Raw genomic sequence first — 72,089 nt, forward strand, 5'->3', positions numbered from 1 at the left:
GGGGTCAGGAATCTCGGAGGCCACGCCATCTAAACCACTATAAATCACATACCTCACACCACAATATATAAATACTCACACTTTACGACCCCACACTTATCACATACACACACACACACACACTTACAGGTTATTATCTTGGAAAAGAAACATTCATTACTAGAGTAGATCAAACCACAAAGTGATAATTATTACAACCCAATAGTAATTAAGTCATACTGGGGAATAACCTTTAAGTAAGGCTAGTCCGTCGGCCAAATATACGTTTCTTATTTATTACCTTACATAAGTCGTACTTATAAATAAGTCGAACTAAAAATAACTGAAAACCAATCCAACTTATTCGGACTACCTGCGGTACAGCACCAAACAATCTACGGAATAGCTGGACATTTCCTACCCGTTTCCTGGCTGTGGTTCTCATGGTAGGCATCTTGATTCACTGTTGTGTTGTGTCATTTAAAAGAAAGCAAGAGTGAGCTATAATGCCCAGCATAATAATGTACAGTATGAAAATGACTGTATGATAAACTTACGTAAAACATCATATATGATAATTACAATTTATTCGAAAATAGTTTCCCTCGGTGATACACACCTTTTAAACAATCCTTTGGTGGATTTTATTAACCTGCGAATACCTTAATAGTAAACCCAACACCTAGGCTTGTGTTACGGTATTGCATCACAATTCCAATTGGAAGAATAGGACATTCGTTGGAGCCACCGCATACGATGATCAGTCGTACTACGATAAAAGTAACCTTTTATACTAGTAGAAGGACGACACCTTCGTATCCCGGTTATCACCCTTTCCGCATACGGGCTATGTGTCCTCATTTCGGGTATACACACATTTCGCAGGTCCTTAGGTAAATATTGTATCGTCTCCTACGGTACCAGTAGTCTATCTAATATACGAAGTACTTGGATCCTACCCCTCCCTTGTCCTTTAGAAATCCTATCATATCTCGAGAACTCGAACCACATCGAAGTTCCCCCAAGCGTTTTGCTTGTTGATAGGCATAACCTTACTTCATATATATATATGTACTTTCGAAAGTTTTCGGAGGAAGTACTAAGGATGTGAATTGACCGTTGTCAACAGATAATTAAATAAGGGGGGGGGAGTTTCTCTTTGAAACTATATTCAAAATATAAAAAAATAAGTCGAGATAATATTCTCCGACGATCTGTAATTATTCGAATGATATTCCGAAAATTAGAATGTATTTTAAATCAAGTTCTACGATTTTTAAATCATAAATAAACCCTTTAATAAATAATAATTTATTAAATGATAATCAATGAATAATTAAACCTCGAATGAGTTTACTTTTAAAAGAATATTTAAATAACATTCCTCAACTAATTTATGTATACACAATTTAATAATCTTTAATGTTTAATCGGGTTTGAAATAAATAATCGTTGGAGTATACTTCTCCCATAATAAATAAATAGGTATATAATATTTATTATTCGAACAATAAAATATAGTTGAGGGAATATGATCTTGAGAAATTATTTTAATAAAAGTTAGAGGTATTTTAATGTTTCATAAGTTGACGTCGAGTCCCTTTAAAACGTATTACTATGGACTTGTAATCGTCCTATAATATTACCGAAATGATTCCCGGGTTTTCATCTTAAAATCCCGACCGACTCTCGGTCTTAAAATTATACGTCACGCTTAAAGCGAAATTAAATATTTGACGATATAGACTTATCGTACAACATCGCTACATTATGCGAAAAATTTAATTATTGCGTATCATGGCAAGCATGGTATTTATACAATGATAATAAAACAATCCTTTCACAACACAACAGTAAATGGAGTTGGGTTCGTAAACTTGCCTGGGTATCTCGAGGTGGAGGATGCTCTAGGTTCCGCTCGGAAATCTATAATCATGAACACAATTCATTTCGTTAGGTCCCGTTCTAATCTACGGCTACCCGCACTCATGCGCTAATTATTATGCACCCTCTCAACTTATTTTATCCTTATTATTCCTTTAAGTCCTTATTCACATTATGGTCGCTTCCTTTTTCAAAGTATTTTAAGTTCATTTTCATTTTCGCCGTCGGCTCCGCTTATGGATTCTACGGTTTCTAATCGCGCGGTCTCGGCTCCAATATTTTTATAAAATTGAAAAATCATTATTCTCACTTGAAATTTTTATGGCAGTTAGGAAACTAAATATCTACTGTCTGTAAAAATTTCATGATTTATGAACCTTCTTAAGTCGATCCTTTATATTTTCAAAGTTCGTAATTCGTAGCAGTTTTTGTCGCGTAAATCACTTTTAGTAAAACGACCATAACTTTTGATCCGTAAATCGGAATTAAGCGATTCAAGCGCCTAAACGATCCTTACAAAATTTTCTATCATAATCAAGGGTTATTTTTCAAGAAACTACAGTTTACATCTTCAGGACTTTCTGCAGAAACTTAAAGTTACGTTTTGTTCGTTTTAGTGAGATTACATTTACGATTGGAGTTTCGTTTACGCCTTAGATCTTTATACTACCACCAACAATCAACATATCATCATCAACACAATAAATCTTCTCAAGAACATCATGTTTTTGAGGCAACAACAATCAACCTTAAATCTACTTAACTAAACATCAAGATTTCAATAATACCACTACCAAAACTAGGTTTACAACTACATACTAAAAGGATCTTGAACTTAAATCTTAAATAAGTTTGGGTCAAAGATTTTTACCTTTCTTGAGGACTTGAGATGTGTTCTTGATGATGGTTAAGTCTCGGGAGTGCTTAGTATGGTTTTTGGAACCTAAAACAACCATTGAAATCAAGAAACCAAAGAAGAGTTACTATTCATACTATTCATTCTCAACTTTCTTGATTTTATTTAACCCATCAAACCTTGATAAAAAGAGATCAAAGATTTATCTTACCTTAGTTTGGTTGTTAGAAAGCTTGAGAATTAATGGGAGGATTTATCCATGGCTAGAACTTGAATATTTGATTTTGATTTCTTGGCTTTGAAGAAGAAAGCCGAATGGGGCTTCTTTGGGAGAGAGAGTGAGAGTTTTTATGCTTGCTCCTTGGTTGCTTCTAGGAAATGATGTTGTGATATCTTATATTTATTGATATTCTCTAGTTTAGAATCCTAGGTTTTATTCTTGTTGCCAAATCCATGGACAAATCTAACTAGCTTGTGGTAGATTACAAGCTAAGCCACTTGTTTAGCTTCCCTAGCTTACTATTCTATTAGCCTTGGTTGATCATCCTATCTCTAACTCACTATTTGATAAATTAACCATGGTTACTTTCTTACGTTTATTTAATCATTTACGCGTTCGCTCGGTCGCTTAAACGTTTTCGTAATACTTCCTCGTAAATGGTTCGCGATGTAATTCCTATCGTATTTATTTCTTATGTTTTGAATTATCATACTTGGATATAAATCCGTAGGGTTTTAAATTCATAATTATATTATGATTCCCGTAATCCTCGATGATTCGTAAATATGGCCGTTTTTCAAAGTTCGTTTTCTTCGAAAAGTAATAGCGTTTACATACACTCATTTGGTACGTATAATCATAATATCAACTCTGAAACTCATTTTCTCATGCACTACATAGTGTGGGCTCAAAAGTTTTTCCCCGTCCGTCAGGGTTACTATTCGTTAAACGTTTTACAAGGTCTCAAAAATTCGAGTTATTACAGTGAGTCTGGTATTTTGCAGATCAAGGCTAGCAGGCATCGTAGGCAAGTAGGTCTCAGTTCAATTGGCAGTCTTAAGAGGAAATTGTGTCCTACATGTAATCTGTTCATCACCTCTAGTGATGACACCTTTTGTTTTTCCTGGATTGAGAAACAAGGTACAAAGGATTCAAAAATTGGAAAGGTATGAATTCCATTATCAATCCTAGAAACTCATCGAATATACAAACACTCATACCCTTGAAAATTTGTAGACATTAGGGCTTTATGGGTACAATTTTAAACTTTAAGGTCCAAAAGGTACATTTCAAAATTGTCTGAATATCGGCTGAATAATTACTGAAATATCCCCACCGTTACATACCATTTTCTGACTCGTCTCAGCCCAAGGGTAAAAAAGCACAGTTTGGATACCCGAGGGCTGAAAAGGTACGCTTTTAAACTTCAGGGTTCTATGGGTACACTGGTGCAAACATTGAAGCTGAAAAGGTCATTAAGCCTATTATTTATTTCTCAAGTTCGAATCATGTTAACAACAAACATATATATTATTTATAAAGATATATAAGTCTTCAAATTCGAATCTCACTCACCAAGAACAAACATTTACATTATTATTTATGAATAACATCGCGTCAATCATATAATATATACATTATTTAAACCTAACTTGAAATTATAATTATATAATAATTATTTAGTATTTAATTATTTATATAGAATTTTAATAAAATTATACAAAATAGAGTTTAAAATATATAAATATTGTCAAGACCCGTGCATCGCACGAGCCGTTAGTAGAGCCGGCCGAACGAACGGGCCGAGCGTGTGGGGCCGAATTTTTGACGGGCCGGTTTGATTATTACTGAACTCGTGAATGGCCTGTAAAAATTAATGGTCCGTGTCAAGCTGTGCCAGCCGTGCTGATCAGAGAAAACATTAACTCGTAAACGGCCCACAGTTCAGGCGAGTTAAACGGTTAGGCGAATTAAATGGTTCAGGAGGCGAATTAGGCGGTTTAGTTTTGCAAGTAAAGCAAGCAGGTGACCATTTGTTGTTGGATTTGAAGTAGGTGAGAGGACATGATGAGGTTGTTGGCGCGTGAGAGCAACTCGCGGGCCGAATTATTCGTCCGTGCCGAGCGGTTCACGAATTGGCGGGCTGTTAGAATTTACTGTTTATTACTCCCTCCGTCCCACCCATTTGTTATCAAATGGGTTGGGCACGGAGACCAATAAACCTATTAAACAATGGATATAAATGGATGAAGTCAGCTGATTAATTAAAAAGGTGAGTACAGACATTAGCAAATGGGGGGGGGAAGTTAATATAATACCCCGCCTAAGTTATCCCGCCTTAATACAAGTTCACAAATTACATATTGGCTCCATTATACACCAGTTAACATTCACTTTATACAAAAGTAGACTAGTCACTATGCACACTTTAAAATCACAGTAAAGCTCCAGCACCCACCCCATTAAATCTCCAGAACATCACTGATTTTGTCATCTTTAGGTTAGTAGGAAAATGGCATATTGTACACAATCGGGGACCACATTTACTCCTGCCTCCCATGTCTTAGAACTGCAGTTTTTTGGGTTTTAAAGCTCTCTTCTTATGTTTCACATATTGCTCAATAATCTTTAAGGGCGTATCCTCAACGATTTCGTTCAGAAATTGCTCTGTAAGATCATCTGGTTTCTCTTCACTGATTTGAAACAGCTCGACATCATCCTCACAATTTAATTTTGTGAGATTTTTTGGAAGAAGCGGCGAAGGAAAGGATGGGGGAATTTCGGAATCAGCATACGTATTTGGGGCTGAATCATTAAAAATTTGGGACTCCATTTTAAGAAGAAGAACACGATTTACGGTGGTTTAATGGTGGTTTAATTGATGTCGAGGAGTGAATACAGGGGATGAAAATGGGTTTTAGGGCTACAGCCTACAGGACATTAAGACAGAGAGAGAAATGACAAGTGGGTGGGTGTGGTTCTGTTAATATGATTAAAAATGGTGTTAAGCATTTGATTACTTTTACTAACACACTGACACTCACGATCCACTTGTAATATAATAACATTATTTTCTTTTTTAGTATTATAAATGTTTCTATTTTAGGAAGTGTAAAGAATTGGTGGGACGGACCAAAAAGGAAAGTGTAAAGAAATAGACGGGATAAAGGGAGTATTTTTTTGTTACAAATGTTTTTTTTAAAACACCAGTGCCTCTTTTTTTTGGTAAATAATTCAGGTGTTTTTTCATATTTTAGTTGTTCACTTTTTAAAACCAACAAATGTATATATATATATGAATGATTATTAATTAATAAAATTTATAACATTTTATATATATCTAATTTTTTTTCAAATTAGAAAATTGAAATAACATATTCAAAAAAAATGCAAGACATACGAATTATGCGGGCCTATTCAAGTTGTGCGTGCCGGTTGAACACCGCGTGCCGGTTCTGGGCCGATTCCGGTTGAACACAATCCAGTTCGTGCTCGGATCAGTTTAATATACGGTTCGTGCCGAATTATGAACTGGCACGTCACGAACCGAGTTATACGAGTTTTTGGCAAGCCGATTCACGAGCGTGCCGACTCAAACCGCCCGTTTGGCCGACTCTAGCCGTAAGCTAGTCAGTTTAAATCGGATACCCGACTTTTCCCTTTCATTTAGTTCGTAGTTGTACACTCTCTGATTGCATCTCCAGGCAACTGTGTGAAATGAAGTGTAATGTGAAGCGCATAAAATTACTCCCTCTGTTTTCTTTTATATGTCGTTTGATTTTTTGCACACAATTCTAAGTACTTTGACCACATAGATAAATTAATATTTTTTAAAATTTTCTTTTTCTAAATTAAAATTTTAGTAATATATTTTTATGAAAAAAGGCCTCAAATGTCACTTTTTTGATTCAAATGTCACTCAATGTCACTTTCTAAATAATTGGTCCTAAATGTTACTCCAAAATGGAGTTTCGGTTGAAGTTTTTGTTATTAATAAAAACGCGATTTCGTGTTTCGTTACGCAACTTCAATTCATGTTTATGGAGGCAAAACGCAATTTCAGGATAAATTTTTCATATTAACTCAAACAGGGTAATTAACTGCAAGACTGCAAAGGAGATATGGGATGCCTTGGAGACAAGATGCCAGGGAACTGATTCGATTAAGAAGAACAGGAAGACAATACTCACTCAAGAGTATGAACACTTTGACTCAAAGCCTAATGAGTCATTGACTGATCTATATGATAGATTTGTCAAACTCTTGAATAATTTGTCATTAGTTGATAAGGAGTATGATCTTGAAGATTCAAACCTTAAATTCCTGTTAGCTCTTCCTGAAAGTTGGGATTTGAAGGCCACAATTATAAGAGACAACTATAATCTTGAAGAAACAACTCTTGATGAAATTTATGGGATGATCAAGACTCATGAACTTGAGATGGAACAAAGAAAAAAAGTTGGACAGACACTTCAGATTCTGAAAGTGAGGTGAACTATGCCTTGATAGCAAATGCTGATAGCAGTTCTGAAGCTGCTGAGTTAAAGGTACCTCAAACTACTTATGCCTTTCATACTGATGATATTAATGAGTTGAGAAGATATTTTAAAACCATGTTCATTAGTTATAGAGATCAAACTTTAACATGTGAAAGATTAACTTCTGAAAATCTTGCTTGTAAAAAGAGGAATGATTATTTAGAAAAAGAGTTAGTCATGTTCCATCAAACTCAGAAAGATAGAGATGATGCTTTCTATGTTAGGGATGAAGTACTTAAAATGAATGAATATCTAAAAACTGAGTTAGAAAAGGAAAGAGAGATTATCAGGACTTGGACTAACTCTGGTAGAACAACTCAGAATATGTTAAGTAGTGGAAACTGGAAAGAGGGCTTAGATTATGGAGATGATAAGAATGATAAAAGAACTGTAGAAATTAAGCCTATAGTTGTCAAACAAAAGCCAAAGATAAAACCTGTTAAGTTTGTAGCTGTAAAGTCTGATACTGAGAAATCAGAAGTTAAAGAGGAATTAACTCCTGACAAACTAAAACAGGAAAAGACAACTGAAGTTAACGTAGGCTTAATGACAAAGAAGCAACTTAAGCATAAGCTGAAAGATGTTAAGAATGTCACCTAGGAAAAATAGGAATGAAAATGAAGGTGTGAATAAAAGCAATGATTATAAGCCTGTTCCTAATACTCCTAGAAAAACATGTCATAACTGTGGAAGTTCTAACCATCTGGCTTCTTTTTGCAGGAAGAATAAGAACATAAATTCCTTACCTTCAAAGTCAGGAGTTAAGAGTCAGTCTGTTTGATATAGGCCACAAAATCCTTGTTTTCATTGTGGTAGTTTATGTCATTCCATTTATGCTTTCCATTTATGCTTGTAAGGAATATCATAGTTTGTACTATGCTTATTATCAAATAAAACCTTCTTTAAAGAAAGTTAGCATTGTTCCTTCTAGTATAAGTTCTGATACAAAGTTTGATAATGTAAATGCTGATAAGAAAAATGTTAACATAAACTCTGATGCAAAATCCGCTGTAAATATTAACAAACTTAATAAGGTCAAAGGATCCAAGCAAGTCTGGGTCCTTAAAACTAATCATTAATGGTCTTTGTGATTGCATGGCAACAGGAAAAACATCCTAGTTCTGGACAGTGGATGTTCAGGACATATGACTGGAAATAAAGCCCTGCTATCAGACTTTGTGGAGAAAGCTGGCCCAAGTGTTTCTTATGGAGATGGTAACATTGGAAAAATACTGGGATATGGCAATATCAATCTTGGGAATGTCATCATTAAAGAAGTAGCTCTGGTCTCAGGACTTAAACACAATCTGCTAAGTGTTAGTCAAATATGTGACAGAGGTTATCATGTGGATTTCTTTGAAGAACACTGTAAAGTTGTAAGCAAATCTACATGCAAAGTTGTTCTGCAAGGATACAGGCATGGTAACATTTATGAAGCCAAGATTTCAACAAGTACTGATGGTTCTGCAATCTGTCTGTTGAGTAGAGCATCAATTGAAGAAAGCTGGAATTGGCACAAGAAACTCTCTCATTTAAATTTCAACAATATAAATGAATTAGTCAAGAAAGATCTTGTGAGAGGACTGCCAAAATCAGTATTTGTTCCTGATGGCCTTTGCGATTCTTGTCAAAAGGCAAAACAAATAAAATCTTCATTCAAGAGCAAGACTGAATCATCAATTCTTGAGCCTTATCACCTACTACATGTAGATCTATTTGGTCCAGTGAATGTCATGTCTATTGCAAAGAAGAAATATGCTATGGTCATAGTGGATGAGTTCACCAGATACACATGGGTGTATTTCTTGCACACAAAAAGTGAAACTGCATCTATCTTGATTGATCATGTCAAGCAGTTGGATAAATTGGTCAAAGATTCTGTGAAGATCATAAGAAGTGATAATGGCACTGAGTTCAAGAATTTGATCATGGAAGAGTTCTGCAAAGACCATGGAATAAAGCAGGAATTTTCTGCTCCTGGAACTCCATAGAAAAATGGAGTTGTTGAAAGAAAGAATAGAACTCTTATTGAAGCTGCACGAACAATGCTTGATGAAGCAAGCTACCAACCTATTTTTGGGCTGAAGCTGTGCAGACTCCTTGTTTTACTCAGAATGCAACACTCATTAACAAGCATGGAAAGACACCATATGAGATGGTGAAGAAAAAGAAGCCAAATCTGAAGTATTTTCATGTATTTGGATGCAAGTGTTTTGTTCTTAAGACCCATCCTGAACAGCTATCCAAATTTGATTTAAAAGCTGATGAAGGAATTTTTGTTGGATATACAGTTTCCACAAAAGCCTTCAGAGTCTACATGTAACACCCCCAGATCCGGGGTTAGGGATCCTGGTCGTCACGGTCTTTCTTTCCACAATATCACTTCACTTAATTAATAATAAATAACCCTATGCTGGGACCCCACAATAAACACACACACCACAAGTTATAGTCTCAGAGATGAATATCCAAAAATAATCACAAGTCGTTTTATTCCATAATTATATGCCAATACACCTTACACAGGTTTCTGGATAAATTTAAATTTCTTTGCCGTTATTACAATTCATAATATACATAAGTCTGGTACATCATTAGCTGAAAACTTAGCCTATTGGTAATTTCTACCTCAGCTACAGCGGCCTCAACGCTTCCAGAAAGCTGCGGAACGTTTCCTATCTGCTTGCGAATTGGGAGCTTGGTCCTGTTCATCTTATCTATCTGATGTTGTGTGATGAAAGAAGAAAGCAAGGGTGAGCAGCAAGCCCACCAAAATAATATGTATAATGATTAACAATATATGAGCCTTCTCATAGTACTCATGAAAGTCTTGGTCAAAAGAAATGAACCAAGTTGATATCTTAATGCGATGAAGTCGCAAAATATTCAGTATATATATATACATACATACTTTTCAAAATATTGGAAGTCCTCTTCCATGCATAATACACACAGAGTTCCAGTGTATAACTGTATAAAAAAATATCGTTGCAAGGTGATCTCATATATCTAACCTTGTCTCAATATTTTTCTGAAAATCTTTGTCATGCATAAGATAATCATTTACTAGATATAAGTTTAAAAGATGAAGTTACAAGATACTCCAATATACTTATATCTTTTCCAAATACTACTTGAACTACCACCGTTCAAGTTATAATTAGTTTCAAAAGTTCATCACATAGATGAGACTACAAGACAATACTTGAATGGATTCAACCTTTAAAATATCATCAAAATAAAATGAAGTTATGAGATACTTCATTTGATGCAAACATCATTTTGAAAACTTGACCCTGCCAACACTCAACAATCGCCCAACCGTAGCCTTTCTATCGAAGTGCTCTGGGTAGTGTTATAGAAATATCCAATTGGATGATGAACTCATTACGGGAGTTTGCCGCGCCAGGAAGACCACTTACGATGATCAGTCGTAGTAGTACAACCCCACCATTTTCTACATGTAGAGGAGAACCTGTCGGATTTACTTGTCAACCGAACACTGAACTCCTAAGGAATGGACCGCCTTAGCGGAACTTCCAGGCCATTTGGGCCAATATAATAAGGCTGGGCCGGCGCCACTCGACCACTTACGCCACTCCTAGTTCAGATGAAATCCATGACTCTGAAACGTAAAGCTCGTTCCCACTTTCCCCAAGTAGAAACTTGTTGATACGGCTCCACCAAGAAGTCGTATCTAGTTGGAAAGGAAAACTCACCGATATTTCCCAGGCGATGCCTGTTAATGGATTAATTTGTTCCAAGAATTTTACTTCCCGAGTGTTGGGTAAGTAATCAAAAACTCTTTTATCAAGACAACAACCTTGTTGCAAATATAAAATACACCACAGAGCCGGATCCCTCCGGTTTTGAGCGAGTATTTAAATCCCCTTTTTAAAAGGAAGATCTTAAATATAAAAATGAGTTTTGGGATCCGCTCTAACTTTTGAAAATCATTTTAAAGATTAAAAAACACTTTAAAGAGTGTTTGGAATAATGCTGATTTAATAAAGTAAATCAGTCTCAATATAAAGAAATATTTGAATATTATTATTTAAATAATATTTCCATAAAGAATAATCTTTATAAAAATAATTGAAGTAGAAGTTTTAAAACTCTTACTTGAATGAAAATTAAATAATCAAGGATATACTTATACAAAAATACTATCTTTATTTGAATAATCGAAAATAAGTTTGATTATCGAAACATTATTCTTTAATAAATTAAAGAATATTATTAAATAATAAGCGGAGTCATAATACCTCGAATGAATATTATAATTAATATTCATTAAATAAAATAACGGAGTCATACATCCTCAAATGAATATTCAAGTAATATTCAATAAATAATAAAAAGGAGTCATAAGTCCTCGAATGAATATTCAAGATAATATTCATTAATAAAATAAAGATATCGAATAAACCTTATTCAATTAATAGTTTGGAAAACTATAACCATATATATATATATATATATATATATATATATATATATATATAATCTACTCGGGATCCTCGACTCCCGGTTTTAGAAAATATTTTCACCTTTGGGTCCCTATACTAAGGGTATATGCAAATTACCGTTATTCTCTAGCATAGGTATTATCAACTGAACCAACAGATATATATGGCAAGAATACGAAACAGACATGCATATATACCATATCACATGCTCCAATATATTGCAAGAATTTGCTAATTAACCAACATGCATTTATCACAAGACGATGCATATACATATATACATCACAACAACAGTATAGCGGGAAGAAAACTTGCCTGAACGACTGGGGATTACAATGGCTCGGGACGAGTCTGGTAACCTATAAACAACAAGTAAGTTGGAATTAAACCAAAGTCACTTGTAAATCTATACTTTAACCAACTTAGACTCTAACGCTCATTTTGCGCTTACTGATTCTCTTAAGTCACTCGAGTACCCTTGGCTCCACCATTTTTAATAAATTAACTATTACGAGTTTTAAGGCGATTCTTTCGCAAGTGTCTTACCAACTGCCTATTACACCTTACATAAATGTTTCATACTTCAATTGGTCCTTTAAGGTCTTTATCCTATGTTTCAAAGTAAGGCGAGGGGTAAGGGTTCGTTCGCGAAACGTCGTTACTTAAAACGGCCGTTTCTCCTAAACCGTTCATCGGAATCAAACGAACCACATATCAAAACGAAGCTCGTAACATGAACTATCTAAAAATGGCAATGGTCAAAACCTAGCAGTGAGTTCAAGGGTTCTGATGTTAAGAACAAAAACAGTCTACGGTAAATCGAGCATTACGACGGCTATGTTTACGCGATTTCCCAAATTTAAACCATTCCAAAACAACCCATAATCAAGCCACAATCACATCCCAATCCAAACTCCATCCATACCACATCATAACAGCCCCAATCAATTCAATATTAACATTTATACTTATGCTTAAGCTTGAATTTAACTATACCTAAGTTCTTTTAACCAAAATAACAAGATTCACCATCCATTTCACTACCACTCCAACCCAAATTCTAAACCAACAAGCATTAAGATACTATATCACCATAACAACTAAAATCATCCTATTTAAAAAAGTAAAGCTAGGGTTTGGAGATGATATACCTTCCTTGAAGTGGTGTGAGTAGCTAGGAAGCCTTAAGAAGCCTTGAGATGACTTAGGGATGCTTGGATCTTAAAGGAAAAACAAGAAAATCAAGTTAAAATTCTTGAAGTCACTATTCATTGTCTTCTTCATTGATTTCTTGAAGAAGATTATGAATGATTTGGAGGCTTAAACTCATAGAATAGCCATAACTATGCATAAGGAATACTAGGGAATTATCTTACCAATTTAGGAAGCCTTGAACTTGGATTTTGAAAATTCTTTTCTTTGAAATAGTAAAAAGCCGAGAGTAAAGCTTGGAGAAGATGAAATGTTTTGTGTTTTTGTTTTGATTTATTTTGGTTGGTTGCTTATTTGATTTGTTTTATGTTAATTACCAAATTAACCTTGGTTTTGTGTGGTTAATATTCCACCATATTTCCTTCCTTCTTATGTCATGCTTGCATCACTTTGTGATGTCATCATCCCTCCTTTGTCCTCTTTCTATTGGTTGGATAACATCATCCCCACTAATCTCTTTGATTAGCTTCTAATTGTTTGCCTAATGACCGCTGATCTGTTATACGGTTCGCTTAACTTTCGTTTTCGTTTATCGTTTGAGGGATCATACCCGGGATCTTATTACTTAGGTTCCCTTAACCTTTCTCAATATATTATATTCCTTTTATGACCCTCTTTTATAATCCTTTAATTTAAATCCTTTTTATCCTGTTACCTTATACTCAATTCTTTCAGTATCTAGTGGATTTCCGGGAAAAATCAAAGTGTTCGGAATTGGATTCTGACGATCTTTACATGCACTTATATACCACATAGAGTACTAATAATATCCCAGAAGATCAATAACAGAACCCCTACATAGTGTGGCATGAAAAGTTTTCTCATTCAGCAAAAACACTATTCATAAGGGTTTCAAAATTTTTCCAAAAATTGGGGTTATTACAGTCTCCCCTCCTTAAAAGGATTCCGTCCCGGAATCAGATGGAAAATGAATAGGGATACTCTCTTAGCATTGCACTTTCTAACTCTCGAGTAAATTTTCCCACATTGTGGTTCTACCATCAAACTCTGACTAGTTTGATAACCCTTTTCCTAAGCAATTGTTCCTTTTTCAATCTATAACCCTTCCTGGTTGCTCCATATAGGTTACGTCGGGTTGCATGTCTATGCGCTCATATGCCCTTATTTATCGGCATCCGAATTACACTTTCTTAACATTGATACGTGGAACACGTTATGAACTTGCTACATGTTCGGGGGTAGGGCTAGCACATATGCTAACTTCCCAAAACGTCTTAATATATCCAAGGGTCCAACAAATTATAGAATTAGCTTTCCTTTCTTTCCGAACCTCATCAATCCTTTCCAAGGGATACCTATAACATTACTAGGTCCCCTATTTCATACTCTTTGTCCTTTTGAGTCAAATCAGCATACCTCTTATGTCCATCTTGGGTAACTACCAGCCGTCCTCTGATTAGATCTATTATATCCCTGGTCCTTTGGACTACTGCAGGTCCGAGCATCTTGCGCTCTACAACTTCATCCTAACATAAGGGAGATCGACATTGTCTTCCCTCAAGGATCTCATAAGGCGATATCTCAATACTGATATATGATCTATTGTCGTAAGAAAATTCGATCCGTGTTAAGTGATCATTCCAATTTCTTTCAAGTCTATGGCACAGACTCTCATTATAGCTTTTAGCATTAAAGCTTTTGCTTCTTAATACCCATTCTTTTCCAGTTCATAATCGCTACTACCTTCCGTTCCTACTATTATACTGGTTATACTTTTGCTCGTTAGCGTTCTATAACCTTTTAATAACCACGTCAACCTTAGTATCACGAACGCGTTAGAATCGGAATACCACCGTACTGATACTACTTCCTTTAGCTGCTTCCATCTTCGAAAGCTTGGTCCTTCATATAGAAGTAAAAGAATTTATTGAGAGATCACTATGATCATGAACACTTGTTATATCACATAGTTAGTACAGAAGGTGGCCAGCCTTTAGTACTTGACAAGCAATTAAACAATAGCTGGTATCCTACTCGGCTTCTATCACACAAATAGATAGTCATTCGGCAATACCTCCCCTTCTGGAAGGGTTGTTCTTCTCAGCTTATATGAAATGAAAAGAAGAGAAAAGAACGAATTGAAGAGAATTGTATATATGAAAAAAAATATACTGCCACAAAATATCTGGCTTGGAACCTACCTCTGAATTATAGAGGTTTGTCATAGGAGAACAAAACATATGTGTATATATATCAACATCAAGCATTATAGCATCGTATTTCACATGCCTAAATATTTGCTATTCCGTCCATCCTTCTATGGACCCATGCTCTTCCTCGAGCTTATACACAATCACCTTTGAAACTCCCTCGATATCGAAAATCGAACCCGGGATCTCATTCTAGACATCATCATTTCTAGAATTCTATGCTTGCACCGCAACCTTCCTCGTATAATAATACGACTCTCTATTGATAAGAAAGAATAAATATTCAATAGGTAGATACTCTACTTAATTAGTCTATCAATGATAACTTATACACTACCACGACCCGATTAGTGGTACTCAATCTCAACACCCATTCCAATACAACTCTCACAGTTGTAATCAGCTCATTACTCGCAGAATCATTGCTACCTTACTATGGTCCACCACTGACCTACTGTAGTCATTCATTTTCCATGAAGTCTTAATAGCTAACCATACGGAGTCCATACATCTCGTATCTAATTCTTCTAAGGAGGTAACATGATCACCGTTCATGATTCATGAAGAACACTCCTGAACTTGATGTACTTTCATGACATGAAGTAGATAAAATTGCAGAAGAGTTTCAGTCAAAGCAACGATAGCAGGTTAATACCATTCTTAATCGTATGCCTTCAATTGAAGACTTAACTCAAAGGTTCGTTTAGTCCTTCTTTTTTTTTTAAAATATGGTCCTGGATTACTCTCAAGATAGGACCTTCTAAGATAGATAGCCCGCTCATGGCGATTATACGAATTAAACCTTTACCAACTACTATTACAGTTGGGTATTGCACAGTCATCAGAAGGAATGCCAATCTTTCAAATCATAATACAATCTTCACGGCTTTAACCATTATCATTGTATTCTCCTGGCACGAGCGCCGATAATTATCTTTTTACCTTTAAAGTGTCGGCCACCTCTTTGGTCTTTCCTGATAGTAAAATTTCCTTACAGTCAATGTCATTTTAACCACCTCCAAATAATTTTCTATCTCATTTCAATCACAGCTTATGTGAAGATGTTTTCTTTAAAGTCTGATGAGTAAAAATAAAAAAATTATCACCATTTTTCCATAAGTTATTTCCTCCGTCTTTAGAGGTTAATCACTGTCACGACTGACTTTTAATCATACTTAGAACATCTTTTATCTTAAGTCCTAATTGCCCTGAACAATTTCGACCATTACTGGTTCGATCCATACCTTCTCGTGGTTTAACACGTGCCTCACTTGGCATCATTATAATTACGTCATATATCCTTTATCAACATTTCTATTCTTGAGAATTTTGAATATTACCTTTCTCCTTGTAAAACCTCTAAGGTTATCCTTGAATAGTTCCTCCTGTATTCCCTAGATACAGGGCATATCAAGATACCATTTATTAATACCAGAATCATTGTCTATATACTTCTGAAAAAATTTCTCCATTGATTCTTAAAGGTTGTTATTACCTTAATCCTTTCCAATTCATACTGTCAAAACTCATACTATCCCTATTAAGGGTGAAATGCCAACCTTTAGGCATTCCCCTAGGATTCATTTTAAGTTACCGATGTTCTATCCTTAATTCCACCTTTAAAAAGGTACATGCATCCTTCCATGGATAAATCAAGTCATATATCCCTGATAAGGGTGTCTTATTCAATCATTCCCACCTCGATAGTATATGCCTAGTTTCATAATAACATATGTATTCAAAATGAGGTCAATCAATATGGCCTCCAAAAGATAACAACGGTTATCCGCTTTTCTTACCTAATTTGGTAACGATAACAAGGATGTTCTGGAAGATATTGGTCGTGTTCAACGTGAACCTCTTCTTAATAATTCCTTATTTACTTTTGTTGTTTATCTCAACAGTCACCTCAATGTTGGGATATCTTTCATATCTGGCGTCTCCCTTTCTGGGTATCGAGCCACCGATCTTACACTTCACATTCTTGAAGGTCACTTCCTTCATCCAATTTTCCTAATTTCTTACTTCTTTATCTCTTCAGTCTATCCGCGTCTCATTATTTATCCTTCGAACTATCTCAAGGTTTCCTCGAATCCTCCCAACTTACAGGGGATAAAATATATGTATCTCTTATACCTTCAACCATCAATTTAACTCATGGTGAATCACCCTCATCCTGACGATTACATACTTTTCTATTTCTATTACTACGAGTCTTTAGGGTTTCCTCATACCCAACTCCCTTATCATTCCTCAAACTCTATTGCCTTTATATCCATTTCCACTTCAGTTTCTTTTTATTTTCCTTTCTCTTATCATTATTTCATGAACCAACACAACATAAGCATTGATTTCAAACATCCCGTCATTCTGGATTCGTGTCCTTAGAACGAATCTTGACAACTTTTACAACTTAGATTCACAATTCATCATACTCGTCTACCTTTGTTCTGGGTCTAAAGCTTTTACACTATCTCCATAACCTTGGGAACTACTTTCCCGAAAACAATTGACTGAACTTTAATCAGTTTATTCTAACCTCTGGCTCCGTGCCTTTCTTGGTCTTTCACCAGTGGTGGCCCTTCTCTTAGGAGGGTAAGTGACAAAAATAGTCTTTTGTGATTCGTCAATCATTTAGAATCTCAAATGATCCCTCTATTTCCTTTAGCTAGGCTCTTGCCTCGACTGGGTCAACTTGTTCCTTGGAACTCTGAGAGCTTAGCGACTTAAAGGTCCTGAAAGAATTTCTCACCGCATTGTTTCCTCAGGGTGGTGGTCAGGGATAATAGTCTAAGTTCTCTTGAGACAGGTCCATGAATTACCGTATAGGAGTACCGTCTCGGTTCTCCTTTCCTTACTCGACTTCTGTTTCCTTAGTCTGAACGTTTCCTCCTCCTCCCCGTACTTGGGGTTATCTTATACGTTAAAATCCTCATTTTCCACTTCATTATGTTATGGGTTCCTTCTATCTTGATGGCGTCCTCCCTGACTATCACATTAAAGGTTTGCCCTAAATCTTATTCCTTGAACTAGCTTTCATCTAAGATTTCATCTTTAGGCTCTTGAACATTTGGAACCCAAATTCTATAGGAATACCTCATTATTCCCTTATCATCTCTCTCGGTATTAATCTCATATCTATTTGTTGGCTCTCTGCCTTCATTCATCACTTTTACTGGCACAATATGTTCTTTTCCAATAATTCGGGCTGTATTGCAATCTCAAACAGCTTTTCGGTACCGGCTCCGGTTACCTTCACTTCTATTTCCATTTTCTCAAAATCTCTTATAAACTCTCCAAAAGACATTATCATCTTGAGTCTCTCCTTTTTACTAAGGGCATCAGCCACCATATTGGCTTTCCCCGAATGATACAGAATCTCCGAATCATAATTCTTGATTAGCTCTAACCGCCTCCTCTGGCGTATATTGAGCTCTTTCTACGTAAAAATGTACTAGAGCTCCTATGGTTTGTGAATCTCGCACTTCTCTCCATACAAGTAGTGCCTCCAATATTTAGGGCAAAACTATTGCCACGAGCCCAAGCTCATGGGTGGGGATATCGAATTTTATATTCCCTTAATTGTCTTGACACGTACGCGATTACCTTGTTGTGCTGTATAAGAAGCACCCTAATTCCTTATGCGAAGCGTCACTACACTTCACAAAATCTCATTTTCCATCCGGCAACGCCAACATAGGGAACGTCACCAACCTTTGCTTCAGTTCTTAAAAGCTGTTCTCGTATTTCTCTGTCCATTCAAACTTCTCAGTCTTACGAGTAAGCCGCGTAAAAAGGGCTACTATCTTTACAAACTTGAACGAACCTCCGGTAGTGACCGACCAATCCTACCTCTGGTAGTCGACCTAACCATGGTCATCAATTCATCCGTGGTCCTTTATTCATTCTTGTCAGGATCTTCCATGGGATCCTCCTCAGCAACAATCCCTTCTAGGACAACATCCTCAACCGCTACATCCTCAATATGAACATCATCCGGTCCTGCGTTAGGACGCTCTATCGGATCCACAATCTGATCTCCAATAAGTAATAAAACATCATCGCGTTATTGCTCCTCAACCTCAGGGTGCGGTGTCCCGCTACCATATACGATAACGAACTACGCTTCTATCGCTACATTTATAAGGGTTCCCATAAGGGTTTTAACTGTCAGTACTACGTTAGGTAGCCCGACTATGAACTTGGTAAGAGTTCTTATTATCTTAGTGAACTTATTATCTTAACGTCACATCATCTCTGAGGTTTATAACGCTTGGCTCTGATACCACTTCTGTAACACCCCCAGATCCGGGGTCAGGGATCCGGGTCGTCACGGTCTTTCTTTCCACAATATCACTTCACTTAATTAATAATAAATAACCCTATGCTGGGACCCCACAATAAACACACACACCACAAGTTATAGTCTTAGAGATGAATATCCAAAAATAATCACAAGTCGTTTTATTCCACAATTATATGCCAATACACCTTAAACAGGTTTCTGAATAAATTTACATTTCTTTGCCGTTATTACAATTCATAATATACATAAGTCTGGTACATCATTAGCTGAAAACTTAGCCTATTGGTAATTTCTACCTCAGCTACAGCGGCCTCAACACTTCCAGAAAGCTGCGGAACGTTTCCTATCCGCTTGCGAATTGGGAGCTTGGTCCTGTTCATCTTATCTATCTGATGTTGTGTGATGAAAGAAGAAAGCAATGGTGAGCAGCAAGCCCACCAAAATAATATGTATAATGATTAACAATATATGAGCCTTCTCATAGTACTCATGAAAGTCTTGGTCAAAAGAAATGAACCAAGTTGATATCTTAATGCGATGAAGTCGCAAAATATTCAGTATATATATATACATATATACTTTTCAAAATATTGGAAGTCCTCTTCCATGCATAATACACACAGAGTTCCAGTGTATAACTGTATAAAAAAATATCGTTGCAAGGTGATCTCATATATCTAACCTTGTCTCAACGTTTTTCTGAAAATCTTTGTCATGCATAAGATAATCATTTACTAGATATAAGTTTAAAAGATGAAGTTACAAGATACTCCAATATACTTATATCTTTTCCAAATACTACTTGAACTACCACCGTTCAAGTTATAATTAGTTTCAAAAGTTCATCACATAGATGAGACTACAAGACAATACTTGAATAGATTCAACCTTTAAAATATCATCAAAATAAAATGAAGTTATGAGATACTTCATTTGATGCAAACATCATTTTGAAAACTTGACCCTGCCAACACTCAACAATCGCCTAACCGTAGCCTTTCTATCGAAGTGCTCTGGGTAGTGTTGCAGAAATATCCAATTGGATGATGAAATCATTACGGGAGTTTGCCACGCCAGGAAGACCACTTACGATGATCAGTCGTAGTAGTACAACCCCACCATTTTCTACATGTAGAGGAGAACCTGTCGGATTTACTTGTCAACCGAACACTGAACTCCTGAGGAATGGACCGCCTTAGCGGAACTTCCAGGCCATTTGGGCCAATATAATAAGGCTGGGCCGGCGCCACTCGACCACTTACGCCACTCCTAGTTCAGATGAAATCCATGACTCTGAAACGTAAAGCTCGTTCCCACTTTCCCCAAGTAGAAACTTGTTGATACGGCTCCACCAAGAAGTCGTATCTAGTTGGAAAGAAAAACTCACCGATATTTCCCAGGTGATGCCTGTTAATGGATTAACTTGTTCCAAGAATTTTACTTCCCGAGTGTTGGGTAAGTAATCAAAAACTCCTTTATCAAGACAACAACCTTGTTGCAAATATAAAATACACCACAGAGCCGGATCCCTCCGGTTTTGAGCGAGTATTTAAATCCCCTTTTTAAACGGAAGATCTTAAATATAAAAATGAGTTTTGGGATCCGCTCTAACTTTTGAAAATCATTTTAAAGACTTGAAAACACTTTAAAGAGTGTTTGGAATAATGTTGATTTAATAAAGTAAATCAGTCTCAATATAAAGAAATATTTGAATATTATTATTTAAATAATATTTCCATAAAGAATAATCTTTATAAAAATAATTGAAGTAGAAGTTTTAAAACTCTTACTTGAATGAAAATTAAATAATCAAGGATATACTTATACAAAAATACTATCTTTATTTGAATAATCGAAAATAAGTTTGATTATCGAAACATTATTCTTTAATAAATTAAAGAATATTATTAAATAATAAGCGGAGTCATAATACCTCGAATGAATATTATAATTAATATTCATTAAATAAAATAACGGAGTCATACATCCTCAAATGAATATTCAAGTAATATTCAATAAATAATATAAAGGAGTCATAAGTCCTCGAATGAATATTCAAGATAATATTCATTAATAAAATAAAGATATCGAATAAACCTTATTCAATTAATAGTTTGGAAAACTATAACCATATATATATATATATATATATATATATATATATATATAAAATCTACTCGGGATCCTCGACTCCCGGTTTTAGAAAATGTTTTCACCTTTGGGTCCCTATACTAAGGGTATATGCAAATTACCGCTATTCTCTAGCATAGGTATTATCAACTGAACCAACAGATATATATGGCAAGAATACGAAACAGGCATGCATATATACCATATCACATGCTCCAATATATTGCAAGAATTTGCTAATTAACCAACATGCATTTATCACAAGACGATGCATATACATATATACATCACAACAACAGTATAGCGGGTAGAAAACTTTCCTGAGCGACTGGGGATTACAATGGCTCGGGACGAGTCTGGTAACCTATAAACAACAAGTAAGTTGGAATTAAACCAAAGTCACTTGTAAATCTATACTTTAACCAACTTAGACTCTAACGCTCGTTTTGCGCTTACTGATTCTCTTAAGTCACTCAAGTACCCTCGGCTCCACCATTTTTAATAAATTAACTATTACGAGTTTTAAGGCAATTCTTTCTCAAGTGTCTTACCAACTGCCTATTACACCTTACATAAATGTTTCATACTTCAATTAGTCCTTTAAGGTCTTTAACCTATGTTTCAAAGTAAGGCGAGGGGTAAGGGTTCGTTCGCGAAACGTCGTTACTTAAAACGGCCGTTTCTCCTAAACCGTTCATCGGAATCAAACGAACCACATATCAAAACGAAGCTCGTAACATGAACTATCTAAAAATGGAAATGGTAAAAACCTAGCAGTGAGTTCAAGGGTTCTGATGTTAAGAACAAAAACAGTCTACGGTAAATCGAGCATTACGACGGCTATGTTTACGTGATTTCCCAAATTTAAACCATTCCAAAACAACCCATAATCAAGCCACAATCACATCCCAATCCAAACTCCATCCATACCACATCATAACAGCCCCAATAAATTCAATATTAACATTTATACTTATGCTTAAGCTTGAATTTAACTATACCTAAGGTCTTTTAACCAAAACAACAAGATTCACCATCCATTTCACTACCACTCCAACCCAAATTCTAAACCAACAAGCATTAAGCTACTATATCACCATAACAACTAAAATCATCCTATTTAACAAAGTAAAGCTAGGGTTTGGAGATGATATACCTTCCTTGAAGTGGTGTGAGTAGCTAGGAAGCCTTAAGAAGCCTTGAGATGACTTAGGGATGCTTGGATCTTAAAGGAAAAACAAGAAAATCAAGTTAAAATTCTTGAAGTCACTATTCATTGTCTTCTTCATTGATTTCTTGAAGAAGATTGTGAATGATTTGGAGGCTTAAACTCATAGAATAGCCATAACTATGCATAAGGAATACTAGGGAATTATCTTACCAATTTAGGAAGCCTTGAACTTGGATTTTGAAAATTCTTTTCTTTGAAATAGTAAAAAGTCGAGAGTAAAGCTTGGAGAAGATGAAATGTTTTTTGTTTTTGTTTTGATTTGTTTTGGTTGGTTGCTTATTTGATTTGTTTTAGGTTAATTACCAAATTAACCTTGGTTTTGTGTGGTTAATATTCCACCACATTTCCTTCCTTCTTATGTCATGCTTGCATCACTTTGTGATGTCATCATCCCTCCTTTGTCCTCTTTCTATTGGTTGGATAACATCATCCCCACTAATCTCTTTGATTAGCTTCTAATTGTTTGCCTAATGACCGTTGATCTGTTATACGGTTCGCTTAACTTTCGTTTTCGTTTATCGTTTGAGGGATCATACCCGGGATCTTATTACTTAGGTTCCCTTAACCTTTCTCAATATATTATATTCCTTTTATGACCCTCTCTTATAATCCTTTAATTTAAATCCTTTTTATCCTGTTACCTTATACTCAATTCTTTCCGTATCTAGTGGATTTCCGGGAAAAATCAAAGTGTTCGGAATTGGATTCTGACGATCTTTACATACACTTATATACCACATAGAGTACTAATAATATCCCAGAAGATCAATAACAGAACCCCTACATAGTGTGGCATGAAAAGTTTTCTCATTCAGCAAAAACACTATTCATAAGGGTTTCAAAAATTTTCCAAAAATTGGGGTTATTACACTACAATTTAAGAACAAGGGTTGTCATGGAATCTATCAATGTCTCCTTTGATGATAAGAAGATTATTGGACTTGAAGATTTCAATGATCATGATCAGCTGAGATTTGAAAATGAAGACTTAAATTCTGATACTGAAAATCCTAACAGTCTAAATCCTGATACTGCAAACTCTGATGTATTAAACTCTGATGTTATTGAAACTGTGGTGACTATGCCAAAGGAAGATGCACCTGTGCAGGGGGAGCATACTGAAGATACAACCACATCTCAAGAAGCATCAGAACATACAACTGGCTCTTCAAGTTTTGATTCATCAAGTTCTGATAAGCTAAGTTCTGATAATTCTGAAAACTTAAATTCTGAAGGATCCAACTCAGAGAGCATAGTTTCAGGGGGAGCATCAGAAAATGTTGATGAAGATAGCATGGATCATGGGGGAGCATCCAGTTCTAGAGAAAACCTTCCATCTGCAAGAAAGTGGACTAAATCACATACACCTGACTTAATAATTGGAAATCCTGATGCAGGTGTCAGAACTAGAACAGCTACCTCAAGTGAATGTCTCTATAATTTTTTTCTTTCTCAGACTGAACCAAAGAAAGTGGAAGAAGCTCTTCAAGATGCTGATTGGGTGCAAGCAATACAGGAAGAGTTAAATGAATTTGAAAGAAATAAAGTCTGGACCCTAGTGCCAAGACCAAAGAACAGGTCTGTTGTTGGTACAAAGTGGGTGTTCAGAAACAAAACTGATAGTGATGGCATAATTACAAGGAATAAAGCAAGGCTGGTTGCAAAAGGATATTCTCAACAGGAGGGAATTGATTATGATGAAACATTTGCACCAGTTGCTAGATTGGAAGCCATAAGGATATTTTTGGCTTATGCTGCTCACAAAAAGTTTACTGTCTTTCAAATGGATGTGAAAAGTGCTTTTCTCAATGGAGAATTGGAAGAGGAAGTATATGTTGAACAACCTCCAGGCTTTGTAGATTCCAAATTTCCAAATCATGTCTACAGGCTTGATAAAGCACTTTATGGCCTTAAGCAAGCTCCAAGAGCATGGTATAAGACTTTAGCTCAGTGTCTTCTGGAAAGTGGATTTAACAGAGGAACTATTGATAAAACACTATTCTACCTCAACCATGGAAATGACTTACTTTTGGTGCAGATATATGTTGATGATATCATTTTTGGTTCTACAAATGACAGACTTTGGAAGAAGTTTGCCAAACTGATACAGTCAAGATATCAAATGATTATGATGCGGGAACTTAGCTATTTTCTGGGCCTTCAAGTCAAGCAGAATGAAGAAGGCACTTTTATTTGTCAATCCAAGTACACCAGAAATTTGCTGAAGAAATTTGGAATGCAAGATTGTTCAAGTGCATCCACTCCCATGGCCACTGCAATAAAATTGGATAAGGATACTGGTAAATCAGTAGATATTACTGATTATAAAGGTATGATTAGCTCTCTACTCTATCTAACTGCTAGTAGACCTGATATCATGTATGCTACCTGTCTTTGTGCAAGATTTCAAGCAGATCCAAGAGAACCTCACTTAACAGTTGTGAAAAGAATTTTCAAGTATCTTAAGGGAACAACTGATCTGGGATTGTGGTATCCCAGAGAATTAGATTTTAAACTAATAGGTTACTCGGATGCAGATTTTGCAGAATGCAAAATTGACAGGAAAAGCACAAGTGGAAGCTGCCAATTTCTTGGAGGCAGATTGGTTTCTTGGTTTAGCAAGAAACAAAAGTAAATTTCCACAACAACTGCAGAAGCAGAGTATATTGCTGCAGGAAGCTGTTGTGCACAGATTCTTTGGATGAAGAATCAGTTACTGGATTATGGGTTAACATACTTTAAAATCCCTATTTACTGTGATAATCAAAGTGCTATTGCTATGATAGGTAATCCAGTTCAACACTCAATGACAAAGCACATCAGCATTAGGTACCACTTCATAAGGGAACATGTGGATGAAGGTACAGTGGAATTGCACTTTGTTCCAACAGATCAACAACTCGCAGATATCTTCACAAAACCACTGTGTGATGCTACTTTTACAAGATTGGTAAATGAACTTGGAATGGTTTCAGGTTCTTTCTCTAAGTCTGCTTAGTTTATGATTCTGTTTCATCAGACTTTATGATCAGTATTTACAGATATTACTATCTTTATGTATTCTGTGCTTAATTGAAAATTGCTTAAGTACTGATTGTTATCTGATGTGAATTTCTACACTCTGATAGTGATGTGAATGTTTCTGTGACTATTCAATCCAATAAGGATAATTGTGCTAGATGCTGACCTAGTAGTCTTTAATATACTAACAAGTCCTATGTTTAAAGTAATTGTTTATGTGGAAATCTGTTAACACAAGCAAATTCCGATATTGAGCTTAGTTCGGTTTACTTTGTCTATCTTATTACTAAGTCAAAAACTAGAATAATGCTTCTTATCTGTTAAGTTCTGATGTTAGTAAATCTGGTGAATGTACTAAGTGCTGATAAGCCTCACTTATCAAAAGAAAAAGAAATAAAAATCAGGTACTCCTTTGAGATCTAGAGTATAAATGTGGAAGGGAAGACCCAAGTGCATTGCTGGTATTAAGTAATATGCATCAGAAAAGCAAAATAAATATTTTCTTGGTGACTTTTCACACTCTATGATTACTGGAGAAATACTCTGATAATAGCATAAATTCTGATAAGCAGTCGTGACTCACTTACACTGAGAAGCCACTGTAAAATGGAATTTCAAAAGATGCATAAAATGAGCACAAAACAGTTGAGGTGGATTCATGCATGAACTCATTCTAAAGTAGACTTCAGAATCATGACAGATTTTGAGTAAAGTTCTTAGTTATGCCTTATTTCTAAGATATACTGAAGTGAATCAGACTTTAATCTTTATCTGATATTTAGCTTACTGCACACACATACACTCCATATGAATGATGAAAATTACTGTGGTGATAAATGTTGTTTTAGATGAACGATTAAGTGTCAGTTGCATAAATTCTGAGGACAAGTAATGATGGAAGTTCTGATGATTAAGTTCTGAAGAAACGAAATCAGAATTTGTATGAAGAATTACAGAAATGGGCATTCACTTTTCGAATTAAGAAATCATGTTCTGATGACTGTTAAGTTCTGATATAAGTCTAAGTTATGATATTAAACTTTGATTCTTTACTTGACTTATTTGTGGTTAAAATCTGAAACAGTCTTATTTAAAATCAGAATATGTTTGGGTGAGATATTAACAGTCAACATAATTTGGGTTAGTGGTACTCGTCTATGCACAATAATTTTTTACTTGTTTAGTGTGCGCATTAGATCATGTTTTAAACTTCCAATGGCTGTTATTATTCTCATCAGTCTAGGGAGACGAGGTAGAATTATTTCTACCTATAACCATTCAATTTTCCTTGCGTCTCTTGGTATTCTATTGGCTATATAAACCAACACCTCATTCTAGCCAACACATCTCTCATTTTCTCTCAAACTCATTTTTTTCTCATCACAAACATGGTTCATTTCAACTTAGTTCTGAACTATGACACTTTCACTATCAATTTGAGGTATACTGAATGGCAGCAGGAATGGCATGTCACTGCCATTCCTGATGAAATCTAGGACTCAGTTCCCCAAGAGGTCCTCACAGACCTCTTGTTCTTCTACATGGACTATCATCGCCATCTTGAGCGTCTGGAAGAGGAACGGAGAGAAGCTCTTCGACAGCAGGAGCGGATTATTCGTCTTGCTGTTCTTTTTGTTGAGAGTAGGAAGAAGAAATAATTGCAGCTATTTGTTTCTCTTCATCGTCAGCTTTGTCTGGCTTCTTAGCTTAGGACTAAAGCTGTTGATGTTAGGATTTGTAGCTTAGAACAATCTTGTACTTTTAAGCATGTAATTTAAATTTCATGAATTGTATTTGCTCAATATATTAATGAAATTTTATCTTTATGCAAGATTTTGTCACTAAGTCGTTTGATATTCTGATAATATTATAAATCCTGATATTAACCATATTCTGATGACTTTTTTAGCTCTGATTAAAATCAAGTTCTGATTCTGACGTGGCAGTATTTGTTTACTTGGTTTATTAATGGTCATTCTCTCATTGGTCATAATTTTACAGACTATTGGTAAGGCAGTAATAATAAAAAATTATTAAGCGGGAACAGTTTTAAAATTTAAAATAAAACTGAACGACCTTGATTAATGGGATTACTTGGCAAGTAGAACGGTTTTTCCTTGAAAAACTGCATGTGATAAGTAATGATTACTGAATACCCGTGCCCATTAATTATCTTTTGCTGTTGCATGTCTGACAGGTGTCTCAACGGTTACTTTTTCTACCGTGTATAAGTAAAAGAGAGAAAAGATTGTAAAATCTTTTATTTACTTTCATATTTTATCTCTCTCTTTTTACTTTTATTCTCTCTCATCTACTGACGATTTTTCATACAGACATTTTCTCAAACACCTTACAGGCAATTTTCTTTCTCACGAATTCTCATGGTACCCAAGGACATAATTTTCGATGGAGCTACGTTTGTTCCTAATAACTTCTCTGATATTCTTAGCAAGTCAGAAGCACCCTCTGAACTTCACTTCATTCAGGACTTTCTTGCTAGTTCTGATATTGGGTATGCTCTAACTAAACCTGAAGCAGTCTCTAGTACTCAAGTACTGGAGTTCTGGAGAAACGGTGTATATGATGATGGTGGTGCTCAAGGGTCCCCAAGTATTATTTTTTCTTCAGGGGAGGATGAGTATGTTGTGACATTGTCTACGGTTCGATAAGCACTGCAGCTACCTGAGAACTGTGTCTATTCTACTGTTGAAGATCCAGTTCTTCAAAACACGATGGCCAGTCTGGGATATGAGAGGACATTGGCAAAGCTGGGCCAGTTGAAGAGATCTTTCATAAGGAGGGAATGGAGTTTCTTCTTTGATTGCATAACCAAGGCTTTTGCAAACAAATGTTCCAATTTTGATGCAATTCCCATATTCAGCCAACAAATCGGGTATTCTCTCATAAATTGAACTGATTTTGACTATGCTAGTGTTGTCTTAGGTTTTATTGGGGACATAATGAATTAAGATAGATATCTGTTTATTTTCCTAGATTCTGTCAGCTTATCTATAGTTTCTGTTGTGATAATAAGCCCCAAAATGCTGGTGAATTAATTTCATCATTCAGAATAGCTAAAAGAGCTTTTACTGACTTATTATCTACTGATAATAAGAAGGCTGTGTTAAGACCCCTCTTAATTCCTTTATCTGTCAAACAAGCCTTAATAACCTATGATCATGTTAAATACGTTGCACTATATCCTGATGTCCAACCGTTTGCACCTCATCCATCAGCACCTACCACTTCTACTCAACCACCTCAAACTTCTCCACCTCAAACTTCAGAACCTACAGCGCGGCCTTCATCTTCCAAACCTAAGAGGACTAAGAAAGTACCTCAGACACAACATAAGAGAAGGAGATTCATTCTGCGAGATGAATCAGATGCTGAGGAACAGGTTCCTGTCTCAGAACCTGTTGTTCTAGAAGCTGAGAAGGTCTCTTCTCAGGAGGATGTTGATATTGGGAGTTCTAAGCCCCTAAAAAGGCTTAGAAAGCGTAATTCTGATGATACAGCTCCTAAAGTCTCCTTAAAAGCTAAAAGATTCAAAACATTGGCAAAAAGGCCTGAAAATTCTGGTAAAGGAATGGAAGCAGCAGCTAAGGAAAGGGATCAGGAATCTTTGATCTCACAAGACCCTGTTGAAGCTCACACTTCTCCTAGTGCTGATCCAGACCTTCATACAACTCATCACTATCCACTACATGAGCCAGAAACTACTCAAATTCCCACACCTCCAGTATCTCCAGTAAATGTTGATACCCAGGGGCCAAGTGATGAAATTGACATTCATAACTTGGACGAGCCTCAGGTTTGGTATCCAGAAGCTCAACCAACTCAAGTCACTCCACCAACAACACCAATTCCTGATGCTGATTTTAATCCAGAATTGCCTACAACACCTTCTCTGCATCTAGATAGATGCTGAAGATCAGATTTTAGGTGAACATCTATATATGGTTGTTGATCAGAACTTAGTTGGAGATCAGCACTTAGAGGATGATGTTGAAGCCTCCGTAGCTTCTCATACTGTTCTTTTATCAGAGGATGCTGAAGATGTTGACTCTGTAAGTACTGATGCTGTAAATGTTGATGCTACTGGTAATGTTGCTACAAATTTAGATGCTGATGCAGCTGGTCCTTCTGGACATGCACCTCTACAAGCTCCTTCAAAAGCTGAGATAGTCAAAAAGTTTGTTACAGGGGAAGCACCAGTACCTTGGATTGAAACTCCTAGAGGACAGGAGTGGACTAAGGAGTGGAACACAGTTACCTTTGTTCCTTCTGAAAAGATTCTTGCTGATCACTTGGCAAAACTGATGAGATGCTAGTGAATGATGATTTCAAAACTCAGCTAAGAGTTACTGCACTTAGTACAAGGCACCTTCAAGGTCAACACTCTGTAACTCAGGCCAAGGTGGACAAGATTCAAGAAACCTTAAATCAGCAAGATACAGTTGTCAAGTTGGACAAGAAACGGTTTTTCAAACCTTCCTTTGACCAAATTACCAACATTGAGAAAACCCAAGAGAAGTAACAGTCTCAGATTGATGAAATTTTGAAAAATCAAGCTTCTCAGCAATCTCAACTCAATGAGATCCAATCCTCAGTGGAATTGTTTCTCTCTCTTCTTTTACATGCTGATGCCAAAAAGGGGGAGAAAGTAATTAAGTCCAAATGCAAACCTGATAGGACACTGAAGGGAAAGGATGGTAATGACCCAGGAAACTCTGGAATGGGTGGAGGTCATGGTCAAGGTGGAGGTCTCTCATCAAGTAGAACTGGAACTACAAGACATAGAACACGTTCTGATACTGGGAGAAGAATAACTTCTGATACTGGTAAAAGGATAAGTTCTGATGATCTTTTGGAACTTGATGAAGAAATTTCAAGACAGTTATTTCTGAAAGAAAATCCAGGAATGGACTTTGAGAGTCTAATGGAAGAAGAAGCTAGACTTAAGTTAGAAAAAGTCAACTCCAAATCTGAAGCTTTTGTTGCTAAAAAGAAACTTCCTACGGCTAAAGGCATTGTGATAAAAGAAAGGACAAATCCTATGGCAACCAAGGCCAAATCACAGTTGCAGATAGATCCAAGGTCCAAGGGTAAAGAAAAAGTTGGTGAACCTGTAAAGGTTTATGTGCCTCCTATGGATGAAGAAATTTCTGATGAAGATGATCATCTTACTCTGACTTCAAGGAAGATTTCTAAGACAACCTCTGACATGGCTCAAGTTGTTCAGAGTCAAGATATAGTTAGTTCTAATATAACAATGAAGCAATAAACCTCTGACATAGCTCAAGTTGGCTTGATATCAGAAGATAAGTCAAAGGAAACCTCTGACATTGCTCATGTTAAATCCTCAAAGTTACTCCTACCAGGATTCACTAAAGCCAAACAGACTCAACCTTTGAAGACTGCAGCAAGTGGTTTTGAAGCAAGAGTGGTTACTGGAAAGGAAGCAAGAGATAAATCTGGATTGGGTTGTGCTGATGAAAGAAGAGTGCAGAACACCACCAATGATCCAACTTCCTTAAGTGAACCAGGTGTTGGAGCAACTCCTGAAAGATTGAATCAACTTGAATCTGTACAGATGGTCTACCATTCCTTCTTAAAAGAACACATCTTGTTATATTTCATGACAGATGGAAGGGTTTACCATATAAGGGAAAATGCTATACCACTGAAGTATTTTGAGGAACTAGAACATGTTTTATTCTTACTTCAAGTGAAGGACACATTAACAGAAAGTGCTGCAAATTATTTGAAGACTCAAATTCAGAGACAGAAGAAGCTTTATTCTGTAAAGTCTAACAGCACATACTGTCCCAAGTACAGAGATCACAAGGGTGATATTGTTGAGATGAAGCCTAATACTGCAAAGATCAGAACATATCTTGGTATTAAGGGACTTGAATTCAATCTAGAGTCTGACAAAGCCTATGTCATAAGACTAGATCAGGAGTTGAGAAAAGCAAAAATTAATGATCTCAGATATGCTATCTTTCAAACTGGTGAAGATACTGCAGAGCTTAAAGATGCTAAAAGGAGGATGATTGATGAACTCAGATATGCTGAGAGATGTCTGTTGAAGAACTATCTCAGAACAACTCCTAATATCGAAGAGATCAGAAAGTGAAGCCAAGTCAAGATCTACAACTGCTCAAATTCTGATGTGTATATAGACTGAGGTTGTTATCAGAAGTTAAAGTTGGTAAAGCTTTAAGGACTATAAGTTGTAGTTATCTAGTTAAATTCTCATGCATTTGTACTTAATGTTTTTGACATCATCAAATATCTATTAAACTTGTATATTATGCTAATTTACAAGTTGGGGGAGATTGTTAGATATATTTGATAATGTCATGTCTAATATGATTTATGTTTAGTTTTCAGATCTTACTTAAACAGGACAAATCAGTACTTAACTGGATATCAGCACTTATACTGAAGTCAGAACTTAAGTTATCAGTACTTAAGGTTCAGGAGATATTTATCAAGAGATAATATCAGGACTTAAAGGAAACTTTCAGATAAGGAAGGCGGCTGATTAAAAGGAAAGAAGATCAAGACAAACGCAAGAAGAGATATGCATGAAGAAGTAATTCTGTGAAGAATGGAATACTTGGAAGAAAAGATAACTGATTGATATATTTTAGGAAGCATAATTATATTCCATATCAGTTAGCGATTATCTTGTAGTTGTGTAGTATATAAACATGGACATAGGGTTTACACTAAAAGTATTAACATTATCGACAATAATATTCATTGTAACCCTAGCAGCTCTCGTGATATTTGTTCATCATTGAGAGAGGACAGTTCTACATTGTAACAGAGTTTAATAAAGTTTGTTTTCTGTTACTTGTGTTCTTTGAATTCAATTTGATTGTGCTATACACTATATTCAACCCCCCTTCTACAGTGTGTGTGACCTAACATGCACCAATTGATTAATGCTCTGTAGTTTCTCCCGATTAATCTTGGATTCAAAACCAGATTCCAGGGTGCTAGATATGTTACTATCAACTGGATGCCGCTGCTCTTCTGTTGCAATGTCATTAGATTTCCATATAGAGTTATCTGTAGGTGTAAAATATGACAAGTAAAATTACACGTTGTATGAAGAGAATAACAGACCAATAGATCCCAAACCAATCATTCTCAACATCTCATCCCGTCAAATGACCTCCTGATTTAGACAAACCAAACATAATTAAATTCAAGCTAAATCATGAACATACTTGTAAGAGTACTCCAATATCCCTGAAGCAGAAAGTGCAATACAAACACATAAGAGTTTAAGAGGCTAAACTCATACAATACAAACACGATCAATTTAAAATCAAAAATAGAGTTTAAGAGTCATGCGAGGAGATTGTTCGTTTGAATGACCATGATTTCAAATCACTACGCACTTGTTCAAGCCCAAGAGTTTGATCAGGATGAAAGAGGGGATGAGAGGAGACGAAACATGGGTTACAGAGTTCGTATATATGTTTGTATAAAACATTGTATGTATCGGGCTGTCAAAAGACTTGAATAACCCCCTCCGACCTGGGCCTTTTGTTACCCAACTCGGCCCAAGGTTAAAAAGACATATTTTGGATACCAGAGGGGCGAAAAAGTACGGTTTCAAATTTCAGGGTTTAATGGGTACACTGGTACAAACATGAAAGCTGAAAAGGTCATTAAGCCTAAATAATAATATAAATGTTTGTTGTTGACGGGATTCGAACCTGAGAACTTATATGTATCTTTATAAATAATGATATAAATGTTTGTTGTTGACGGGATTCGAACTTGAGAACTTGTGGAGTGTATTTTTTTTAGTATTTGGATCTAATGGCTGTGATTATTTGATAAGAAGATCCGACGATCGTGATGGAAAGGGATAACCAAAATAAAGGGTTAACCAAACTACAAATTATTATAGTATAGTATAGATGAGACTGCAATTTTTTCAATATAGTTGAAGAGAATTTTCTGAAGAGATAATGCCGTAACTCGGTTAGAAAAGTTTGCAGGCACCATTTCCTAGAATAGGAATAAAGTAAGAAAATAATAGGGGAGCCCCAATAAAAATCCCGAAGCCTTGAAAAAGGCAAAGATTGTTGTAAATGTGTAGGTCGCTCCACACTTTACGTTAAAAACGATACCCTGTAAGGGATTAAGTGAGCTTAACTTCAGTGAAATCTAAAAATGATTTCCCAGAAGTTGGGGGGGGCAAATGATAGAGATATAATTAACCTTGATTATGCCATAAATGTTGCGTTTATTACATTTGATTTGGATTACGAATAAAGGGTCATTAAAGAAGGCCATATGTATGACATTCAAACCAAGAAGGTTAACACATTGATCAGGCCTGATGGAACAAAGAAAGCCCAATAACCCTGAATATTAATTAATTTTGTAATTAATTAATAAGGGATAAATCAGCTGATCAGTAAAATCCACATAAGGACGCAAATCCTTGGAGATTGGGCCCCCAAAAAATCTCATAGGATAAGGAATCAGTTTCCTACTTCCTAGGACTCCAAAGTCCATTCTAATTTTGAGACTTGTCCACCAAGTCTCCTAACTCTAGTCCAATTCAAGGACTCCCAACATCTATATAAGGGGCCTTATCCCATAATCGGAAATATGTTTTTTGACTTGATCCTTGGCACACAGCAAGGTACGTAGGCATCTTGTTAAGGCAGATCGAGTCACGAGACACAAGAGCAGTCAAATCGAGCCTCGATGCTCACGAACCCTAGTAGTAAATACAACAATTAATACACCCTAATTTTCTATCCATAACACTTCATGATAATTATATAAGTAAACATATATGTTCATAACTTTTTAGAACATTTAAACTTATTTAAAGTGATAACATTGGTAAGGGGAAAATATTATTATAATGAAATTATTATTTTACTGAGGCTAAAAATATAATGTCTCCATTATGTTGGTACCTTAAAAAACTATTATTTTAGCATGGTGATTACTTAATCGATTAACTATAATTCTATAAAAGATATTTGAAAAAGACAATATTATTGATTGAACGATATATTTTTATTGAGAATTCTAATTGTATTTAAAAAAAATTATGTTTTAAATCAAATTTGATTTTTTATTTCACATGAATAGGATACGAATTATACTTGGTCTAATATTAATTTGATTTATCTCGGATCAATAATTTACATTATTTTATTTTAGCCCGATGCCCAAGACCAAATTAAACTAATTATTTTTAGTTTAATTTTATTTTTTTTAATTCCGGATCAATAAGATAATTTTGTTTTAGACTGAATAATTAGTGTATATGTGTTTTTTGTTGGTCGAATTGTATTTTTATTTTAGTTTTGTGTTAGTCTGAATCAATTGTATAATATATTTTTTATCATGGATAAATAAAATATATTATTTTGTTTATCCAAATTCATTAGTATAAATTTTTAGAAGGATTGATAGTATTATTATTTTATCTTAGCCCAAATCACATTATATATCAACCAAAACTTAAGAAATATATTTAGTTTGTTTAAATTTAATTAGCCCGAAATAACAAATTAGAATGATATAGAACTCGATATGAATTAAAATTTAAGTAGGTAGAAGAAGTTGAATTTAATATAAATTATAGTGATATAGAGTTCGATATAAAATAGAATTGAGTATTTTTAAAAAAATGATATTTATGTTTTAATTAAAATTTTATAAAGATAGAGTTTGTTTACTTCTTTTTACTGGATTAGGAGAAAATAGTATCATAATAAATTAAGAGGAAGCACTTATATACCATGAACAAGGGCAGTAAGGTGCAACCAATCTTCATTAGGGTGATCTTTCCGAATAGCTTCAGTTGTCTGCAATAAATGTTCAATTTGAGGTTCTTCAGTGTTATATCAATACTGCACAGGAATTTTTTCTTTGACTACAAAAATTTACAAAAGCAAACCCTATACTATTTGTAAATAACATTATTTATTTCAAGAAAGAAGAAGTGCTTGACTCAAACTAGTACATGGTCTACTTGTAAATTATGTGCTACATATATCAAAGAATAGCAGCAAGTTTAATCCTAAAATTTTGAACCTGATTCCCTGCTTCTATGCTATGTACTGAAGACCCACATAACCACCCCTTATATGCCCACTTAAGCATAATGCTGCATCTGACCAGGTCTTCGCTAGAACAGTGGTCAGTCAAAACTTGGATGTGGCAACAAATATAGCAAGAGCTGGCGGCCTGGACTGCTGTTACAGATACTAGTGCTAGCGAGATTGCTGAAGAGTGTACAGCTGATATGGCAACAGAAGCCAGCTAATACAGGCTGTCAAGTTGCTGGTATTTCTGTTATAACAGAATAGAATTAGTTAGTATATATGTGAGGTTGTCCAGTGAGTTAAGTCAAGTTTGTGGTGAATACTCTTATATTCAGATCATCATATAAACAAAACAAAATAACATTCATTCTCTCAAAATCATATACTGTATAATCATTGTCATCTTCTACATTTCCTGTATTCTTCATTCTTGATACTTGTATGTCAATTGTATCTGTAAAACTGTCATGGTATCAGAGCAAGGTTTGATGAAATTACAGATCAATTGAAGCTACAGATCAATTTAGAGATATAAAGATCATACATCAAAACGATGTATTCTTATGTTGTTGCTGTCAACAACTCCACTACTAATGCTTCCGCATCTACATCTACAATGGCATCATCTTCGTCTACAACAATCGACATCAATCATCCGTACTATCTCTCCTCATCTGATCATCCAGGTTTGGCTTTAGTTACTGAAGCACTTACTGAACAGAACTATCATCACTGGAGTAGATCTGTTAGAATTGCCTTATCTTCTAAATTGAAACTAGGTTTTATCGATGGTACTCAATTGAAACCAGCTTCTACTTCCAATCAGTATGGTTTGTGGATGAGAAGTAATGATCTAGTGATTTCTGAAAGAAATATGTCCTAAGTCCAATCATGTATTAGGATTTAGGAATAACTTTTATGTAATCTGTTTTGATTTCATTGATATTAATAAAAGACTTGTTTTGTTTTTATTATAGGCTCTATCTATTTAAGTGTTTAAATAAGATATACCATAGTTTAGAGTAAAGCTTTTTATGGATTATGATGAGATCATAATAGTGAGACCTAAAAAGATGATAACTCTAAACTTAAATAGTTCCTGGTCATAGGATTACTAACTGGTAATTAATAATCCGCAAAGATCGGTACATACTATGCTTGCTTCATTATGAAGGATGTCTGTTCTCATAGACATTTGTGTGGTGACACTATAGCTAGTATGTAGGTGCTTATTATAGAATAAGTTCACTAAACATGACTCGCCCAGCTGAACAACTGATGGAGTTCACTCACGTGTCAGCAGTTGTTCGCTTAGTGATAGTTGTACAAGTATCCTTAGACTTGAGGTCATCATAGTCATCTTGTGTACACTGAACTATGCTTTGGTTTAGTTCTTAGTCTCCAGGGACAATTATTAGGGCTCTTCTGGGTATAGGAATTTATACACGAAGATAGTGTATGATCAATAAAGGATCTACCCCTTCCAGTGAAGGAAGCGAATGTTCAAGGCTGATCCACTTATGCTAGTTCAGGAATCTCTGGCCAGAGTGAATGAAATTAGAAAGGAGTTTCTAATTTGCATAAAACTACGCATAGTAAATGGTAAGCAAGTGATTGAATTAGATAGGCTTGACACGAGATCCATGCCTTGTATTTAATCGGGACATTGTAGGGTAGAAGGAGTTTATTGTACGGTAACTATTCACTGAATAGGTTCTTGGTATTCTAAGCAGTGAATTCATATTATCCGGATAGTCGCGATATGCTGAGAAGTATCCCTCACGATGTAGAATAAATGTGATTAATTAATTAATCATATTTAATAAATTAGAGAATTTATATAAATAATGATAAAATAGTTTTATTATTATTTATTTCTACTACCGGCTTAATATTGAACCTACAGGGTCATACCATAAAAAGAGAATGATTTAATGGTGGAGGAATTAATTAATAATGGCTAATAATTATTTATTTGTGAAATAAATAATTAATTGGCAAATTTAATAATTGATTAAATGAGATTTAATTGATTATAAATTAATTAAGAAAAGTTCTTAATATTATTAATTAAGAATTTAATTTTTGGAAATTAAATCAAGAGAGAGAATTATTTCTAAAGTGTTTATAAAAAGGATTAGTAATTAAAAGGTGTTTTAATTATTAATGAGAATAATAAATAGGATAATAATAATAATAATAATATTTATGGGAAAATTTCAGCTGAAAATTTTGCCTATAAATACACTATTATAGACCCTAATTTTATTCGAACCCCATCGAACCCGAAAAACCCAAAAAGTTTGGAAAACCCAATTCTCTCCACCTCCTTCCTCCTCCTTAACATCGTTTTCTTGGTGGATACCGGTGGAGTGCTTCACACTTGAGGAGCAACTGCTAAGGATCTCTGATCGTTGTCTCCGAATTATTTTAAAAGGTTAGATTCGATCCCTCGAATTTTTATTCATGATCTGTATGCTTTTATTTGGATTTTGTATGTGTAAAAGTGTTTTTCCATGCCCCCGCTGCGTTAAAAATCCAACATTTATATCAGAGCATAGGTTGTATGCATATAGATCTGTCCTAAAAATTTCAGAATTTTATGTGCTTGTATGAATTAATTATGATTTTTACAAGTTATATTATGGATTAATTTTGTCTGATGAGAAATCGTTTCTCATAATAATTTTGAATGTTGATATGGGTTCTACAAGTGTTGTAGATCGTCTGGGTATTTTTTTCATAATTTTATGATGTATAGATTTTTTATTATGAATTTTTGAAGTTCTTACAATTAAATTCGTAATTTAATAAGTATAAATATATGTATATATAGTATATATATATATATATATATATATTATATATATATGTTTGTATTATGCATATGCATCTGCTGTACAATTTGCTGCTGTACGGAGAAGAACAGACAGAACATGTGAGAATGTCAGGCACGCTGATCGAGAAAGAAAAAGACGGCGGCGGCTGAAAAAAAAATAGGGGTGTAACGCATTCCGGGAATGCGTTACACACCTGTGGCGCATTCACGGAATGCGTTACACCATTTAATGGCTGAAAAAGGGTGTAACGCATCACCAGAATGCGTTACAGGTACTGTAACGCGTTCCTGTAATGCGTTACAGCCCTTCTGTTGATTTTAAAATTGATTTTCTGAGAGTTTCGTAACTCCGTTTTAGGCGTGCAATATACCGTTGGATTCGTTTTTCCGAGACGGATCTAATGGAGTGATCAATTTTAGTTTATATAAAAGTTTTGAACTGTTTATATTCCATGAAGTGTTTTAAAGCTGTTTTTGATCGTTTGAATTGATTTTAAATGCTTCATGTGATACATAGAGATGTATAATGCTTAGTTCTATGTGCTAGATAATGTAACATGCCTACCTTGATGTTTATTCATGTTTATATATGTGATATATGCTTAGTTTATCATGCGATGATAGATTTAGGTGAACTTAAATAAACATAAGGCGTTTGTTAGACAACCTAGTATAGTGAAATTGTTTCATAACCTTAAGAATAATATTATGAATACAATCATGAAATTCTTGTGTTTATGAAACACGTAATTGAATATGAATTTTCGATATGAGAGAAAGGATGATTCTCTCAACAACAGATTTCTATCTGTAAGAAAGGGTTATTAAGTGACGCCTCTTGACAATGCTCCACCCGATCTGGCAATCATCTGATTATTGATTATTGATTTGGAATATTTAATTTAAAAGGAAGAATCTCTTTATAATATGATTATGATTGTAACGTAATATAATCCCTCTAAAATTAAATAATATCAAGTAGTAATTAGCCAATGATACAACGGGCTTGTGTCGGTCATAGCCTTCCAACATGATAGAAAAGTAGTTCTTATTTTTGAATCATTGTCGGTTCGTGCTACAGCCGAGGGCTTTGATTTCGAAATAAGAAATACTTGTCTGTTACATAAAGATGTGTACATTGAATAAGAATCTAAAGGTCGGTACGTGCTACAGCCGTGGGCCTTTGGGGACTGATTCAACTGTATGGAATGTTGGGTTAGACTTGACTTAGAATATTGAGTTTATCGTGCTACAGTCGAGACTCAATTATTCAAGAGGCTAAAGTTTGATTAGGGAATAACATGAGATGTAATTGACAAGAGTTGTCTGCCTATTGAACATTGCATGGTGGTTCGTGCTACAGCCGGGGTTGTGTAATGGAATGTAGGATCCCTATTCCCACTAGCATTATGAATGCTTAATTTTTCACGTAGAGGGTTGAATAAATTATATAAACTAGTGGGAGCCACTTATGAATAAAGACCCGATTCATGTAGTATTTTAAAATGAAATCGAATATTTGCTAAGTGTTGTTATGTGTTTATCATTTACAGATTTACAATATATATTATGTCTTCTGCACTATCACTCAGGAGCATACTAGATGCTCATAAATTGACTGGTCCTAATTATGCTGACTGGCTTCGAAACTTGAGAATTGTTCTCAGGATTGAGAAGCTGGAATACGTGATTGACTCACTTAAGCCTACTGAACCTGCTAGTGATGCACATAATGATGAACATGTTGTGTATCGTAAGTGGATAGATGATGCAAATGTTGCTCAATACATCGTGCTAGCTTCCATGAACATTGAGCTACAGAAGCAACATGAGCATATGGATGCTCACACTATCCTAATGCATCTACAAGAGTTGTATGATGTGGCGGGGAGGACAGCTCGATATGAGATATCGAAGGAGCTGTTCGGTTGTAGGATATCTGAGGGATCATCTGTGAATGACCATGTACTTAAGATGATCAATTTGATTGAACGTCTTGGACAACTTGGTTTTGCCATGGATGGGGAGCTGAGCCAAGACTTGGTCTTGCAATCGCTTCCGAGTTCGTTCTCGCAGTTTGTTGTGAACTTTCACATGAATAAGTTGGATGTCAGCCTGCCTGAACTCCACAACATGTTGAAGACTGCGGAATCGAATTTTCCCCTAAGAAGAGTTCTGTTCTTCTAATTGGTGAAGGTTCCAATCCTAAGAAAAGGAAGAGGAACTCTTCCAAGAAGAAGAAAGTAGGTGAGAAAACGCCGGTTCCACCAAAAGCTGAAGACCCCAAGAGCAAAGTTGTTTGCTTTCACTGTAACAAGGTGGGGCACTGGAAGAGGAACTGCAAGGTTTACCTTGCAGAATTGAAGAAGAAGGGTAGTGAGACTACCGCTTCTGATTGAGGTATGTTCATGATAGAAGTGAATATGTCATTTCTACTTGGGTATTCGATACCGCCTGTGGTTCTCATATCTGCAATTTGTTGCAAGAACCAAGGAGAAGTAGGACTCTTGAGGAAGAGGAGGTGATTCTACTGATGGGAAATGGAGCAAGAGTTGCTACTGAAGATGTAGAATCATTTCATTTACATAGGCCTACGGGCAAGACTATTGTTTGAAATAATTGTTATTTTGTTCCCTCGATTGTGAGGAATATTATTCCCATGTTAGACTTGGCTGGATTTTCATTTATTATTGAGAATAATGAATGTTCTATTCTTAGAGATAATATTCTTTATGGACGTGGTGCTTTAAATAATGGTCTGTATAAATGTGACATAATTTACTTCAGATTGAACAAACTAATAAAAGAAAAGGGATGATGAAAATCTCACTTTATAGTGGCACTGCAGTCTCCATTTAGTAGACATGGAGAGAGGGCTGCAAATTTGCTAGGAAGGGTACACATAGATGTATGTGGACCAATGTCTATGCAAGCCATGGGTGGATTTTCATACTTCATTACTTTCATAGATGATAGATCTGGATTCGGATATGTGTTTGATGAAACACAAATCTGAGGCCTTTGAAAAGTTCAAAGAATATAAGTATGAAGTGGAGAAACAAACCAAACATAGTATTATAATTCTTCGATTAGATCGAGGTGGTGAATACTTTAATGGAGTGTTTCTAGATTATCTCAAAGTAAATGGTATAGTCTCCCAATGGACTCCTCCAGATTGGTATCTGAAAGGAGAAATCGAACTTTGTTAGACATAGTTCGGTCCATGATGAGCTATGCAAATCTTCCAGTATTCCTATGGGGTTATGCATTGGAAACCTCAGCATATTTACTGAATATGGTGCCTTCCAAAATCTGTTCCTCAAACTTCGTATGAGATATGGAAAGAAAGGAAACCGAGTCTTAAACACGTTAAGATTTGGGGATGTCCAGCTTATGTCAAGTAAGTTGACCCAGATAAGCTGGAATATCGATCCGTAAAATGTAGTTTTGTGGGATATCCTAAAGAGACTCCAGACATCGGGTGTTTGTCTCCAGACATGCTACCTTCTTGGAAAAGGAGTTTATCCTTGAAGGAAACAGTGGGAGCAAAATTGAACTTAATGAAGTTCAAGAAGCACAAACTACTACGGATCAAGTGGAAACACCTGTTCTGACTGAACAACCTTTTGTGGAACAGCCCATTCATAGATCAGGGAGAGTGTCTCGCCAACTTGATAGGTATTATGGCCTTGTCATTGAGAATGACAATGAGTTGTCGATCATTGATGATGACGACCCTGTGACCTATAATGAGGCTATGAGTAGTGTTGACTCAGAGAAATGGTAAAGTGCCATGAAATCCGGAATGGAATCTATGTATACGGTATACAAAAGATAGATTATAGCAGATGGCCAGGTGGAGACCTTTAAGGCCAGGCTTTTGGCAAAAGGATTCAAACAAAGGCAATGGATTGACTTTGATGAAACCTTTTACCTATAGCCCTGTTAAAATTAGTTCGGATTTTGCTTGCGATTGCTGCTTACTACGACTATGAGATCTGGAAATTAGCCAGATGGTTTTCTTTCCAAGAGAAATGAAAACCTAGTGTGTAAGCTGCTGCGAACCATATGTGATTTAAAGCAGGCTTCTCAAAAGTTGGAACATTCGTTTTGATGAGACAATCAAAGAGTTTGATTTTATCAAAAAACGTAGATGAACCATGCGTCTACAAAAGGGTTAGTGGGAGCGCGGTAACATTTCTTATATTGTATTGAATTAGAATTGACACACATAACAACATAACAGACCCACTCACAAAGCTACTTTATGAAAGTCACTTTGATCGTCATAAAGACAAGATGGGTATTAGATACCAGAGTGATTGGTTTTAGTACAAGTGGGAGATTGAAAGGAATATGTCCTAAGTCCAATCATGTATTAGGATTTAGGAATAACTTTTATGTAATCTGTTTTGATTTCATTGATATTAATAAAAGACTTGTTTTGTTTTTATTACGGGCTCTATCTATTTAAGTGTTTAAATAAGATATACCATAGTTTAGAGTAAAGCTTTTTATGGATTATGATGAGATCATAATAGTGAGACCTAAAAAGATGATAACTCTAAACTTAAATAGTTCCTGGTCATAGGATTACTAACTGGTAATTAATAATCCGCAAAGATCGGTATATACTATGCTTGCTTCATTATGAAGGATGTCTGTTCTCATAGACATTTGTGTGGTGACACTATAGCTAGTATGTAGGTGCTTATTATAGAATAAGTTCACTGAACATGACTCGCCCAGCTGAACAACTGATGGAGTTCACTCATGTGTCAGCAGTTGTTCGCTTAGTGATAGTTGTACAAGTATCCTTAGACTTGAGGTCATCATAGTCATCTTGTGTACACTGAACTATGCTTTGGTTTAGTTCTTAGTCTCCAGGGATAATTATTAGGGCTCTTCCGGTATAGGAATTTGTACACGAAGATAGTGTATGATCAATAAAGGATCTACCCCTTCCAGTGAAGGAAGCGAATGTTCAAGGCTGATCCACTTATGCTAGTTCAGGAATCTCTGGCCAGAGTGAATGAAATTAGAAAGGAGTTTCTAATTTGCATAAAACTACGCATAGTAAATGGTAAGCAAGTGATTGAATTAGATAGGCTTGACACGAGATCCATGCCTTGTATTTAATCGGGACATTGTAGGGTAGAAGGAGTTTATTGTACGGTAACTATTCACTGAATAGGTTCTTGGTATTCTAAGCAGTGAATTCATATTATCCGGATAGTCGCGATATGCTGAGAAGTATCCCTCGCGATGTAGAATAAATGTGATTAATTAATTAATCATATTTAATAAATTAGAGAATTTATATAAATAATGATAAAATAGTTTTATTATTATTTATTTCTACTACCGGCTTAATATTCAACCTACAGGGTCACACCATAAAAAGAGAATGATTTAATGGTGGAGGAATTAATTAATAATGGCTAATAATTATTTATTTGTGAAATAAATAATTAATTGGCAAATTTAATAATTGATTAAATGAGATTTAATTGATTATAAATTAATTAAGAAAAGTTCTTAATATTATTAATTAAGAATTTAATCTTTGGAAATTAAATCAAGAGAGAGAATTATTTCTAAAGTGTTTAGAAAAAGGATTAGTAATTAAAAGGTGTTTTAATTATTAATGAGAATAAAAAATGGGATAATAATAATAATAATATTAATGGGAAAATTTCAGCTGAAAATTTTGCCTATAAATACACTATTATAGACCCTAATTTTATTCGAACCCCATCGAACCCGAAAAACCCAAAAAGTTTGGAAAACCCAATTATCTCCACCTTCTTCCTCCTCCTTAACATCGTTTTCTTGGTGGATACCGGTGGAGTGCTTCACACTTGAGGAGCAACTGCTAAGGATCTCTGATCGTTGTCTCCGAATTATTTTAAAAGGTTAGATTCGATCCCTCGAATTTTTATTCATGATCTGTATGCTTTTATTTGGATTTTGTATGTGTAAAAGTGTTTTTCCATGCCCCCGCTGCGTTAAAAATCCAACAATTTCATGGTTATTGAATTCTATATCTACTGAGATACGTAAAAGTGTAGTGTATATGCACACAGCTAAACAGATTTGGGATGATTTATCTGCAAGGTTTGCTCAAACTAATGTGCCTAGGTTATTTCAATTGAAGAAAGATTTGTCATCTTTAACTCAATGAAATAAGTCTATAACTGCCTATTTTACTGTATTTAGAGGCTTAATGGATGAATTAGATACTCTGTCTCCTATTCCTAGATGTATCTGTGCAACTAGTAATTGTGCTTGTGGAGTGTCTCAAAAGCTTGATCAATATAAGCAGATGAATAAGTTGAGTCAGTTTCTTATGGGACTCAATGATCAGTTTATCAATACTAGAGGCCAGATTTTGCTTATGAATCCCTTGCCAGATCTTGGACATGCTTACTCTATGTTGTTGCAAGAAGAGAATCAGAGAGATTTCTCTAAAATAGGAGTATCTGAGAGTATGGCAATGAATGTCAGATTTCAGCAACAGAATGTTGGAAATAATAACAGATTTCTTTGGAAGCTTGTTCTTCTGAATCAACTGATATTATTCTATCAGTTCCTGATCTTTCTACAGATACTCAGCCTGTTACATCAGATATCATTATTACTGATACTTCTGTCACTCAATCAGTTACAAATCCAGATACTATAGTTACAAGACCAGCAAGACAAAGAACAATTTCTTCTCGACTTAAAGGGCTATACAGGGTTACCATCTCACATTCTTACCAATCTTCAAGACTCCTCCACACACATGGTTTTAGGTACTTCTCTTCCTTATTATCCTTTACACAAATACACCTCATTTGTTGCTTTCACTCCTTCATATTCCCATTTCTTGACTGCTACTGCTCAAACACATATACCTTATACCTTTAAACAAGCTGTTACAAATACTAATTGGCTTGATGCCATGAAGTTAGAATTGAGTGCTCTTGAACTCAATCACACCTGGGAAATTATTCCTAAACCAACAGATAAACATATAGTTGATTGTAAATGGATGTTCAAGGTAAAGTATTTGCCTAATGGGTCAGTTGAAAGATATAAGGCAAGATTAGTTGCTAGAGGTTTCACTCAAACCTATGGATTGGATTATTTTGAAACCTTTGCCCCTGTGGCTAAAATGACAATAGTCAGATTACTCATTGCCATTGCTGTCTCTAAAGGTTGGTCCATTTCTCAGTTAGATGTTACAAATACATTTCTCCATGGTGATTTGCATGAAGAGGTGTATATGAAATTACCTCCAGGATATTTGCAGCTATCTTCCCTACCTGTTGTTCAGCATATCTCTGATCCTACTGCTTATGTTTGCAAGCTTAGAAAATCTTTATATGGGCTCAAACAGGCCCCAAGGTGCTGGTTTTCCAAATTTTCTGATGCTCTTAAACAATATGGTTTTATTCAGTCACACTCAGACAACAGCTTGTTTACATTTACTTTGTCAGGAGATTTTGTGGCTGTTTTGGTATATGTAGATGATATTCTTATTACTGGTACCTCTTTTACTCATATTCAACAAGTTAAGGATCATTTGGCTAAATCCTTCAAGCTAAAAGATTTGGGTAATCTGAAATATTTTCTTGGTATAGAGGTGGCCAGAAACTCTAGTGGTGCTTATTTGCATTAATACAAGTATACTCTTGATATACTCACTGATACTGGTTTTCTTTCCTGTAAACCTTCCAAAGTTCCTATGGAGCAAAATCATATTTTACAGGATTCTCGGAGTGCTCTTCTTTCTCCTTCTGATGGTTCTGCTTACAGAAGATTAGTTGGAAGATTATTATATCTTACTGTGACACGGCCTGACTTGTCTTATCCTGTTCAAGTACTTTCTCAATTTATGGCTTCTCCTAAAACTGATCATTAAATATCTTAAGGGTACTCTTGGTCAAGGTATGTTTATGCATGCTTCCAACCCTTGTACTCTTCAAGCTTTCTGTGACTCAGATTGGGCTGGCTGCAAAGAATCTAGACATTCCCTTACTGGATATTGTTTGTTGTTTGGTCATTCTCTTATCTCTTGGAAATGCAAGAAACAACCTACTGTATCTAAGTCCTCAGCTGAGGCTGAGTATAGAAGTATGGTTGATTCTTGTTGTGAAATTACCTGGTTATTAAATCTGTTTCATGTTTTTGGTATTGACACTCTCACCCCTGTCACCCTGCATTGTGACAGTAAATCCGCTCTCTACATTGCTTCCAATTCTGTGTTTCATGAACGTACGAAGCACATAGAGATTGATTGTCATCTTGTTAGAGAAAAGCTTCAACAGGGCATAATCACTACCTCACATATTTCTACCACACTGCAACCAGCTGACATGTTTACTAAGGCATTGCCTTCTGCATCTCTGCATTTCTTTTGCGGCAAGTTGGGAGTTTGTAACCTCTTCCAAGCCTCCAACTTGAGGGGGGCTGTTACAGATACCAGTGCTAGTGAGATTGCTGAAGAGTGTACAGCTGATGTGGCAACAGAAGACAGCTAATACAGGCTGTCAAGTTCCTGGCATTTCTGTTATAATAGAATAGAATTAGTTAGTATATATGTGAGGTTGTCTAGTGAGTTAAGTCAAGTTTGTGGTGAATACTCTTATATTCAGATCATCATGTAAACAAAACAATATAACATTCATTCTCTCAAAATCATATACTGTATAATCATTGTCATCTTCTATATTTCCCTGTGTTCTTCATACTTGTATATCAATTGTATCTGTAAAACTGTCAACCGCATAACAATTCATTTATATCCAAGCAGCAAAAGAATGACGCCAAGTTGGCTCATTATAAATCTCGACTGGAACAGATCATGCAAGACATAAAAAATGGTAATGAGCAGAAACATACTAATTCTAAAGCGTTTGAGAAGAAGCGTAAGGTCTTGTAAGTGTAGACCAGCTTAAAACAAGTATGTTTATAAAAAAGGTGAGATGACTAGGGAAGTTTTTGATCACTTGAGTCTGAAGGATAAAGATTCTCTGTCACAATTGAACATTGAAATAAGTTCTTTGAAAGAGAGGTTCATCTCGTGCAGGACATATCATACACAGATTGAAACAAGGAAACCAGAGCAGGACGCCAATGTCAACAAGTTTTGTAAGCATCAACTTGAGGTAGTAAAGGTTGTCTGCAGAGCCCAAAATGTTACAAAGTGAAGCTCAACTTCAAAGATGAGAACTCAGGAATTTTAAGTTGTTATCCAATAATGTGACACAAAGCTTAACTAAAGAGCTTCTCAGAGCAAAGAAGAACGCACAAACGTTAAAAAAAAAAACTGTGCAAATTTTTTAGGGAAACAAATTTGTGCATTTAAAACGTACAGAAAGAGAAGTAATGGACTCAAAAAATGTACTACTAATTCGTACAATACCAGCAAGTTTTGTACCTAAATTTTGAACATGTTTCACTTTTACTACGTACTCCCTCCGTCCCTTTCAATTATTTACATTTTTTAAAGATTGTCCGACACGTATTTTAAGGTGCATATAAAGTATAGTTTCGTAATATTTTTTTTCAATTTTATTTTTCTGAATAAAAATTAAAACATTCAACTTTTATTCAGAAAAAAAAATTATAAAAATAAGTTACATAACTATACTTTTTATGCACATTAAAATGCGTGCCGAACACTTTCTCAGAAATATAAACAATTGGAAGGAACTGAGAAAATATTTCCTTTCTTTATAAAAGAATCCAAAATAATGCAGATGCTTCATACTTTCCACGAATGCAGTTTAAGTTTGTTAGGGTTTATGTAAATCATGTTTCGCTGATATATCTTTCTGCTTTATCTCAAACAAATCCTATCTGATAAACTTAGTTTTGAATATTCAAACACTTATCTTTTAATAAGTTTATCTCTTTCAAAACAAACTAACAAATTATCTTTCTATAATAATTCAAATATTTTCAAACAAACCCATTTAAATAATATCTATCTTATCTCTTGTTTGAAAATCATATCTTTTGCTTATAAATATTCTTACTTTATTCCTATTTCTAGGAATTTTCTAGATGAGACTGCAATTTTTTGAATATAGTTGAAGAGAATTTTCTCAAGAGATAATGCCGTAACTCGGTTAGAAAAGTTTGCGGGCACCATACCAACATACTAAACACTGTCAAACAGGAAATAGTAGCATTATAAAATTGGAAACAACCAAAGTCAAGAAGAGAAACCAGATTAATTTTGAAAAACACAAAGTACTTGTTCTGGCAACCACATTAACAAAGTCAAGGTTCAAACTCACGGTCCATTTAACCATCACACCAAGCACAACCTCTTAAAAGCCGCGCAGCACAAAAGGTGGCAATTTTTTCATCTGTAACACGCATGTGAGAAAAACTTGACACCAAAATAACTACTACATATATTGGCAGAACACATTTATCTGCAAGTAAAATTTCTTTCTTAGAATGACCACAATGGATGTATACATTACATAATAATGGATATTGCAGTACTTGATATTGCTATCCAGGAAAACTTGCGCAGCTGCAATTCAGATTCAGACATTGGGCGAAAAAAATGCCATTTAGTCTCTGTAAAACCACACACCAAGTGTTTTGTAGTTCCAGCAATCTCAAATTCTTTTGTAAAGCTTAAAGCAGCCAGGATATACTCTTTCTTGGAATTTCTAATGAATTCCCACTTTTCGTTAAAGCTGGCATAGAAAATCCAGTCATGCATATACCTTGTAAAAGTGTTACCAATTAGTATGATCCGTTCTAACATATCAATTCCCCAGTTCGCCTGTAGCAGATTCCCATATACAGATTTTCGTCACAATGTGGCATGAAAAACAAAGTCGGTTTAAGAGCTTGTCTTCAACATTGTTCGTCAACGTTCAACACACAACACCCAAGAGCTTCCAAGACCCTGGATTCTCTGACAGTTATGACTGGATCGAATACCTCTATGTTACTTATCCAACAAAACTTTCTCTTCATCAATATTGCAAGGCCAAGTTGCAGTCACGAGTTTACATTTGATCCAATGTTACCAAGGCCTTATATCACCATTTGCATGCTTGATTCGGTGCCTAAAACTTTGAGAATGCTGTCTGAAAGTTGCGGTCTCTCAATTTGGGTCAAGAATGATTGGAAAAACGGCGAATCTTCAAGGGTCTTCATACAAATTTGCACATTCTCCATTAATTTTGATTCCATTTTACAATGGAAAGGAGAACCTAGCATTGCTCTTGTTAACTGTATAGTTTCTGCCACAAATAATACAATAAAGTCCGGATGTGTCAAACTATTAGCTAATATAGTTAGGGGATTTGTATTCATTTTTTCAGCAAATATAAAAAAATCCTAAGAAAATTTAAAGATCCAGACATAAAATGCAAACTTTTGTTTTATTCTTTACGTCCAGGATTACTAAAGCACGTTACTAAGTAAAAAAAATAATGGAAAAAAATTATCTCGAGCATGTATACCATACTCTCCAACATAGTGGCTAAATCCTAGTATTATCTAGACTTGGGATATTTTATACTCCCTCCGTCCCTCCCAAATGTTTACATTTGGGTGGGGCGCGGAGTTTAAGAGAAATGATAAAATAGTGGAGGAATGTTAAAAAAATGAGTAAAGTAATGGGACCAATTAATATTATATGTATAAAGTGGGTATAGTTAAGAGAAGTAGTGGATGTAGTTATTTTAAAAATTATAAAAATCTTACCATTTTTGGAAAGTTTTGAAATGTAAACAATTGGAAGGGACATCCAAAAAAGGAAAGTGTAAACAAATGGGAGGGACAGAGGGAGCAACTTTTAAAGGATTTAAATATATTTCTTCCACTAAGGCTTCAGCCTAGAATAAAAAAGCAAAAAAGAAACTGTATCATGATAGCAAGAAATCCATTACAACTTCAGCCAATCAAAAATTCCCAGAGACAAGGGTTGCTGCATTTTCCAACTTCTTTTATAGAAAGGTCCCATAAACATGAACAGTCCAGATATGCACCAATGTTGTGTTTGGTTGGGGAGAATGGAATGGAAAGAAAAAATAAGTGAGAAATAATAGAAGTTGGAGGGATGATTTGAGAAAAAAAGAGTGAGTGCAAATTTGTTATGATAGAAATTATGAACAAAATAGGTAGGATAAGGAATGGAGCATTCCTTCTCAAAATGGGGTGTTTGAACTTTAGTTTAGGGTGTTAGGAAATGAATGGAGGAAAGAATGAAAAATGTGAACAATCATGCATATTATAGTTCAAATTTCATTCCATTCCCTCCCTTTTCATTCATCCCAACCAAACACAGCCAATTGTTTTAGTATTTTTAAGTAATCTTCTTGTGCAGTGACAACATATATTTTTAACTTTTTGGTTGGAGCTTAGTTTGCAAGTGTCTCATCACAATGTTGTGCTGGGTTGGGGTTAATGATTTTTGGGAGGGAATGGTATTACAATTTTAAGTGTAACTATACATAATTTTCACCCCTTCCTCCATCCGTACATAGCAATCTCAATTTGGGTTCAACTCACCAACTAGAAAAGGAATACTCTATTCTCCTTAATTTTTCCCCAAACCTCATCTTAATCAATTTGCAACCCCGCGTTTCTATTCACTCTTCCCTCCCATATGTTTTCTATTTTCTGAAATTTTGTTCACAATTTTCAATCTATTCCATCTCTATATCATTCTCTTCAACCAAACACAACGCAAAGGTGTATAAGGCAAAAACACGAATTTTAGACTGGTAATATTTTGTGACTATTTTTGGAACAACCCTCCTAGCGTCGGAATGAACCAAATGTCTTTTGTTATTTGCAAAAGTTGCATTTAGTGATTTATGTCGATCCAGGAATTGATAGTCCCAAAAGGTGTTACCTGTATTTTCTAAATACCCAACAGGCTTGAATTTGTTGACCTAATAATTCTAAAAAGGTCAGTCTGGAATTGAAACTTTTATATCTATTAATTTTCAAGGGTCTACCAGCAATCGAGCCTAGGCTAGTCCCTCGGTTCCGCCACCTGCGATCAATATATAAGTAATTATATATATAAGTAATTATAGTAAGAGTTTAAATCCAACAGAAACAAGCCTTAAAGAAATAAAACATATACTTGCACTAATTTAGGACATATATTCAATTCATCATACAATACTAAACAAAAAGAAGATGGGTTGCTTACTAGGAAATCGTGGCCCTGATGAAGCCAAATCCAAATGACAAGCGAAGAAGAGGATTAGACTGACATTGTAATTACTAAAAAAAGTTACCTTTTACAAAATGTACACTGCTTTTGGCTCAATTATAAAGTATATCTATCTAAGAAGATCTTCAAAAATCTTCGGAAATTTATAGTTTTATAAAATAAAAGTTATTAATCTTTAAAAGAATGGATTTAATACCAAATATGTTTATTTTAAAATAACTGCTTTTCAAAATCAAGGCCCATTTTTCCGATCTAATATGCGGTCTCATTATGTGCATCTACTCTATATATTACTAACTATATACCCGTGTGCGCTTTGTCTAGTTTAATGGAGGCCAGGAGCAGTGATGTTGAGGAATGGCATCTGCAAGCATTATAAAGAAATTTTGTGAGCATAATAGTACGAATCTGTGAACAGTACATTGAGTTATTGCTTAAATTTTTTGTTACAGAACTAACACGCATACATTTACATTGGAAAGACTTGTGTATCATGTACTGAAAAAAGTTTAAAAATAAAAAAAAAGTTACACATCCACGCTGCACACACATGCTTATCAATCAGACACTTGCACAGGAAATTTGTCTCTGGGGGTAGGTCACTGCGATTTGCGTATGCAGGCTGAGAGATTGTTGGCACTTGCATATCAGGTTTTAATGAAAACTCGGCTGCCACGACTCTCTCATATGCGTATCAGGTCAGCAATTACTGTCAATATCCCGAAACTGAGTATTTAGGGCTGTTTTTTATTTTAAGGTACAAAGAATCATTAATTCACTCGCCCATTAATCTTTAACATCCCTTTTTTTGACAGGTAATCAATCTTTAACATCCTAACTATTGAAATAAAATATTACAATTTTACTTAATTGCTACAAGTTTTTGTAAAAAAAATTGATTTCTATATATTTCCACAAAATTTAAAATTTTAAAATTTTTAATACACTCTAAAAATTTATTATGTTTTTTTAAATAAAAATTATTGCTTCAGGACCAAAATTTTACTCTAAATTGTTGCAATTGTAATTTAGAAATCAGAATTCAGCTTAAAAAATTTGCCAAATATTACTATAAAAAGCTCAAAAGGAATCATTTTTAATTCAACCCACTCCAAACTCGTCAGCATACTGTGGAATTAATGATAATACTAAAAATATGCTTGTATCTAAAAGCTAATAACAAATAGTATCGTCTAATTTAGAATATCAGCTCTAGAGTTGCATGTAGCATATTTCCATATAATTCAGCTTCAAAATGTGGCATGAAAAGAAGAATTAGTCTCAGAGCTTGTGTTGATCCAAACTCGTTAACTAAAAACCCGAAACAATAAAGAGCTCCGAAAATCGTTTATTAATTGGATTTAATACCTCTATTTAAAGATGAACAAATAGCCTGGCCCTGAAAAGCCTGTCCAATCCAGCCTAGCTCGAATCCATATGCCTGGATAAAGTTCTGCATTTTAAAAACGTCAAGCTCGTGCATTAAAAATGCCAAAAAAAATCCCAGATATCACCTTGAAAAGGTAAATGTATCTACACGTTTATCAAATTAATCTAGTTTACATACATATATTCGCAAATTTACGGCTAAAAACAAGTTCTACTAATATTGGTAAAAAATGAATGATTATATGAAAAAAAAATATACAAGCAATAGTTAATTTACAAAAAAAATTGACATAATATGAATGCCAACTATTACCATTGGAAGCTCAAAAAGAATCATTTTAAATTCAACCCATTCCAAACTCTTCAGCAAACTGTGGAATTAATGATAATACTAAAAGTATGCTTATATCTGAAAAGCTAATAACAAATAGTATCGTCTAATTTAGCATATCAGCTCTACAGTTGCTTGCAGCATATTGCCATATAATTCAGATTCAAAAATGTGGCATGAAAAGAAAAAATGGTTTTAGAGCTTGTGTTGATCCAAACTCGTTAACTAATAACCCAAAACAATAAAGAGCTCCGAAAATCGTTGATTAATTGGATTTAATACCTCTATTTAAAGATGCACAAATATATTGGCCCCCAAAAGCCTGTCCAATCCAGCCCAGCTCGAATCCATAAGCCTGGATAAAGCTCTGGATTTAAAAAACGTCAAGCTCGTACATTAAAAATGCCAAGAAAAACCCCATATATCACCTTGAATAGGTAAATGCATCAACACGTGTAACAAATTAATCTAGTTTACACACATATATTTGCAAATTTACGACTAAAAACAAGTTCTTATATTGGAAAAAAATGAATGATTATATGAAAAAAGATACGAGCAATAGTTTATATACGAAAAAATTGACATAATATGAATGGACAAAAGCCAATATTTTTATTGATAGTATTGTACCCGCAGTCAACTAAACCATATAACTTTTAATATATAATTTGAAATAATCGACCAGGTTAATATTTTTTGAGCCTGCCATGATTAAAAAAATTAAAGACGGGGTCAATTTTTTGATTATGATATAGTTGGATTTTTAGCATTAATTACACTTTGAAAATGAAAGAAAGGAAAACATTTTAATACAAAAGTTATTCTATAAAAAAGCAAATATTTAAGATAAGAGTGAGAACAAAATATATTCACCATATTACTGTGGTGTTGATTGCTTCCAATAGTACCACAAAATGCATTAAACATTAACTTCTTTTACCCCTCCCAAACTTAAATTTTAGACTACAACTCGAAATAATTTGACACTTCAAACAATACCATTTAAAAAGACAAGCATAAAATGAAGAAAAGTGGCTGACTTATCAAAGTAATTTAAAAAATTTTGACTATCATGGATTTACTTTCAAAAAATATTTCCCTTTTAGAAAAATATGAACATACTTTATATTAAATATACTAGTTATTACCAAGTAAAGAAAGTGTCAAGGATCTATAAATTGCAAGTGATACTTTTCAAAGTGTAATATTGTAGGTGATCTGACACTTGTAGGCACACGAAATGTACGGTACTTAATTATCAATGATTGATATTATTCTTAGTCATAAGTCATAACCAAAGTATGGCATTACAGTGATGCATCGTAGTAGGCATGAAAAAGGCGTTTCTAATTTTCATATAGATATATGTTTGTTTCATGACGAGTTTAGCTAAAAAGATTTAGCCATTAATGAAAAAAGTCAAATGTAAGATAATAACATTAAGAATATCCTTTGTAATAAAATGGAATGAAGTGTAAAAAAAAGGACAAGAAAGTAGGCGATGATAAGTTGAGAAAGCGGAAAATAGATAGATCAACAAACAACTTGGTGATTTCATTTGCATCGCACCTCAATTATAATCCTAAGTGATTCCAGTAGACAAAGGAGAAAATGAAAGCAAAGATCAATGTAAAGAGCTTTGGTAATTTAATCAAAACTCAACCTCAACCTCGGCATAAAATCTCTATCCCGATACGATTCCAACCGTAGATAAAAAAATGGCTCTGTTGGAATATGCCTTGGATCGGTTTATACCCCAAATGTCGGGACTTCGGGGGTCTCACTGCCCGGTCAGTGAGTCGGGGTCCAGGGGTGAAGCACCCCGAACGTGCTTCCCGAGTCAAGGTGGAGATTTGTTACAATATGTCTTGAATCGGTTTATGCCCCAAATGCTGGAATGGAATTTCGGGGGTCTGGCTGCCCGGTCAGCGAGTTGGGATACATGGTGTTTAGGGGTTCGAGAATGCAACGTGGTCCCCGATGAGGTCGGGGCAACGTCCCCGATTGGAGCCCCCAACCTTAAGGGATTTGTTTGGATTGGGGGTTGGGGAGGAATAGATTGGGTTGGTAGAAGTTTAAATATCCTAACCCTTGTATGGGAAAGTTTTTGAAACGGAGGGGTGGGTTGCTAAGGGTTGAGCGAGGTGTTGCAGAGGGTTTCCTTCTAATAGAAAAAAGAGAGAGTTTCAACACCTCAAATTGGGGTGTTGGAATTTGGAAATGTCACGCTTATCTGTTGTACTTGTATTTGTAGCTCTGAGCCTCTGACTACTACTACTACTGACCAGCAACGCTGTTTCCCATTATCATTTATTTTTACTACCCTCCATGCAACGCTGTTTCTCATTATCATTTATTTTTATATTTTTATAAAAGTCAGTTGTTTACTGTAGAAGTGTACCACTACGTACCTGTACTTGTAATTTACTTTAATTACTATTAGTATAATTTAGTTTATTATTAGTATAATTTAGTATATTACTCTCACGCTGTTTTTTTAATGACGTTTGATTTTTATACCCACACTGCATAGTTAAAATAATAATTTTTTTAATTTTTTTCTTTTTGTGAATAAAAATATATAACTAAAAATTTAATTTACAAAACGAAAATTTTAAAAAATATTATTTTATCCATACAGTCAAAGGACTTAGAATTGTGTACAAGAAAGTCAAACGATATATAAAAAAACTGAGGGAGAACATAAGTAATGTTATTAATCGGGTTTAGAAGTCTGAAAATAATTCTTCTTTTTTGAATAAAATATCAATACCTGAAAATGAGGAACAAACATGAATATAAAATGAAGAAGTAATTCAATTATTCGTTAATAGTTTTTTCAGATTTCCAAATTTAAATTTTATTAAAAAATCTTTAAAAATTTGAGTTCTAAGTTTTTAAAGGTAAAAGATTTAAATTATTATTTTAAAATAAATATATTTCTTTTTTTATTTTGCTTAAGCACACGTGTATCCCATCATCCAACACCAAACATTTCATCTAAATCTAAATGATAGGAGGGTTGAACCCTTCCCTTTCCAGTCCCTGCATCCAAATAAGATAGAGGTTCAACCTGATACAAGCCACCCCATCCCAACCTAGCATAACCTATCTAAACCCAACCTCTCATTTTTCAACCTCCCATCCAAATAGGGCCTATCGGTATCTTATGTTTGATGCTAGGTTTATCTGTTATAGGTCTATTTTTCTGGGCTTTTTTGTAACCGTTTAGAAAATATTATATAAACTCTCTAGGCGATAACCTAAACGCAACTTCCTAAATGGACACTATTCGTTTATAATCGAACATTCTGCATCACGGGTCTCTTAAAACAAAGGAGTACCAGTTAATGAAATACACATTTATATCACAAAACCCCAATATATAAAATTAACACTAAAGCAGCAAGAATTAAATTGATACGAGTAAGAAAAGTACCATTTGTATGATCCACTTATTGTTGTGTAGCTCAATTTATGGTCCATGATATAGTGTGTGCTCTGGGTTTCATGAATATTGCTTGATTACAATTTTCATCAACACTAGTTTAGAGGATTTTGTGAAACATAAAGTTAAACCTCCATGAACTAACCGATAATCGGGTAATGGGCCAATTTAGCACAATTTCGCAATAGATGCCCAAAATAGCACCCGATTGAAAGCAGTCCTTTCAATGGCACATGGGTAACGTATGTGTGGCTGGCGTTAAGGATGTAACGCATGCAGTCAATCCGTTTCTAAAGCAACTCACTATTAGCGTTTTTTTTTTGTTTGTTTTTTACTTTATAAGTATTTTCAAGATTTCAGACAGTCTTTTTGCGTTATTGAATTAACGCATATAGTGATTGCGTCTTGCTTCTTTGCCTTTCTCTATCTGTGTCCTCAGAGAATTACCGTCATCAAATTTATCCATATATACACATTTGTTAATAGATCTATGTGTATGTTTGTATATATATAATGAACTTATGATGTTAAGAATACAACAGCAAAGGTAACTTTTGATGAAAGATAATCGTCGCGGGGATCGTTTTTTATATCTGATAACCCTAAAGAGGGAAGACACACAGATATATAATAAACAATTACCAGATTCGCGGGGATCGTTTTTTATATCTGATAACCCTAAAGAGGGAAGGCACACAGATATATAATAAACAATTATATTCATGATTAAATCCAAAAATCAACATATTTCATTTAAATGTCTACAACCTCATAACAATACTAATATTGTGATCTGTTCCATAAACATTCTACTATTATCATAATTTAGCAATCATAAATTCAGAATAATACCTTATAAGTATCCTAGATCACCTATGGCTGTCAACCTGTCTTGGCTCTCCTTCCCTTCTCGCTTCCTTGCTTCGGGATATAGCCTGACCTTGGGATCGTCTGGGATATCCTCTAAAATACTTAATAAAATATTATATCTGTCTTAACAATTACTAAACATAGACATAGTATAATATTTACTTCGATCTCACAATATTTTCTTGTATAGAGATTGTAGAGTAAAGGGTTTAGCTACTCATAGAAAATTTATAAACAGCCATTTCTATTAATGAAAACTTTCGATATCCCTTCTTGATTTACAAGATGGCTTTTATAGAGTTTTCCAATCTCTGTTGATTCTACTAATTTCTATTTCTAAGATTCCCTTTTAATTTCCTCCGTTCTTTTTCTTTCCTCTTTTTCAAAAGCTGAATCCACTTTCTGTAATTTGTCTGCCATTCCACCTTCTTTTTGACTTTAGAGATAAAATTTCTGGTAAATGTCCTTGTCTTTTCTGCTGCTGTCTTTTTCTTCTAGTAACCTTTCTTCTTTGTTGCTGCTGTCTTTTTCTTTTTCCTGAAAATTATTGATTTTTTACAGTCACCAATATAATTTGGGCCGTAGTGTCATTTGTAATATGTTTTCAGTCACCAATTCTTATTGGGCCGAAATATCATTTGTAATATGCTTTCAGTCACCAATTCTCATTGGGCCGAAATATCATTTGAAATATGCTTTCAGTCACCAATTCTCATTGGGCCGAAATATCATTTGTAATATGCTTTCAGTCACCAATTCTCATTGGGCCGAAATATCATTTGTAATATCCATAGGTCACCAATTCTCATTGGGCCTATCAATTCATCGTTATTATTACATTGTTAGGTCACCAAATTCTATTGGGCCTAACTTTCATCAAATAGTATTACATTGTATTATATGGTTAGGTCACCCTTTCAGGGCCTAACAAATATCTATGCAAAGGGATCAGAACATCCTTCTTCTTTTGTTGCTATATTCTTTAGAGTTGCCACTGGTCTCCGTCTTTGGCCTAATAATAAATTCTGATAAATTTCCTTTGTCTTCTGAGCATGATTGTGCTTTAAATCTGATAATCTTGCATGCATTTCGTTCAAAGCTGTAGTATCCCTGCTAATTATATCATTATTATAATAAATAGTTAGTATTTCTTCTGCTAATCCACCTTTACTTGTGCCAATGACACATGCCTTTCCTCCTCGTATCATATCTTCAAGTTTAGACTTCAATGTTGCTATGCCGATTGCTCTCTTGTTACACAACCAGTCGCCAAATTGCTCTATTGTACATGCCATGTCCGTCTTTAGGCTAGTATTTTCACCTTCTATAGTAGTATTCCTGCCATACTTAAATATTTGACAGAGTAATATGGGTTTTCCTGTTAAGTCAGTACAGGCATCAAAAACCTGTATACCATAAATTCCTCCTGGTCCGTATGAATTCATGTAAGATTGAAGGCTTTGTGTTATAGTTGATGGTAGTTGTGCTATACTTGATAAGGTTTCATTTACCATTATTTTGTCAATAAATCCTAAGAGTAATAGATTTTTTACTACAGTTGAATCTGCGTTTTCCCTACAGATATACCTTGGGTATTTTCCAAATTTCCCATTTCTCAGGATTGTAGTATTGGTTTTATAATCATAGTACTTTTGTATCTTTTCAAAGGACTCGGTATATTCTTTGGTAAAGGTTACACGATCTTTTAGGGTAATGGCGTTGATAGTATTATCTGGTATGGTTATTGTTTTGATAGTAGGAGTATTGGCTAATCTTGATACAAAGGTTTCTGGGGTTTTTTGAAGGTTGTTTAATATTCTGAGTTTTCCTTCTAAAGTAGTAGTAAGTTGGCTGATTTCTTCGTTAATAAAGTTTATCTGGTCATTCTTTTCCTTTATCTTCTGAATTACTTCTCCCACCTGTATCATAATACTGCTAATACTTTCCATTTTCCCTGCTAAGATAGTCTGCAAGAATATTTTTAGTACCTGATATATTTTTAATAATAAAATCATAACAACTAAAAAATGCTTGCCAATTTCTTCTTTTATTTAATTCTGGTAAAGGGTCAATTTTATTGAATATAAATGATCTTACTTGAGTATTATCTGTTCTTACAACAAATTTTGCAGGTAGTAAATGATAATGAAATCTTTTAATTCTTAATTTTACAGCTAATAGTTCCTTTTCATTAATATGATAATTCTTTTCATTGGGTTTCCACGTTCCAGCTGCATATCCACATATTAAAGGGTTTTCTTTATCAATATCATCTTTTTCAAAAGCTACTAATACTGCTCCCCATCCTATATCACTAGCATCTGTAAATAGTTCTAACTGATCACTATCTTTGGGTAATCGTAGTTTAGGTAAATTTTCTACCTTTGTTTTTAATGCTCTTATTGCATTTGTATGATCTTCCTTCCACTCAAAAGTTTTATTTTTCTTTATTAAATCTTGTAGTGGTTTTCTTAATTTTGGTAAATCTTTTATATAATCTGAAGCGTAATTTATTATTCCTAAGAATTGTTGTACTTCTTTTTTATTTTCTAAAATTTCTTTAAAATTCTTTATTTTTGTTGATATATGTTCTTGTAATTGAATTCCTTCAGAGTCTATAATATATCCTAAATATTCTATTTTGTGTTTAAATATTTCTGATTTCTTTTCTGATAATAATATTCCATGTTTTCTAATAGTCTGAATAAATATATCTAGATGTTTTGAATGATCTGTTAAATTATCACTAAATATTAATATATCATCTATATATACTAGAATAAAATCATTCATTTCTCTAAATATTTTATCCATTCTTCTTTGGAATATTTGTGGAGCTGTTCTTAATCCAAATGGTAGTACTATCCATTCATAATGTCCTTGTGGAACGCTAAATGCTGTTAAACATCTAGATTCCTTAGTTAATTTTATTTGTCAGTATCCACTTTTACAATCAAATTTACTAAACCATTTTTTATTACTCGTTTGGTTGATTAAATTTCTTTTATATGGTAAAAAATATCCATCAAATATAGTCTTTTTATTTAGTTCTCGATAATCTATTACCATTCTAGCTTTTCCTCTTTTTACTTCATTATGATTTCTTACTAAAAACGCTGGGCTACTATGCGGACTTTTACTTTCTTGTATTAGTCCTAAGTTTAATAATTCTTTTATTTGAAATCCTAACTCCTTTTGATCTGTTGGGCTATATCTTATTGGTCTGTTTCTAATTATATCATTAGGGTTTATTAGTTTTATTTCAGCATATATTTTTTCATTTTCCCATAACTTCATTGGATGTTCTCCAAAATTTATTTCTAAGGCCTTTAAATATTTTTGTTTTAATAGTTCTAAATTCATTTTTCTTTCTGTTTTAATATTACTTATTTATATTGATTTTACAGGTATTATTCTTTTTAATACTATCCATTTTTCGCAAGGTGTTAGCAAACTTATCCTATCTTGTTTTATTATTTGAGTTTTAAAAGAATCTAAAAAGTTATTTCCTAGTAACATTTGTTGTTTCATATTATTTTCTTGGTATATTATAGGTAACCTAAACCTTATTTTTCCTAATATAAATCTTACATTTTCTGCTATTATATCTATTTCTTTTTTATGGTTATTGAATCCTGTTACTATTATTCTATTTTTTGTACGTTTCCATTTGTGTTGAGTAAATACTTCTTCTTTAGCTAAACAAATATCTGCTCCGCTATCTATAAATATCTTTTGTTTTATATATTTCGTAGGTTTATATTCTACATGTGCTTCAATATATATAGCTACCATTTTATTCTATTCAGTAGTTAAACTTTCATTATTACTATCATTTTCATTTATGTAATTTATTTCTTCTGGTTCTGTTTCACTTATATAGAATACTTCTTCATCATACCAGTTATTGTTATCTTCTCTTATGTATTCTAGTTTCATTATTAATTCGGTGGTATCTATGTATTTTACTCCTTTTTGCTGTAATTTAGGACACTTATTTGCATAATGTCCCTTTTCATTACAATTCCAACATTTACAATCTGCTATTTTTGTTTTATTTCTTTTTCTAAACTTTCTCTTATATCTAAATCTCTTTCTATTTTCAGGAGTATTTCTATATTTTTTAAATTTTCTTCTTTTAAATCTTCGATTAAATGGTTTATAAGGTCTATAGGTTTTATTTTGTTTTCTATAATATTCATTTTGATTATTATAATCTAGTTTCCTATATTTCCTATACTTCTTTCTAGTTTTATAATCTTGATTATCACATCCAAATATTAATTTTTTCTCCGTAAAATTACAGATTTCTCTTAATCCTTGTTTTTTATCCTTTTTAATTTTCTGTTGAATTCTATATTCTTCACATTTTCGAGTTAAATATGCTCTTAATAATCTAATTCTTTCTCCTAATGTATTTTCTTTAGGTTCTAGATTATTATATTCTTTAGTTATTTCGGTATTATAAGGTGAAGGTAGATGATCATAATACAGTTGTTGATATACTAAGCTTTCATTAGGTAAAAATTTAGCTTCATAAAAGAATTTAGTAAAACTTATAGTATATTCTGGTAATTTACTAATCCTACAACATTTCATATTATTTAGATACATTGTTATTTCTAATTTTCTTTCTACTGTTATATTTTCTTGAGCTACAAACCATCTTTCTCCTAGAAATTCTCTTTTTAATAATATATCAAATGCGTTTAACGTATCTTTCCAGCTTCTAGCATACGTTCTTACTTGTCCCTTTAATTCATAAATAATATTTTCTAACCAAAATGCTGCTTTCCTATAATTGATTTTGATATTAGTTCAAAAAGATAATCCAGATCTTCTATATTTTTTGAATTCATTAAGGCTATATACATCCCTAAATTCCAGTCTTTTATTCTTCTACTTATTTCTTGATCGTCGTAGACATTATCTAAATCTAGAAAATATCCATTTATATTTATTCCTTGGTGTATTGATCCTATGAAATCTTGTACTTCATTTTGTTGTCCTATAGGTATATTTCCTGGCATTTTAATATTATTTTTAGTTATTATATGATCTTCTATTTCTTCTTCTGGGTATGCATCGTTATCTGATTCGGTTTCATAATTTGTTTGTTTATGTGAAGTTTTTCTTTCTTCAATATCACTTTCATCGCTTTTCTCTTCATTTGTTATTATTGCATTTACGGTTTTTCCGAGGGCTTCTAATATTTCTTTATTTTCTTTTATTACTATTTCCTTTTCCTCATTATCTGATTCCTCTAAGTAATTTAATCATTCTTCTCCTAGATTACTATCTGATTTACTTGTATTACTGCTCTCATCTTGTTCTTTGTTCGTTTCTGAATTACTATCGTCAGACTTAATAATTTCCTTTTCTTTTAGTTCTATTTTTAATTGATTAATCTCATTTTTTAAATTATCTATTTCTTTTAATACATTTATTACTTCTAACTTTATTTCTTTTAATTCTTTCTTTTGGGTTTTATATTTTTTTTTATAAAATTTATATTTATTTAACCATTCTATATTAGTTTTAGTTTTTAATTTAGCATTTTCTTTTCTTAATTCTTTTAGTTCATCTTCTCTTATTTCTTGTTTTATAGGTTCATATTTTTGTCTTTCTTTTTCCAGTAACTCTTTTCCATGTTTTTTAAGAAATGTTATAGCACTATGTTCTGTTATAGACATTTTCCTAGAATTTTCCTGATTTATGAAGCTCTGCTAAACCATTTATTGTTCTTTTAACCCCTATAGTTATTTTCGGTTTTGATTTGCTTATATCCATTAATATAGGTTCTTTAGTTCTTCCTATTACTGTTATAGGTACTAGTTCTGGTTCTTCTGTTTCGTCTTTAATTATTTTCTTTTCTTTATTTTGTTCTAAACTATTTTGTATAATAGTTAACTTATCTAATATTTGTTTAAAGATTGAGATTTCTGATATATTCCATAACACTGTTATTTCTTCCTTAATTATCTTTCTACTAATTTCTTGATTTTCTTCCATCTTTTTTAATATAGCGTTTAAACTTTCCTTTATAAATATTTCGTTCCAAATATCTTTTATTTGGTTTTCAGTATTATTCATATTTATAGACTCGTTTTCTCCATTCTCCTTTAATTATCCATATTTTTCTTTTCTTACCTTTTATTTTCTCTAATTCTTTTACTTATTTCTCTAGTTTTTCTTTTTCTTTTAAGTATTGTAGTTATTTTTCTTGAGACATAATTAATGTTTCTTTTATTATCCTATTAATAGTTTCTATTTCATCTTTCTTTTCATTTATTTCCTTTTCAGGGTTCATATTCTGTCTATAAATCTTAATTTATTCTGATCATTTATTTCTATTCCTTCATTGGTTATATTATATTTTATTTCATTTAAGAAATCCATTCCTAATAATAGTTGATAACTAACGTCATTTTCTATTACTCCTAGGCTTATATTATATTCTAAGTCTAAAATTTTTAATCTTAATTTTATACCTTTTGTTATTATTGTTTCTCTCGAACTATTTGGTTCAGTTATTATTTGAGGTTCTATTTCCTCACATTTGTTTGAGTCAACTTCAGTTATATGTATTTGACTTTTTGTTGCTCCGGTATTTATTTCTGTTATGACTTCTTTGGCAAATATTCCATTAAATATTATTGTTTTTATTCGTAATTTATCTGATTCGTAACACGGTAATTTTATTAAATCTAATTTTCTACTGGTCATACTCATTGATCTAACTAATTTTATAGGGTTGTGTTCTCTTCTAAAACTTAATCTAGATCCTTCTAATATTGGTTTAATTCTTTGTGTTGGAATTATTTGTCTATTACTAAAGTCTATTGTAAATTCTTCTGGGATTGTTATTTGAGATTCTTCTTTATGTTCAATTTTTTCTAATATATCATTATATAATTTTGGTACTATTATTCCTAATTCCGTTTGTTTCTTTACATGATGGTTTCCAGTCATAGCATATACTATTTTAGTTTCTATACTAATTACTTTACTTCCCTTTTGCATTTTTATTCCATCTAATTTATAATATAATGTTAAAGATCTTTCTTTATTTTCATCTCTTAATGATATGCTAAAATCAGGTTGTATTATAAATTTTAATTTCTGATATATTAAGTTTCCTTTCACCACTGCTATTAATGAATCTTGTATATTTCCTATTATTCTATCGTCTAGTACATATATTTGTATAGGAGTATCAATATTTTTCTGAAAATATGCTTTTATTGTAAATTCTATTGCTCCAAAATAAATATTTTTTAGTTTATTTGCTTCTTTTTAGTTTTAATTTAGATAGTTCTCTTTTTATCAAACCATCTGTTATTAAATTTATTTTTGCTTTTCCATTTATTGTATCTATGTCTATTATATTTTCATGTTTTTGTACTATATATCTAACTTCTTTATTTCTTTCAAAATATAGATGTTTTGAATATCTTTTTTATTGTTAGTTTTTCTGTTTCACTTTGGATTTGATTATATATATCTGGTTTAAAACTTAGAGTTTGTGATGTTCCTTCTTCGTATTCATCCATTTGATAATATACATCTTGTGTTTCACTTGATTTCTCTAATGACATTTTTCAAACTGTATTATTATCCAGTTATATTACTTGATAAAATTATTCTTTTAAGTCCTTGAATTCTTAGTTTATTATTTCTAAATGTTATTATCATATTTCCAAGTTGTTGATAACATCTTATTATTTCATCACTATTTTCTCTTGTCCATTCAATTTTATTTTTTCTTTCTTGCAATTTATCTAGTTCTATTTCTAGTTTTTCTTGATTTTTTATTAATTCTTTTATTTTTCTATTATTTCTAGTTATTGCATTTGGATCTATCCAATTCATTTTTTAAATTTTTTGCCTTAAATCATTTATTAATTTATATTGTTCAGTTAATACTTCTTTTAATTCTTTTATTTGAATTTCTAAATTAGTTTCTTTAATAAATTTTTCTCGTTTTTATTAAAAGTTTTTCTTCTTCTAGTCTTCTAATTTTTTCATCTCTCTCTTCCAACATTGTTCGTAACCTAACTATAATATCTAATTTTTCATTTATTATTTGCATACTTATTTTACAACTTTCAATATGTTGATTTATATCTTTATTAAAAGTAAAGTTTTTATCTGCTATTAGTTTAATACTTTCTAACTTATAATCTTCCATGAATATAATATTTATTTTATTTATATAAATATATTAATTGTCTATATAGATTTTTCTTACACATTTGTTTCGTTTCTTTATTCTTACTATAAAATAAATTAATAGATTTGCTATTATTTTAGATTTATAACTTTTATTCTTATTTTTTAGTAATTTTGCTGGAGGTCTCATTTAATTTAATATTTCATTTTTACTATTACTATTCATTTGTTACTATTCATCGGTTACTATTCATTCCGAAATTTTGCTACAGTAATTTACTGTTCATTTTTCCGGCCTATTTTCTAGCTCTGATACCAATTCGCGGGGATCGTTTTTTATATCTGATAACCCTAAAGAGGGAAGGCACACAGATGTATAATAAACAATTATATTCATGATTAAATTCAAAAATCAACATATTTCATTTAAATGTCTACAACCTCATAACAATACTCATATTGTGATCTGTTCCATAAACATTCTACTATTATCATAATTTAGCAATCATAAATTCAGAATAATACCTTATAAGTATCCTAGATCACCTATGGCTCTAGCTCTGATACCAAATTCGCGGGGATCGTTTTTTATATCTGATAACCCTAAAGAGGGAAGGCACACAGATGTATAATAAACAATTATATTCATGATTAAATTCAAAAATCAACATATTTCATTTAAATGTCTACAACCTCATAACAATACTCATATTGTGATCTGTTCCATAAACATTCTACTATTATCATAATTTAGCAATCATAAATTCAGAATAATACCTTATAAGTATCCTAGATCACCTATGGCTGTCAACCTGTCTTGGCTCTCCTTCCTTCTCGCTTCCTCGGGATATAGCCTGACCTTGGGATCGCCTGGGATATCCTCTAAAACACTTAATAAAATATTATATCTGTCCTTAACAATTACTAAACATAGACATAGTATAATATTTACTTTATCGGCAAAGGCAGTATGTGTTAAAATATTAATATATGATCATATCAAAGGACCGTATGTAGAGCTGTTCACGAACCAAGCCGAGCCGAGTTTTGATCGAACCGAGCTGAGCTTTAATTTTTTTCTGACGAGCCGAGCCGAGCTTTCTTAACGAACAAAAACCTGTGTTCGAGCTCGAGCTCGTTAACGAACGAGCCGAACACGAGGTTTTATCGAACAAAATCGAGCCGAGTCGAACCGAGCCGAACACGAGCTTTCTCCATCAAAACGAGCTGAGGCGAGTCGAGCCGAGCCGAATTAAAAAATTCTGGTCAAAACACCGGTTGACTGTTAAAATAACAAACCAAATACTTTTATTTTTTCCTAAAATTTTTGTCATATTACTAAAATATATTGATCTTAACATCTGTACGGTTGGATCATTCATAAATATTTTTAAAAAAATCGAAACATTAATACGATACTAAACACTAATTACAAGTACAAGTCAAAACATCGGTTGACTTTTAAAATAACAAATCAAATACATTTATTTTTTTCTAATTTTTTTGTCATATCACTAAAATATATAGATCTTAACATCCGTACGGTTGGATCATCTATAAATATTTTTAAAAAAATCAAAACATGAATACGAGACTAAACACTAGTTACAAGTACTGTTCAAACAAGTGGTTGATTGTCAAAATAACAAACAAAATAAATTTAATTTTTTCTAAATTTTTTATCATGTCACTAAAATTTATAGATATTAAGATCCGTACGGTTGGATCATCTATAAATATTTTTTAAAAAATCAAAACATTAATACGAGACTAAACACTAGTTACAAGTAAAGGTCAAAACACCGGTTGACTGTTAAAATACATTTATTTTTTTCTAAAACTTTATCATGTCACTAAAATATATAGATCTTAACATCCGTATGGTTGGATCATTCATAAATATTTAAAAAAAAAATTAAACATTAATATGAGACTAAACACTAGTTCTAAGTATTGTTCAAACAATTGGTTGATTGTCAAAATTACAAACAAAATAAATTTATTTTTTTCTAAAATTTTTATCATGTCACTAAAATATATAGATATTGACATCCGTACGGTTGGATCATTCATAAATATTTTTTAAAAATTGAAACATTAATATGAGACTAAACACTAGGTACAAGTAAAGGTCAAACATCTGTTGATTGTAAAAATAACAAATCAAATACATTTATTTTTTTCTAAAATTTTTGTCATATCACTAAAATATATAGAAATTAACATCCGTACGGTTGGATCATTCATAAATATTTTTTAAAAAATCGAAACATTAATATGGGAGAAGTACTAGTCAAACTACTAGTTAACTGTTAAAATAGCAAACCAAATATATTTATTTTTTCTAAATTTCTTATTATATCACTTAAATATATAGATCTTGACATCCATACGGTTGGATCATTTATAAATAATTTCAAAAAATCGAAACACCGATCAGGAAATAAATAATAGTTAAAAGTAGTAGTCAAATCACTTGTTAATTATTAAAATATCAAATCAAAAAAAAATTAATTTTTAATATCTGAATTTTTTTCAAATTACTAAAATATATATTTTGACATTCGTATAGTTCAATAATTTAAAAATATTTATAAAAAATCTGAATAAAATTCATAATAATTAAATATATAAAAAATTAATAATTTTTTTAATTTTTTCGAGCCGAGCCGAACCGAGCCAAGCCGAACCGAGCCGAGCCCAAACCGAACATGCCAAAAGCTCGGCTCGAGCTCATTTTCTTAACGAACACATTTTTGTGTTCGAACTCGAACTCGAGCCCTTGACGAACCGAGCCGAACCGAGCCCTTAACGAGCCGAGCTCTTAACGAGCCGAGCTCGAGCTTGTTCGCGAACGGCTCGGTCTCTACCGGTATGTTTTAAAATTTCAAGATGTTAAAATGAAAGTTTTTTTCAGCATGTTATATCAGTATTCTAACAGCATGGATAGATAATTTCCGTTCGAAAAAGTTTAAGGCATATATCATAATATAGTTTAATATAATTGTTTGTTTGGTAGTATTCACTTAAAAGTTCACAATCTTCTAAAAACCTAAATTAGGACAAACATTATAAATTTTATTTAATTATGTAGTCATAGGCCCTAAACAAAAAAAACAAAAAATTAAATTAAACAATAAGGCCTGTATATTCATCATGTAATTGTAATGGTAAGGAATGAATTTGACGCTTAAGTTGTGACCCCCTCCAAACCCGAATCAGAAGTTTGGGATTCGCAACACACACACACCATTTATAAACCTGTTTATGAAAATAATAATATGCAATGACCCTACTTACCATAATCCACGGATCGCAACAAGTTAAAGTATGCACACAAGCAACAACCACACTTATATTACAAACGTACCAAATCCCAACTAGTTAACTAACATCTGAATAGTAAACATTCTTACAAACTTTTAAAATTAAACTAAAACAAAAGTCCTGGCTTATGTGGCGCCCTCCAAACCCGGGTCAGAAGTTTGGGGTCCACACACACACTATTTATAACCTGCTTATAACAATGATAAAGATAATAATATGCAGTGACCCTACTTACCAACTACCACGGACCGCAACAGGTTAAAATATGCACACAAGCCAAACACACTTACTTATATTACAAACCGTTCAAATCCCAACTATCCAAACTCAGAACTGAGTATTAAACATTATTACAAACTTTTACAAACTTAAATTACTCCCAAAAGAAGCCTACTAGCTCAACTCGATCAACCTGAACCCCTAGCTCTCGCGCTGGACTGGGGATCCTCGGTACCAACCAATTCCTTCTTAACTGGAAAAGAACATAAACAACATCGCACAAATGAGCTAACTAGCTCAGCAAGTCACAATGACAAAACTGAGAATAATGATCATCAGGTAAATATGGGTTACGATAACAAGTGAACAATGGATTATGATTTAGAATTGGATATTATATTTCATTTAAAAACCAAGGTTAGGCTGCTGATCAGTCACGCACTAACCTCGAGCAAAGCACACAGCACTGCTCTAACTACTGGATCCAAGGCACACATTGGCCTAACTTGACCATTATATGGTCTGACCACGAATCTGGTCTACAATTTATAAAAATAATTCAATTCTACCATAATAACAGAATAAGCAGTATTAAACAATAAACAGGATCATTAATAACATTGGACGTTCAATAATGAAAATGGTTTCAATCTGCATAAAGATCAATATGGCATTTCCAAAGCTTGGCTGTTAGGTAGTGAAAGAATTGGATAACAAAAGAATCAGTGTTTCAGGGTTTCAAGGATTTGGTCTTTCAATGCATAAGATACAATGGTTTGAGTGTGTAGGCAATCTGGTTCAGTGTTTGATAATTAGTTTGTATGTATTTGTGGAGTAGTATCATACATTTGAGGTTCGTATTGGGTATACAACAATCAATGGTTTAGAAAGAATCAGGTTTACAGCTCAAGATCAATAACTGGAATCAGGGTTTAGGGTTCATTGCTTCAAAGCACTTGCAAAATAAAATAGGACTATCAATCACTATAATATCTTGAGAAAGTTCAGAACACTTGCCTGGTACTAGCTTATTATACTGCACTCGCTTTCAGTCACGACTGTCTTACTCCTCGACTACTTGTTTCCCTTTCCTACGCCTTGCCTCTTCTGCTCACATATCATAAGCATCTATCAATATCAACTCATACGATTCTATTCAACACGTACTTCTATCTACCCTTCGTTTTACCCAAATCCGATTAACGGATTGAAAGTTTGTTAGGTCACACACACACACTGTAGAGGGGGGTGAATACAGTGTATAGTACACTCAAATCGAACTTTAAGAACTTAAGTAACAGAAAACAAACTTTATTGAAACAATAAACTCTGTTACAGTATGGAACTGTTACCTTCTCTCAGTGATGAACAAATATCACGAGAGCTGCTAGGGTTACAATGATAATCTTTTCTAATAATGATAACACTTATAGTGTAAACCCTATGTCTGTGTTTATATACTACACAGTTACAAGATAATCGCTAATTGATATGAAATATAATTCTGCTTCCTAAATATATCAATCAGATATCTTTTCTTCCAAGTATTCCATTCTTCACGGAATTCCTTCTTCATGCATATCTCTTCTTATGTTTATCTCAATCTTCTTTCCTTTAATCAGCTACTGTCCTTATCTGATCGTCCTTCAGCACTTAAGTTCTGATATCTATCTTCTGATGATTATCTCCTGATTAATATAAGTACTGATATCCTTAAGTCCTGACTTCCAGTATAAGTACTGATCAACAGTTAAGTACTGATTTATCCTGTTCACGTAGATCTGAAAGCTAAACATAAAACATATAGCCATGACATTATCAAATATATCTAACAATCTCCCCCAACTTGTAAATTAACAAAATATACAAGTTTAACAGATATTTGATGATGTCAAAAAACATTAAGTACAAATGCATGAGAAATAGACTAGATAACTACAACTTACAGTCCTCAAAGTTTTTACCCAATTTCAACTTCTGATAACAACTTCAATCTGTATAAATATCAGAATTTAAGCAGTTGTAGATCTTCGACTTGGCTTCTCATTTTCTGATCTCTCTGATGTCAGGAGTTGTTCTGAGATAGTTCTTTAACAACATTTCTCAGCATATCTTAGTTCATCAATCATCTCCTTTTAACACCTTTAAGCTCTGCAGTATCTTCACCAGTTTTGAAAGATTGCAAGCTCGAGATCATTAATCTTTGCTTTTCTTAACTCCTGATCTAGTCTTATGACATAAGCTTTTTCTGACATCAAGATTGAATTCAGTCCCTTAATACCAAGATACGTTCTGATCTGTGCAGTATTAGGCTTCATATCAACAATATCACCATTGTGATCTCTGTACTTTGGAACATATCTGCTGTCAGACTTAA

The 72,089-nt window shown here is 33.7% G+C and overlaps 1 long non-coding RNA gene across 9 annotated transcripts; it reads right to left on the bottom strand.

The window, feature by feature from the left end:
• Positions 1-48,950: 48,950 nt before the first annotated feature.
• On the bottom strand, positions 48,951-57,332 carry LOC141699845 (uncharacterized). 9 transcript variants are annotated; one of them, XR_012566132.1, is made up of 5 exons: positions 57,116-57,332; positions 53,956-54,040; positions 53,322-53,406; positions 51,930-52,317; positions 48,951-51,767 (listed from the first exon to the last, which is right to left on the bottom strand). It is a non-coding gene; the product is annotated as an uncharacterized LOC141699845 (long non-coding RNA). The 9 variants fall into 9 exon arrangements; XR_012566131.1 differs by having other exon boundaries at positions 48,951-52,317; positions 53,956-54,028; XR_012566125.1 differs by having other exon boundaries at positions 48,951-52,317.
• Positions 57,333-72,089: the final 14,757 nt, after the last annotated feature.

The sequence above is a fragment of the Apium graveolens genome, unplaced genomic scaffold (assembly GCF_009905375.1).
Source record: "Apium graveolens cultivar Ventura unplaced genomic scaffold, ASM990537v1 ctg1405, whole genome shotgun sequence".
In the NCBI taxonomy this organism is placed as follows: Eukaryota; Viridiplantae; Streptophyta; class Magnoliopsida; order Apiales; family Apiaceae; genus Apium; species Apium graveolens.